Source organism: Pinus tabuliformis, chromosome J (genome assembly GCF_031772625.1).
Source record: "Pinus tabuliformis cultivar Carrire ecotype Pingquan chromosome J, CPIR1, whole genome shotgun sequence".
NCBI classification, from domain to species: Eukaryota; Viridiplantae; Streptophyta; class Pinopsida; order Pinales; family Pinaceae; genus Pinus; species Pinus tabuliformis.
In genome coordinates, this window is record NC_142295.1 from 1,308,425,427 (window position 1) to 1,308,497,515 (window position 72,089).

At 37.1% G+C, this 72,089-nt stretch overlaps 1 pseudogene; it reads right to left on the minus strand.

The window, feature by feature from the left end:
* Positions 1-24,762: 24,762 nt before the first annotated feature.
* LOC149232069 (dicarboxylate transporter 1, chloroplastic pseudogene) lies at positions 24,763-25,860 on the minus strand (annotated as a pseudogene).
* Between the last annotated feature and the right edge of the window lie 46,229 nt (positions 25,861-72,089).

Below are 72,089 nucleotides of genomic sequence, written 5' to 3' on the forward strand. Positions count from 1 at the left end.
TGACCAAACTGATGAAATTCAACTATGGAAACCAAACCTCCCCTATTACATCTTCCCTCTCACCTTTAGTGCCGAAGACTTTGTCAGAAATTGTTAAGCTTCTTATCTCCCAGATCAGAGAGCCATTGTCAACCCTCAAGTTCAAATTCTGCTTACCATAACCCCTGAATCTATTAACCAGGTGATGTAAGCTTCAACTGTCAAAGATAGCACTTCATTTTCTCATGAAGCTTTACTTGAATTATATCAAAAACTGGATTTTACCAAGAGATTTGAAACCCTAGAGTTATTCCTTTCAAAAGATGCCCCTATGCCTAAAAAGAATCCTCCCTAACAGAAAGAGCGAGGCAAATGATCACTCTGATTTCTTATTTACTTGGCTATTACTATGATGAATGGATCAATGATGCCATTATTGGATTCCTGTCAATATTTTCTAGTGATGCTTAGCGCACCAGTAGTCTTTTAACCTTGATACTCAAGAGGTTTTTAAATATACTTCTGTTATGATCTATATGTTCATATACTTCCAAGGAGATCATCTAAATATGTCATTGTATATGTTAGATGATAAAGGAGAACAACAGTCAGTAATATTTTGGACTACCATGGGAAAGAAAAGAATGAATATTCATTTAAACACTTCATAAATATGTTTGTTCATCGTGCCATGAGTCTTTTGAGTGGCACTACTGAGAGGAGGATAAGTGAAAAAATTTAGAAAATTTTGCAGCTTACATAGTAGGAACAAACTGGAGATTGGTATCCCTATGAGAACTACACTGAGATTAGAGTTTTTGGTTGTGAACTACCACCTTTCAAGCTGCCCAAATACCTCCCAATGAGGAATTTTTCACTTGAATATATGAACATGGACCAAATTCACTTTACATCTTCCAAAAAGCAATCAAAATTCACAATAAAGACTCAGGTTTGTCAATTTATTTGTAATAGTAGGGCAGCAGGAGAAGAGGCAGAGAAGATATTGAAAACCATGAATTTTGATTTGAGTTTTACTTGGTCTTATGACTCTTTAGGAATCATTTCTATGTTAAGGGTGGACGCCAAATATACACCTTACTTTCATACAACAAGGCTAGGGATTGAACAATACAAAAATAAAAAAGAATGGCTACCAAATATTCTATAGGAATTAGAGGAGCAACAAGTCTCTACCTCTTTAGTGAATACACATTCCCTGCAAGAAGAAAAGACAGGAAAGAGTGATAGAGAAGAAGTGTCTCCCTTGGAAACTTACATTATCAACTCAGCTTTCAAACTTATATATAGAAAAAAGGAAAAACTCAGTCCAAGACTAAACTTCACCAAAGATTCACAATAGTAGTAGCCTAACACTTCAAAGGAAATTCCTACAGCTATATTGGGAGAACAACAATTAATAGATCCTCCCGATTCTTCAACACCTCTTCAAATTTAGTAGTATAAGATCATACAGAAACAAATATCTTCATCAAGTGAGCTTGAGTAAAGCACAATGGACATATACAATGAAATCAAGCTAAAAAATGAAGCTTTAAAGATCAATGTCTATAATCAATTCTAGAAACATACATCTAGCACACATAGTAGAGTGTTAGTTATCTTTGATTCATAGAAAGGAAGAATGCACATGGCATCTCCAAGCTCAAGTACCTCAGCCTAAAGGAGAGGCAGATTACAAGAAAGAGATGATATTTTCCTCTACTACTAATATTGCCATGGCATTGTCTAGATTATATGCTATAGTTGCCACCATTCGATCACATCTTGACGTGGAAGGGATTTCTTCGCATGCCAAAGACTCTAGGATTAAGACACTAGAATACCTAGTAATTAGAATGGGTTATGACCCTGTAAATGTTAAATCTCCAGAGGAATTAATGAAAAAGAAGAATGAACATATTGTTGTAGTTAGGAAACATCTCAAACTCCTAGCAACGGAAGACCCTTTGGCTAAGGAAATAATTTAGATAGAGAACCAGAAAGTAGATATGATGAACATAGTTATTGAACAAAATTCACAGATAAAATAGATTGAAGTTCAGATAGAAAGACTTACTGATGAAGCTAAGAAATCACTTGTTCCTCTATAAGCACTTCCAATCACTAATATGCCTTCAACTAAACCTACCATGAGCACTCAAGGAGATGTTATCGAACTGGCCCAAGTAATTCATAAGATGTCACTTCAATCAGAAGAAATCCAAAAGTTGGAGAAGAAGGTAAAGCAGCTGGAAGACATTAAGAGTAGGTCTGACACCAATCATTCAATAGAACTCCAGAGAGCCCAAACTCAGATTGAGAATTGGAGGAAGTCAGAAAATGAAATTCCATTGGTACTCCCCTTGCTCAGGTTAAAGAAATCATTTGGAACAACATCATCAATGAAATGAAACAAATTTGGCCCTTCATCCAGATTATGTTTGAACAAAAAGAACTGGTAGAAAAACCCAACAAAGTTATTTCTGAAATAAATGATCAGTTAGGAACAATGACCATAACAACAAACAAAATCATTAAGATTCTAAATTATAAGGATACCTATGAGCTAGAAGAATTGGGAGTGGATTAGAGAACTGAAAAAATCCTTCAAGCAAAAAACGTTGTTACTAAGAAGAACTTAGTAACACAACTAGAAGAAAAATGCCATACTCTCGAATTTGGCATTAACAAATTTCTGTCAAGAATTGAGGCATTAATTAATAAAGGATTGTCTTCTATTTTTGTGTTGAATGACAAGCTGATGGATAGAACAAATTATTTTCATAGATTACAGGAAAAAATGAAAACTTGAATTACTGCATCATCTTCAATGAAAGGATCAATCACTGGAAGAGCTTTGTATGAAGCAGTTGAGAATATTTGTTTTATTCAAAATGAAATTCAACATGTTTTTCCAGTAAAGCCTACCTTTACTAAATACACTGAGGTAGATGAAATCTACAGAAAGGCTATAATGGTAAGAATTCAAAATTCAGAGGGTTGGGAGAAATTGGAAGAATATCAAAACGAGTAAAGCATTCCAACACATCACTCCAACACAACAATCAGTTGCCAGCATATACATAAAAAGAGGTGACTCAGCAACAAATTCCAACAGAACAGGACCAGATGCATTCTTCCTAGATCGAATCCTTCAATTTTGTTTTAGTTTTGGATATTTTAGCATGCCTAGTCAATAAGGCATTAATTGTAAAACTCCTTTTTTAATATAAATAACTCATTCTGATAAAGAATCAGGTGTTGCACCTTGGAATTAGTTTTTAAACAGAATTGTACTAAGCTGGAGATTTTTGAATGTCAATAAAGAATTCTGAGTTATCTACACATGGCTTGTTCTTCTTTGTGTTTATCATAATTGTTTCTTCATATAATTATACAGAGTTATCCAATTGAAAATCTTAATTGAGTATAATTTCATTTTTAATTCATTGAGAATCTTAATTTAATTAAGAGACTAAGTTACAGATTTGTTTGGTTCTATTACTTCCTCTTGAATGTTAAATTGCATTAGGTTTCTATTATAATTTGGTTGTATTATGTTGATAATTGAAACATAGTTTTAGTGATTCTTCTTGTAAGTGTTTACAAGTTTTCTGTCTCAGTATATGATCATTTACATTTCCTTTTTCTTCTAAAAATCATCACACATGAAATTTAAATTACTGTGTGGAAGTAAAAAACAACTCTTCATTATATTTAAGATCTTTCTAAGTTATAGAAAGACCTATTTTAATCGACTCTTCTCTGTCATCCACAAAATTAAAAACCCAAAAATATTCCAAATGCTTTGGCATAACCGACTTAGGGTTATCTCAAAGGAAAATAGTGTGTCTATGGATTCAGCTCTTTATAAGCTGATAGTTGAGTGATATGGAAAGGTATAACTAATTCCATCCTCACCTCCAGGCTTGAGGGTAAGACTATTTGTATTCCGAGAAAATAATATGTTTCACCATAATCTCTCCCATTCATAGTTGGAACTAATTAGCATGAAAATAATATATATATATACAAGAAAGAACTAATTTGGAGTTAATAAATATAAGGTTGTGGAGAAAATATGAGAACTGCGATGGTTAAGATAGAGTTTAGCGATTCAAAAGTGAGTAATTAGATTATGCAGTGAGGATTACTTCTCTACACAAGTTATTTGACATTTGATTTGCAAGGATAATTATTGGATAAATGAAAAAGTTTTATAAAATTCAGAGTAGGACTATGGAGGGCACGATTTTATGCTTTTATATAATGCCAAACCTTTGTAGGGGTAGGATATAGGTATATAGAGATGTTCTTTTTAGTCAAGTCATATTATAGTCTTGAATGTGTGGCTGATTAAATACGGGTCATGAATTAATGGGAAGAATAATGAGTTTATCTCAGAACTGTTAATGTCCCTATGTTGTGCCTCCTTCATTTGCTTGTTCACAATTACTTAGGGACTCCCAAGGGCTGCCCCCTGTTTGGAAGGGGATATTCACAAAAATATAACTTGCATAATAATAGGTTTTAGAGCTCAAAATGTTGGTGGAAAGGCATGATTGTATACCGAGGAGTCTAGGACAACAGAGCTACAAAGGGAAACTTGTAGAACGTTACCACTAATAAGGTCAATATGATATATAAATGAAAGTAGGAAACCTTGATTACGCTATTTTTGTGAACTAGGAATATAGTGGTGAGTGGGGGCAGATCGTGGTCAAAAACACCTAAATGAAAATAAAAATTATGCAGTTCGAAGATTGCGAAAAATATCATTTGGCATGTTGTAAATATTATTTTTAATAATTTTCACTTTCTAGTCGTGTTGTGTAGTACATATAGAGCAACTGCAGAATCTGCACTCTTTCAAATTTGTTGTTTCGAGGGTTTTCGTAAATCAGTGATGGTCGGTTAAATAGTAACTGGTTAGATGATCTAAAATACATAATTTATAGTTCACAAAGTTAGGATAGAATATTTATTTATTAATAATATTTAATTAGATATGGGGGACATTTCGAAATAAAATATTGTTGTACAAAATATGACATCTAGAGCAATGTCATATTTTAAGCTCTGATTTAGGAGTACAGTTAGTAGATTGGTTAGAATTGCATTTATTGTAAATGGACACTTGTTAATTTAATAGATTGGTTAGAATTGCATTTATTGTAAATGGACACTTGTTAATTTAATAAGTAGTCCATAACTAGAATAGGTTAGGAAATTAAGCTTATATATAGCTCATTCTACTGATTGCAAGAGTGTTGGAGTGTGTGTAAACTCTTGCAAAATTATTGCAATTTATTTTCCTGATTAATAAAATTGTGTGCCCAGGACACTAATACCATTATTATGGTATTGTAGCTCCAATAATGCAGCTAATGTGAGAAAGAGATTCCAGCTCAACAAGGTCTTAGAAATTTCCATGAAATTGACCAACAAATAATTGGTATGAAAATTTTCAAAAATCAAATAAATTTGATTATTATTATTGATTTTAGAAATTTAAGTCTGAAAATCAAGATTTGTTACCGAAAAAAAATCTTCACTATCAAAATTTCCCTGTAAGTTTTGGATTGAACCTTTTAAAAGTACTAATAAATTGGTTGTTATATTATTGTTAACCTTTTAAAAGTATTAATAAATTGGTTGTTATATTATTGTTTTTTTTAACCCTGGCTTGGCTCGGCTCGGCTCGGCTCATTGGTTGTTATATTATTGTTAATTTTTTTAATCATGGCTTGGCTTGGCTGGGCTCTCTTCTGATGAGAATGTGACTCGGCTCTCGCCTGATGAGAATGTGACATTGAGACAAGATGTGAAAAAACATGATTGGTTTAATAATAATAAAGACAAATTCATTTTTTAACTGTAAGATTCGACAACTGCATGTGGACGCAAATACATATCAAAATTTCCCTGTAAGTTTTGTTTCATCCAGTGACGCAAGTTGACGGTGCCACTGATTTATTCACGTTTAATGATATTTTTATGTTCGGCCTGAGTGAGATTCCCTTTGTGGCCAATGTTGTACACAACCTTCACTTCTTAACACAACCTTCAAGCACTGCGTCTTTCATTGCTTAACGTAGCCTCTGAGTGTATCTTGGTCCATATCTTGAATCTTGCCAATTGATTTGACTTTGGAATTTTCCAGTACTGTATTTGTGGTAGAACAAAGCCCCTATTTCCTGGTCGGGTTCTCTAGAAACATAAGATATGATTTCAAAAGCCCACGCTGCTCCAAAACGTCCTCCTCATCCTACGTTGTTCCCGCACAACCTCTTAGGAATTGCATGCCTCCTCCAAAGGCTTCACGCTGTCCCCAGATCCATCACCACTACGTCCCTTGTTGCATTGTGTTCTTCGCTGCCTTCTATAAATCACTTTCTCCTGTCTTCTTTAATCTAATTTACTAATGGCAGCAGATGGATATTGAATACACCTTTTAGAAAATGATTGAGAGGTGGTGGTTCATTATCTTCTAAGCAACAATAAAAAACAAACAAAAAAATTGTAGATGCAAGCATTCAACAAACAATAAGAGACTGCGTTAACAAGCAGAAGCCAGAGGTGCATTGAAAATAACTTTATGTTTTTTTTCCAAAGGGAAAAGACCACCATTGATCCTGATGATGCAGATGCAGAGGATGATTGCAAATTTGTCACTCGATTTAGTGAAAGAATCCATCATGCAGGTCGTGGTCGAAGTTGCCAGAATAAAATTCAAACGGAAAGATAACATGGAGGATAAGTGAATGAATGCGTTAACGTTTTTTTGTTGTGCATACAAACTATTTTTGGTGTTGTGTTCTTGCACATTTCAAAAAGGAAATAATCATTCACTTTATAAATTAGTGTGTCCTTTCACATTTCAAAATAAGAGGATAAATATTCACTTTATGAATTACCTCCATTCACTTTTTAATTCACGTTTAATATTTTCATAAAGTTCTTTTAAATGAATGAGAGTTTAAAAGAAATTAAAAATGGATTAATGTTAATGAAGAGATAAAGATTTTTCTATTTTGTATAGTTTGTAATTTCGAGAGGTGAAGAATTTTTTATTATTTGTAAAATAATATTTTTGGAGAAATAAGGTGTGAGAGGTTATTTGTAAATGTTTGGAGTAGTAAAATTTGGAGTAATAAGGTGATTTTATGTTTAATTTTTTATGTGGAGAGATACGAGTGATATTGTAACTCAAAGTAATTTTTTACTTTGAGGGGTCAGGGTAGAGTATTTTTTGAAGAAAATTTTGTAAGGGAATAGTAAACCATCAAAATTTTAAAGATTTTATTGTAAATTCTTAAGTGAAATTGACTAGAGCCAAGTGCAAAGCTCAGTCATTTTTCTCCTTCAACGATTATACTAGGGTAAAGGCCAAGCCCTCATAGATCGTTTTTTGTGTGTCGTGTTTTGTGTGATGTGTTTCTCATATTTTTCCTCTGCTTGATTCTTTTTGTTGCAAAGTTTCAAAACTACAATGTCGAAGTTAATTAATATGTTCTCTAATTTTGATAAGCTTGAAGGGGTAAAATCATACAAGACATGCAACAGTATTATTGAAAGCACTCTAATATATAATGAATTGTGGAAAGACATATGTGATGGAGACATTAAGCCTAATAAAGCCACATATGTAACTTCACTTGCAAAATTGGAAGTTAAAAATGTCAAGGCACTAGCTCTTATAAAGTCTTCAGTTAATGATGAGATGTATATTCATATTGAAAACACCTCAGATGCATGGTCTGATTTGCATTCTTTCAAAGATATATTTCATACACAACCTGAATAAAAAAAGGTTGATCTACGACTTAAGTCGCTTCAACAAAAACTAACTGAAGGAGGAGATGTCCTTGAGTATATCTCCAAGCTTAAAAATATTAAGCAAGAAATAATAAAAGATGGATTTCAAACAGTAGATGTTAGTTTCATGACCACCATTCTAAGTGCTTGATTTCCTTCATCTTACATGCATTTTTTGGAAACTCTACAAGTGACGGGAAAGTTAGATAAATTAAAGTTTGATGAGCTAAGTGAGATGTTGGCTGAACACGACAAAAATTTTGGGAAGAAGAAACAAGGGGAATATGTCTTCTTCACAGAGGCCAGCGCAATTAAATCATCAAATGACAGTTCTAGAGAAAGAGGAAGAGGAAATTTCAATCAACATCCAGCAGCACATAGTGGACAAGGTCATGGAAGAAGCCAAAGTAGAGGAAACTTTCAAGGAAGAGAAAACAATCAAGGTGTAAGAAACTTTCCAAACAGAGGAAACAATCAAAGAAGAGGTCAAAGTTAAGGTAGAGGGTAAACTCAAAGCAGAGGTCAAAGTAGAGGTAGAGGATAGTATCAAGGAAGAGGTAGAGACTTGAATCAAATTGTCTACAAAAGATGTTATAGAGTGGGTCATTTTGCAAAAGATTGTACAACTTCCATTAATAAAATTCCAAAGTTCCATCAAAACACAACTCAATTTGCCATTTATTAAGATAACGAAGGTTCGGAATATGTCTTCACATCAAGTCAAAGATTAGAATCAACAACATTAGTTTCCATTTTTCTTAAAAGTGATTATGAAGATGCATGGATTTTAGATAAAAGAGCAACTCAGCACATGACTTTTCAACAAGACTTCTTTTGGAACTTCTAACCATGCCACCTTAGTTCAATCTTTCTTGTTGATGATACAAAACATACTCCTTATGGAAAATGTGTCGTTAAAGTTTATCTTCCTGACATTGGAGAAATATTGATCTCAAATGTATGGTATGTACCCACATTTAAAAAGAATATGTTGTCTTTAGTCTCGATCCGACAAGCTGGAGATTAGGTTGTTTTGGAGGATGACCTAGTTAAAATTAATACAATAAATCAGAACATGAAAATAGAGATGACATGATATGAATATGGAAAACTGTTAAGGAGGAAAGGAACAATTATTCCAAGGAATTCTGACTTTGTAGCAGTAGCAAGCACAAACATTTCACCTATTAGATTATGGCATGTGAGATATGGACATCTAAACTTTGACAGTCTCTCTCAACTACAAAAACAACGAATGGTTCAGGGACTTCTGATGCAGGAGCATGAGGCTTAAAAAAAAGTCTTCGAACTTATTCCAAAAATACAAAAAGAAAGTTTACAAGAAAAAGAGTGGGGTCCTTTAGCTGTCCATTTACAAAGCTTTCTAGTTAGGATTTGAACTAGAATCTAGGATTTGGATTATCATGCAATAAATTCAAGTAGTTAGATGTAGTGGAGATTCTTGAGGGGAATATGATGCAAAATAGATAGGATTAGATAATTCGATCCTCTTATTTAGGATCTGGTTGTTAAATTAACCAATACTTATGTAAGTTCTGAATCATTATAAGGGGATTTTGACTGATTCAAATTGTTTTGGCCATATAATATTTAGTTGCATAAATTATATCTCTATGTATTTTTTGTATAATTGCTCAATCCCAGAGGTGTTGAATCCCTCCGTAGTATCTTTGTATATCATTGAATTTCTAGTTTGGCTTGAAATATTAGAGTTCTGTGTGATTGTTTTTAAGTTATTTTAGTTTTGTATTAGAAACTGTGGGGTTTGAAAGTGTAGGGAATCCTTGATCGGCGTTGAAGCATCGTATTCATTCCTAACCATTGATTTCATTTTCAATGCTTGCCTCACAGTCAACAACTGGGGTTGGACCTAGTTTTAATCTATGTGTTACTAGAAGTCCCGTGAGCTGCAATATCTAAGGGGCTCTGTTATCCGATCAATATCGGGCCTAAAAATGGATGTATGTTAATCTAAGTACCATACCCAAACTTTTGTAAATTAAAGACTTATAAGCCTCATCCGCTCCGTGAGGGTAGATAATAGCTGCGCAGATTCTCGTGCGATATCACAGTTACCATTGGATCACTGAAGACTACTGATAGTTAGACCAATCTCACATCGCATCAGTCATAAGTAAATGAACCTTGCCCTGATGAACTTGTGATTGTGATTTGAAATGTTTTAAGGACTTGTAAAGCACTTGCCATTATGGCTAAATTAAGCAGTTTTGTTAATTCAGAAGAATAGCTAACTTTGCAGATAGATGACTGATACTCCGTAGGAAATATAAGAAGAGGTTCAACTTGAACTAGAAGAAATTGTTTTCGGTTTTGAACGATTGTCACTAGCACCTGCACCCAGGCCACCATTTGTGGTATCATAGCAGACAATTGACATTGAAAAGGATCCCGAGGATTAGAGGAAGAAATCCACCATGGCTTTGAGAGTTGGAAGAGGATGTGGTAGAAGAGGAAGACCTATTGCAAATGTTGAAGTGATGGAAGCTATGCAACAAATGAAAGCTAGATTAGAAGCAATGGAAATAGGGAGAGATGCAGATGCTGGAGATGTTAGTGAGCCCGAAGTTGAAGTTGCAGAAGAGGAGGAACCTGTAGAAGTTGCTACTGAGATGAGATTATTTAAGTCAATGGTGAGATCGACATCTAGACCCAGAACCAAGGTTTCAATTTATGCAGGAGGATTAAATCCCGAGGAGTTGATAGACTGGATTAATGACATGGAGAAATTCTTCGATTATGAAGAAAAAAAGGATGAAAAGAATGTGAATTTTGTTGTAACAAAGTTTAAAGGACATGCATTACTTTGGTGGGATGGAGTGCAGGCCGAAAGAAGAAGAATTAGCAAACAACCAACTAAGAATTGGAACAAGATGGTGGAAAATCTGAAAAGTAAGTTTCTGCGAAGTGACTATTAGCAAACATTATTTAGACAGATGCAAAATCTTAGACAAAGGTCTATGACAGTAAAGGAATACATAGAGGAATTCTACAAAGTGAGTATAGGAGTAGAGGACAAGTCCAAGATACAGATGAGAAGGCTTCCATATATGTGAATGATATTAGAATGAACATTCAAGATGAGATAAGTGTACTGTCTCCTAAAATAGTAGAAGAGGCTTATTAGATGGTATTGAAGGCTGAAGAAAAACTCATGAGGAAGCAGTCTACCAGAAATAGAGGTACTTTTCGAGGAAGTGGAAGAAAAGGTGGTATAGGAAGATCTCCAACACCTGGAGATGGAGCTAGCAGTAGCTCAAGTCACCATCGACCCACAGGAGATGATGCAAGTGGCAGAGGGAGTTTTTCCAGACGAAGAGGAGGAAAAGATAGAGGAAGAGAAGTCAGATGTTACAAATGTAACAAGCTAGGACACGGAGCCTATGAGTGCCCAGAAAATGCATGAACACCTCAGAGAAATGCAATTGTTGCTCAGATGAAGAGGAAGCAACAATAATGACAGAAGAAGAAAATGTATGAGAGAGAGGAGAATCTTTGGTAGTTAACAAAGTATTGCTAAAGCCAAAAAAGGAATTTGTTGAACCAGCACAAAGAAAGACTTTGTTCAGGATTGTGTGCAAGGTTCAAGGAAAATGTTGTCAGATGTTAATTGATAGTGGCAACACTGATAATTTGGTATCTACAGAAGTGGTGAAGTTTAAATTGAATACAAAGAAACATCCAACACCTTACAAGGGGTCATGGCTACAAAAGTTATGTTAGTTGTTAGTAAATGAAGAATTGGAAGTGGATTTGCAGTTGGGAAAGTATAATGATAAAATTTTGTGTGATGTGATGCCTATGGACATGTGTCATATATTGTTGGGTAGACCATGGCAGTATGACAGAGGAGCTATGCATGATGGAAAGAAGAACAGCTACAAATTCAATGAATATGGTGTCAACCATACATTGCTACAAATAGAAGAAGAAGATACATCGAAGAAACCTGAACCAAATACCCTTTTGCTAATTGGAAAGGGGTACTTACAATAGATGGAGGAAAATGAAGTTAATTTTGTGTTGATTTGTAAACCTAAGGTAATAATTAATTCCACAAAATTTTTTGGTTTACCAATTGAAATTCAAGAGATGTTGGATATTTATTGTGATATCATTATAGATGATTTTCTTGATGAGTTACCACCCATTCTAAAAATCAGTCATCACATATATTTGATTCTAGGATCAAATCTACCTAATAAAATAACTTGCAGGATGACTCCCATAGAGAATGAAGATATCAGGAAATAGGTTCAGGAACTGTTAGACAATGGAATAGTTAGAGAGAGTTTGAGTCCTTGCACAGTGCCAACAATGTTGAGCCCAAAGAAGGATGGAGGCTGGAGAATGTGCACTGACTCACGAGCAATCAATAAGATAATAATCAAGTACATATTTCCTTTACCTAGAATCAGAGATTTGATGGATTGTTTGAGTGGAGCTAGATATTTTACAAAATTAGATTTAAAAAGTGGTTATCATCAAATCAGAATTAGAGAGGGAGATAAGTGGAAAACTGCTTTTAAAACCAATGAAGGATTATATGAGTGGATGGTAATGCCTTTTGGATTGTCGAATGCGCCTAGTACATTTATGAGACTTATGAATGAAGTTTTGAAGGAAATTGTTGGTAAATTTGTAATAGTATATTTGGACGATATATTAGTTTACAAAAGGTCTAAGGAGGAACACATGAGACATCTGAATTATGTCTTACAAAGGTTGCAACAAGTGAAGTTACTGCTAAATTTAAAGAAGTGTTCATTCATGAAGGAAAAATTTGTGTACTTGGGTTTTGTTGTTTCTGCTGGTGGATTAAAGATGGATCCAGAGAAGATTAAGGCAATCATAGAGTGGGCTTCGCCAAAATGTGCTTTTGAGGTAAGAAGTTTTCATGGTCTTGCTAGTTTTTATAGAAAAGTTATAAGGAACTTTAATAAGATCAATTATTCTATTATCGACACTATAAAGAAAGATAGACAACCATTTAAATGGACTGTTGAAGTAGAAAGGAACTTTGAGCTATTGAAAAGGAAGATCACTAAAACACCTATTTTGATTTTGCATGATTTTAATAAACCTTTCCAAGTGAAATGTGATGCTAGTCGAGAAGCCATTGGAGGTGTTTTAAGTCAGGAGGACAAACCTGTAGCTTATTTCAATGAGAAACTGAATGAATCAAAGAAGAAATATTCCTCTTATGATAAGGAATTTTATGCGGTTGTGCAGTGATTGAAGAAGTGGAGACATTACCTGATGTCTAAGGAGTTTATACTTTATTCAAACAACCATGCATTGCAGTACATTATGCAACAACCAAAGCTTAATTAGAAACATGCCAAATGGGTAGAGTATCTTCAAGGTTTTAATTTTGTCTTGAAGCATATAAATGGCCAATCAAATAAAGTAGTTGATGCCTTAAGTAGAAGAAACATACTACTTCAAGAAAGCCAAATTCAAGTGTTGGGTTTTGATTTTCTTAAGGAATTATATGAAAAAGACATAGATTTTAAAGAGGCATTTGAAGCTTGTAAAAAACCTGTTTTGTTAGAAAAAAGTAAGTGGCTTGATTATTCCTTGCAAGAGGGGTTGTTGTTTAAAAGAAATCAGCGGTGCATACCAAATTTTTCTATGAGGGAAAATTTAATCCAAGAGAAGCATAGTTGTGGACATACAGGACATTTTGGTGTAGACAAGACTTATGAGTAGTTGAACATGGTTTATTTCTAGTTAAAGATGAGGACTGAAGTGCAGAAGGATGTGAAAAATTGTAAAGTATGTCATTATGCAAAAGGAAGAAGCCAAAACACATGGTTGTATGTTCCATTACCTATTCCATATAGACCTTGGGATATGATAAGCATGGATTTTTTTTTGGGCTTACCAAAGACTCAAAGAGGAAATGATTCAATTTATGTTTTGGTTGACAGATTTTCAAAAATGGCACATTTTATTCAATGTTATAAAACCAGTGATGCTACTCACATTGCTAATTTGTTTTTTAAAGGGATTGTAAGATTGCATGGGTTACCTAAGAGTATTGTTTCAGACAGAGACTCCAAATTTGTTGGAAATTTTTGGAGAACATTATGGAAGAAGCTTGGAACTAAACTGAGTTTCAGTTCTATTTATGATCCTCGGATGGATGGACAGACTAAAGTTGTAACAGAAGCTTGGGTAATCTTATGAGAAGTATTATAGGTGAAAATCCAAAACAATGGGATCAGGTATTGGCAAAGGATGAATATGCATATAATGACTCTCCTAACGGGATTACATGGAAGAGTCCATTCCATATAGTTTATGGAATGCACCCATGAGGAGTGTCTGAATTAAGAAATCTGGGAAAAGCTGAGATGAGAAGTGCTAAAGGCGAAGATTTTGCTTCAGAGGTGCAAGCAATACATGAACAAGTAAAGCAACAGTTACAAGACAACAACATAAAGTACAAGAGCAGAGAAGACTTAAGAAGGACAGAAGTTAACTTTGAAGTTGCAGATTTTGTTTTAGCACACTTGAGGAAGGAAAGATTTCCAAAATGAGAGTATAACAATTTAAAATTCAAGAAAATTGGACCATGTAGAGTATTGAGGAATTTTTTTTCAAATGCATATGAAATTGAATTACCGCTTGATATTGAAATATATCCAATTTTCAATGTCATTGATTTATACAGGTATGAATGTGAAAACGCAGATGACACGAAAAACGACCAACAAAAACAAGAAATTGATTGGGTAAAATAGTTACCTGTAGCAAAGGAATTATAGCCAGAGAGAATTTTGGACAAGAAATTGTTGAAGAAGACAAGGGGATAGGAGTATTTTCAGTTTTTGGTCAAGTGGAAAGATCAACCAATTGCTGATGCTACCTGGGTGATAGATGCCATGCTACAAAAATTGGGCAGTTCTGTAGAGGAGCTCATGGATAGGACCCGATGAATAATTTTTTCCTCAGGAGTCTGATGCAATAGCACGAGGCTTAAAGGAAAAAGGCTTTGAACTTATTCCAAAAATTTTAAAAAAAAGTTTACCAGAAAAGGAGTGGGGTCCTTTAGCTATCAATTTACAAATATTTCTAGTTAGGATTTGAACTAGAATCTAGGATTTGGATTATCATCTAATAAATTCAAGTAATTAGATGTAGTGGAGATTCTCGAGGAGAATATCATGCAAAGAGATAGGATTAGTTAATTTGATCCTTTGATTTAGGATCTGGTTGTTAAATGAACCAGTGCTTATGTAAGCTTCGAATCATTATAAGTGGATTTTGAATGATTTGACTTGTTTTGGCCATATAAGATTTAGTTGCAGAAATTATATCTTTGTGTATTTTGTGTAAAATTGGTCAATCCCAAAGGTGTTGAATCCCTCTGTAGTATCTCTATATATCATTGAGTTTCCAGTTTGTCTTGAAATATTAGAGTTCTGTGTGATCATTTTTAAGTTCTTTTCATTGTGTATTAGCAATTGTGGGGTTTGAAAGTGTAGGGAATCCTTGATCGGAGTTGTAGCACCGTATTCATTCCTAACCATTGGTTTTGTTTTCAACACTTGCGTAACAGTCAACAACAGGGGTTGGCCTTGGTTTTAACCCATGTGTTACTAGAAGTCTCGAGAGCTGCAGAATCTAAGGGCCTCTGTTATCTGATGGATATTGGCCTTAAAAATGAACAGATGTTAATCTATGTACCAGACCCAAACTTTTATAAATTGAGGACTTATAAACCTCATCAGCTCCATGGGGGTGGATTATAGTCACGTAGATTCCCATGCGATATCATAGTGACCATTGGATCACTGAAGACTATTGACCGTTAGATCAATCTCGCATCACATCGATCATAAGTAAATGAATCTTGCCCTGATGAACTTGCAACTGTGATTTGTGATGTTTTAAGGACTTTTAAAGCGCTTGTCATTGTGTCTAAATTAAGCAGTTATGCTAATTTAGAATAATAGATAACTTTGGAGGTAGATGATTGATACTTTGCAGGAAATCCAAGAAGAGGTTTATCCTAAACTAGAAGAAATTGTTTCTAGTTTTGAACGGTTGTCCCTGGCAGCTGCAACCAGACCACCAAATTCCTACCTTCAAGATAGAAAATGCACGAAGTGAATCATTCATTTATTGAAAACAAAGTCGAAAGACTTTCCCGACAAGTTCATGGCAAGAAAACATGCATTTGCAGTTAGTACACAATGAGATTTGTGGACCCTTGCAAGCTTCTCTAGTAGGTTGCAAATATTTCTTAATCTTTAATGATGATTTTAGTAGAATGACATGGGTTTACTTCTTGAAGCATAAGTCAGAGGCATTTGAAAACTTTAAAATTTTTCGTCAACTTGTTGAAACAAAGTAAAAGAAAATATTGGCACTCTCAAAACTAACAATGGAGGAGAATTCAAGTCAAATAAATTCTGAATTTATTACAGAGACAATGGGATCAAATGACATCTTACAAATGTCTACACTCCATAGAAAAATGGAGTAGTAGAAAGAATGTATCGCACTTTGTTAGGAATGACGAGATCTATTTTAACTTTTAAAAAGTTAAGTCCTATTTATTGTGCAGAAGCAATGCATACATCTTTTTACTTAAGGAACAGGTCTCCCACTACTTCTTTGGATGGAATCACACCTTATGAAGCATGGTTTAGTTTCACACCTAAATTTAAACACCTTAGAGATTTTGGTTCCGTGTGTTATGCCCTAGTTCCAAAAGAAAAACAAACTAATCTTGACTCACAAAGTTTGAAATGCAAAATGTTTGGATATTTGAATGAAAAGAAAGGGTACATGCTTCTGTCAAATGGGAAATTTATTGGCAGTAGAGATGTAATCTTTGATGAAACTTAGAGTAAGAGCGTTGAATAAATAGGACATCTTCTTCAGAAATTGGAAACAAAAGGAGATAAAAGGAAAGGAAACATTCAAAATCAACCAAATTCAAAAAAATGGTAAGAACTTGATTTTCCTTCCTCTGAAGATGATTCATTGTGTCCATCTACTTCACCAACACAGTCTGGGTCTTCTGGAAGTTCATCAGAATCTCCTAGTAGCAGTAGTTCTTCTGACAGTGATTCTCGGCCCCGAGAATCTCGAATTGATCAACGTACCTATGATTACATTAATCCTCTTTATAATGATGGCGACTTTTCATAATCTCAAACAAGTGAACATCAATTTCCAAAATGTGTTGTTCAACTTATGAAAGATTTAAGCCCCGATGAGAAAAATAAAATAGGAACAAGGGGGTCAACAAGGGATGAAGGCATTTTTTTCTTGATCAGGAATGATTTTACGGAACCCTCCACGTACAAAGATGCAGTAAAATATAAATAATGACAACAAGCTATGGTTGAGTAATATAAGGTATTTCAAGGCAACAACACTTGGAAACTTGTTGATTGTCCTCAAAGTGTTAAACCCATCAGATGCAAATGGGTTTACAAAGTTAAGTACAACCAAAATGGAGAAATCGACAAGTATAAAGCTAGACTTGTGGCTAAGGGTTTTTCGCAATAGGAAGGCATTGATTATGATGAAACTTTTTCTCCTACAGCGAAATGGAACACCATCTACTTAACACTCGCATTAATTGCATAAAAAGGATGGAAATTTCATCACATGGATGTAAAGCGTGCTTTCCTCAATGGATATTTACAGGAATATGTATATATGACACAACTTCTAGGTTTTGAAATTGAATGGCAAGAGCATAAAGTCTCTAAACTAATTAAGGCTTTATATGGGTTAAAGTAAGCTCCACGTGCTTGGTATGCCAAGATGGATGAAAACCTTTGGAAATTTGGCTTTCAACAAAGTGAATCTGATGATATTTTGTATGTACGTCAATAGGGTAAAAATCTGGTGATTCTTGTTACGTATGTAGATGTTTTGATCATTACTAGAAACGATGATGATCATATTGTACAGGTGAAAAAGGAGTTACATGTACTAGGATTTAAGACGATAGATTTGGGAATACTTCACTACTCTCTTGGAGTTGAAGTATTCCAACATCCAAATCATATTTTCATTCCTCAGAGTAAGTATACAATAGAAGTTCTTTGGCGATTTGGAATGTAGGATTGCAAGCCCATTCCTACCCCCATGGAACAAAACTTGAAACTTCCAAAATTTGAAGGGGGGGATAGGTGGATAACACTACTTATAGGTAGTTCATTGGCATCCTACTTTATCTCACAACCACTTGACTAGATCTATCTTATACAGTTAGTATTGTTTCACGCTTTATGTAGGAACCACTAGACAACCACTGTAATGAAGCCAAAATGATTCTACGATATATCGAAGGAACAAAATATTTTGGTCTTCTTTACAAAAAGACTAAAAACATTGTGCTTAGCGTATTTTCAGATGTTGACTTTGATGGTAGTATTGATGATCGAGCATCAACCGCCAGTTATTTAATGAACATGGTGTCAGTTGCAGTATCTTGGAGTTACAAGAAACAAGCTACAGTGGCCACTTCTTCAACGAAAGCATAATACATATCAGCATGGGAAGCAGCATGTGAAATTGTTTGGTTACGCAGAGTTTTGTAGGATTTGGCCATTCCTCAATAAAAAGCTATATCATTATTCATCGACAACTAGACAGCCATAAAGCTTTCCAAGAATCTAGTTTTTTCATTCCAAAACAGAACATGTGGGCACCAAGTATCATCACATCAGATCTCTCATTTCCAAGCACATCATCAAGCCACTTTATTTTCCTTCAGAAGATTAGGTCTCTGATATTTTCACAAAACCACTTGGCAGGAACAAATTTACTAAGTTCAAGGATGAAATTGGTATCTGTTGTAATGTATCTTTGGATCATAGGGGGGAATTTTAGATGATCCAAAATACATAATTCATAGTTCACAAAGTTAGGATAGAATATTTATTTATTTAGAATATTTAATTATATTTTGGAGACACTTAGAAATAGAATATTGTTGTAAAAGATATGAAATATGGAATAATGTCATATCTTAGGCTCCAATTTAGGAGTAGAGTTAGTAGATTGGTTAGAATTGCATTTATTGTAAATGGACATTTTTTAATCTAATAATTAGTCCATAACTAGAATAGGTTAGGAAATTGAGCTTATATATAGATCATTCCCCTAATTGAAACAGTGTTGAAGTGTGTGTGTAAACTCTTGCAAAATTATTATGTAATTTACTTTCCTGATTAATAAAATTGTCTATCTGAGGACACTTCTACCATGATAATTATGGGTCGTTCATATTCTCTTTGTTGTAGCTTTGCAAGCCAAGAGGAGATATTCCCTAACATATGCAGGTTGGTCTAATATTACTTCCCTAGCTTCTGAAGAATGAAATAAAAAATAGAACAAATGGGAAACCTATTCCCCAAAAAAAGGATAATATTTCAAAGGGCAATGGATTTTCCCAAAGCCTAGAAACTTTTAGCAAAATCTATATCTCTTAGGCTACTATTATAAATATACACATTTCAAAAAATTTATTCACATTATTGTGCACTATGATGTTCTCCATAGAAAACCCTATAGAGGTTATGATAGCATAACACCAATGACATGCAATCATACTCAGTTTGGAATAGATCTCATTAGGTCTGAGTGTTGAACGTGGGAGCTCTAATACCAATTGTAACACACCACCAACCTTTGTTTTTTTTTTTTTTTTTTTGGGTCTTCCATAAGTATTCCAAATGTTTCCTCACCGCTACTCTAGTTCTCTTCTCTGACATGAGTTAAAAGAACATTTTTTTCTTATCCTTTAGGATTTGTCACAATCACAAGTCTTCTTACCTCCTTTAAGATCAAATAATATTCTCTAGTAGAACAATGCACTGCTCCAAGACCTATTACTCCATGACAAGGAGATAAGGTGATGAGGAGTGTCAAGAGAAGAAGTCGCAAGTCTAACGTGCTACCCATCTCTAGGATAATATGGTAAAAATAATGTATAAGATGGTTCTCTCATTCCCTTATTTATATAAGAGGACAAGAAAGTTGTAACGTGAGGCTAAGCCTCTGTAGGAAACCCAGTATTGTACAAGATTACACAACCTCAATAAAAAAGGGTTGTACATTTCCAAGATAAATAAGGATAATATTAAAGTACTAAGAAACAACATCCCCATCTTTGAGAAGCCATGACTCATGATAGCCACTTTTCCTCACTCTAGATTCATTTTAGAAGAGTATGTTGTAGACAATCTCTGAATTTCTTGTACTTATTCTAGGGGAAACCATAAATTGAGATTGTTAAATATCTTTGAGTACCTCTTCCCTAAGAAGTGAGTGGTAGTTGGTAAAGAGACTCACTGCAGTAGGAAAAGGTCCATTCTGGGAATTTTTCTTGGCCGTAGAAAACCTGGAGGTGAAGCTATTTGTCAATATATTCCCATGTTGTATTAATTGCTATGGGATCATACCTTTAGTATGGGGCACCCATGTCTCTTTAAGGGAAAACATTTGTTTTTATTTAAAATAATGATTATTGGGAGCTCTTTGGAAAATGTACCTAGAGTCATTACTTCTCTGGGAATTTGGTTGGATCGTTATGGAACATAGACATTTGATTTGCAACATGGCATAGTTCTTGTCCTTACCTAGGGATCAGTTGTATGTGTTTTGAAAGCCACCTAGGTAGATTTAAGAAAACAAGTTTTGCATGTAGAGCACACTTTTATCTATTTGAGTATCAAGAGTAAATTAAACACTATTGACACCCCTCCCCTCAACACCAGGAAGCCATTTTCCCTTAGAAATTGAGCTTTCAAAATACCTATCTATGGTTGGCCTCTAAAATAGTACATATCTACTGCTACGTGAGATATATTTGGCATCATCATCATGAAAATCACTCTTGTTACAACTCCAATCAATGTAGTAGATTCTCTGGCATCCAAATAATTCTCTGCCATTTTCACCTTATAAAACAAATGATGTCAAATCCCTAAAAATGGTTACAAAAACTTAATTTACAAGGAGGATCATGAAACCTCACCTTTGAAATTAAAACCCTTGCCCATATCATTAATATTTAGTGCAAGAAAACAAAATACGGAGAGATGGTTTGATTTTTCACAGTACTTGAACAACACCTAACTACGAAAAAAATGTGTTAAAGCACTAATCTGCTATTTCTCCACCTATGCCATCACCTCACTCATGTGAAATGGATTTAAATGGGATGAATTCCTCTTGAGAATTTTATAAAATTTTAAAACCTATTGGAAAGCCAAGCAACATTATATGATGGATTCTCGAGTTGGGGATGAATCTAGTTTCCACCCTGATTTTGTTTCCATTCTAGTTGTTGTTTTTTCACCAACCTTGTTAATGGGCATACTAACTTTGAAACTATGTGGGAGGTTACAAGGTAGGAGTACCACCTCCTAAGGGATATTTTGTTCTGAAACTCCTTTGACTATTGTGCATGACCCTAGGAGTAATGAAACACCTGCATGAATGATTGGTCCTTAGAATATGGGTGGGGTGTTGTGTATTGATGCCATAATATGTTAAAATAAAGATTAGAGTTCTTTGGACCCTACACCAGGTATCTCATGGATAAGGAGGAGAGGGATTATTCCATATATTGGAGACTTGATCATCGTCCCTTTGATTAAGAGAAGAAACCCTCATAAGTAGTTCCTTATTTGGTCTGCAGAGTAGAACCAATAAATGATCTTGTTACCTCCTTAAATTTAAGGAATATAATTCTAAGGTGTGAATAGTAATAAACCTTTAACACAAATTAATTGTTGGGAGGGCTTGTAAAAATGCATATTATATTAGGTTTTTTAATAACTATGATAGGATTCCAACTCATTTTCTGTAAAATTCCAAGATTCCTAATAGTTAGGTTATTTTGAAAAAAATAAACTTTGATAGATGAGACTAACACATCATTGTTAACACCATAAATTTAGGATTCATTTTCACTATTGCAAAATACTAATTCCTTTTCTTACAAATATTCCAAAACTAGAGTGTAATGACTAATTTTACAGTGTTGAAAAGAGAAATAATTAGTGTTATAATGAGAAAATTTGTCATGCTATTTCTTTGAGAGGTACAAGGAACTTACTGTAAATGAATTTCCAATGTTAGGACTGTCTTCATCATGCACAACAAAATTACAATCTGGAATGTAGAGCCCATATGTTATTGCAAAGTAAATTAGGAACACATATAATCCAACATGCCTGATGAAAAAATGCCCAAATCAGAGAAAGAGGTGAAGATAAATGAAAACGTAAAATTCCTCATAAAAGTTGGCAGGTGGGAGAAAGGTAGTTGTACATAAGGAATTTGATGTGATTACCAATGCAATATATATAACATGAATATGGAAAAATGCTCATAAGATATTTGTGTATGCTGTTTTTATCTCCACTAGTGACACCACCATGTAAGACAAAGTGATTCATTGATTCATACCAAGCATACTCTTTTATTTCTTTTAGTAGCATTTGTTCAGAGAAATCTACTAAATAAATTGTCAAAGTTTATCAGTCTAGGGGATAAGGCCCCAGTTCCCTTGATCAATTTTGACATTGGATTATCCCACTAAAAGATCAATTTAACCTCTCAACCTTACTAGTCATCGGAGGGGAGATAAGAATTGGAAATTCTGCTGTCAGTGGCCTAAAATGTCTCCATAGCCATAGAGGATCAGTTTACCCAGCGCGATAAAAGCCCAATAAATTAACATTGTTAAGTTGCTGGAAGGCTGGCCCACTAATTCTAAATTCAAAGAACCACTTAACAATTACAATATTACAAATATAGATGACTGTGGGAATAGATCTATAGATATTTGTTGTCTCTACTCCAAATCGTATAATTCTTATCAATTCATCCACTTATAATTTTTTTATGACTAGCTTCAATTCAATTTTACCTAAAGAATGCCACACCATCTTATTATTTTAGTATTGACTCAGTATGAAAAATCATCTCGTGCATGGGAATAACCACCGACACAAAGTAAGGGACATAAGTTGTGAGTATTTGAAAGCTAGATATATCTATACATGTAAGTATGTTATGATAAGTACCTGTAGCAAGATTCCCCAGAAGAGAAGCTTCAACGTTCTCACAATTACCTTCTTAATTGCACGTTCCATCTCTCATTCTCAGCAAATATTCTTCCATTTAGTTTCTAATGATAGTATTCTAGGGAGTGCGGCAATTGATTACAGAGGATGATAAGGATCGGTTCCTAGAGTCTTATGCAGAGGAAAAATTAGTATTGTAGCTTAACATACTTTTGTGAGAAATACCCATAATGAATGAATTTTGCAATGTTGATGTTGGTGAACATGGTTAGATCTGAATAATTTATGATTAACTAAGTTCCTGGAAGTACTACTTTAAGGCACTATTTTAAGGAAAATACATCGAGAGTTTCTAGGTTGTATAACTTATGTGTTCAAAAAATTTAAATTCAATAACAAACAAAATCTAGAGAAAAAGTAAAATAAGTGTTATTCTGATAAAATGTAAAAGAAAAACAAAACCCATTTTCAAGCCATGGGAAAGCGCTTTAGAATATGAACACCCTGTCAAAGTAATATGTTTATGGGTGAAAAACTATGTCTGAAAAGTAATGCAATATGTATTTACTATGCTTCTGAGATGCCAAGATAAAAAGAAAGTGTTGGACTACCTTGAAAGTGAGAGTAATTTCTCGTCCTGCAATGAACAGAAAGAAAGGCATCACAAAATCTTCTACAGTGCACTTATTCCAAGGTGAATGATTGATTTCTAGTGATTTTCCTCCTACGTCGTCCAACAAAATCATCACTTGAAGAAAACTCGACTTGTTAACTTCACAGGCGAGAGAGAGATTATGTAGTAGTATATTCCACCATTCTTTTCATTAAGATCTTGGGGAGGGCCCTAATATCCAAGTAATTGTTGCACCAAGAAAATAACAAAAGTGAACCAAACCAGAAAATAAATCATGAACTAACTCTTATTACAACATAAAATGATATTTGTAACTACATTATGCTGGAAAATCTTTCCTATTACAAAAATAGGCTCATTATTTATAACATTTTTGAGTTAAATTACAATGGGTAAATACCATACGAAAATTTCCATTCGGTTCTTTACCATGGGTAAATATGATGGGCGGATTTCTATTTGAATCATTCCTCCTCCTTAGGAAGAAATGGTCCCCATTACATGAAGTTACCTCCAGAGAAGCTTTTATGGATGACCAAGTGTTGTCATAGACAAGGCTTTTGCACGGTTGACCCATAACCAAGGGTTTGTTGATGACCTTTAACCATGATGCATGGAGATCCAATGATAGAGATACCTTGTAATGCTTCTAAGCCAATTGTGATATTGACAGTGTGTGGCCAAGAAAATGGATTTTGTTGGAAAGGGTTTTTCACGGCTGACCCATAACCATGATGAACGAAGTGTCGAGGATAGAGATATCGTACAACACTGGTGGGCCAATTGTGAGGTGGACAGTGTGTGGCCGAGCAAATGGACTTCATTGGAAAAGGGTTTTTTGGGGTTGACCAATAACCATAATGAATCACAGTTCAAGGATAGAGATACCCTATAATGAACATTGAGATCACTTATCAATCTATCTAGTAATGAGCTGGTAGCTTATCTTTGTAGATTCTCACAATCTAATGAGATGTTGTAAATACGTCATCCAAGTCAACATGTCTCACATTTTTTAGTCCCAAGGCTGTGAATTGATAGCCCCACCATGAAATTATCATTGCATTAAAATAGGTACTTTGTCGCAACCAAAAATGTGTTTCACGATAGTAAGAAAAGATAACCTCATCACCAAAAACACCTCTAGCTGCTAGAAAATTATAATACAAAATTCTGACACACACTATTGTTCTAGGAATAATAAGCCCTGAACCACTATTTTCTCCATAAAAAAACATGTGTTGATCTAATACCATAATGTGTATAACCTCTCATAAGATTTGAAAGGAAAGAAATAACCATTGCCCCAAATAAATGTGGGGTTCCTAGAGCACTTGCGACAGATAAAAAGGCATAAACATTGCCCCAATATGTGTTGCACCACTTGCAAAGAAGTAGTGAGAATAAAAGTACAACAATACCAATATTCTAAAACAAAGTTGCCATGATAGACCAAGTCCACCAACAACCTTCACAACAATCTAGCTAAACCATGAAAAAGGACCATATTTGTTTAGATAGCCTACCATTGCAATAAGTTCAACAAACCATGTAAGAGTATCCCAGACTACTAATTCAGCCAAGCACTCCTTCCATGTCCCAACACCTTTGGAGAGTAGGACAGACAAACCAAGGATTGCTGCAGTGGAAACATCCACCTTCAGCACTCCACCAAATATCCAAAGATCCACCATGACCAGTAGTGTGCCGATCATGATGATGTCATTCTCGGTCATCAATCCCATCTTCTACAGGTTTTCCGTTGCAAGCTTCAGCGCATCTGTGCCTCTTGAAACAGGGCGGGTATATCACATAAAGAAGAAGAATCATAACAATGATCATACACACCAGACCTAGCACCAGCACTGTCAGTTCCCAGTGCGTCCACTCGATCGTCTAGCCAATGGCCCCTGTGATAAGATTTATGCTCAGGGGATTAGTTTCCGTAGTCATCAAGAACATAACAGAGGAAATATCAGAAATTTCGAAGAAGGTGAGCATAAGCCATGATCCCAGCTTTCACTCTGTTCCATCACCAACGTTTCTTTTTCACGCCACATGGAGAGATTTCCTAAGAGGAAAAAAGATGTCACCCACATGAGCAGAGAAGAATGCAATCATAGAAGCACCGAGGCCCATAGTGCCACAGCCCCCAGAGGCAACGACTGAGTAATGATCCCCATGGTCATGGACTGGAATATCACAAGAAACTGTCATGCGTTTTTCGTCACCCCCACTGGTGCTATCACGATCCAATAGAGGACACTGGTGGTGATCGATGTCACCAGGGGCTTTAGCGTCGATCCATGCCATGGTTGCACTAGTTACGCTGGTGGAGGAGCCACTACTGAGGAAGTGTGTGACCTCCCAGTCGTTAGAGCGTTATTGGGGACGTGGTGTCATAAGCCTTCTAATGAGGCGAATAATGGTCGTTTCTGCACCTGGATCTCTTGCTGCTTCCCCCTCCATGAAAGACAACATTGTGGCTATTTTGTGATTGATAATATTGTGCCAACCAACTTTAGAAACCGAAAACTCGTTGGACATAAGATTCACAGGGGTGAAGACAACATGAATTCTGGTAGGATTGTAGACGCTGAGCTTTAGAGTGGAATTCATTGACATCATCATCATGGGCACACCAGTCTCATCAGCTCGCTTGTCAACATGGAAATCACTGAAGGAAATACTCTGCAGGGTAATCTGGGGATTATAGGGATGGATGGAGCCCCATAATGATAGACAAAAATATGGGAAAAAACAAACAAAAATGTGATACATAGAGCACGACTTGACAACAACAGGGCTAGATCGTTCTGCCACCATAATCATCATAACGGAACATTTCCTTTGCGATGGCATAGGCATCAGGCCACTTGATTATGTTATCATTTTCGTCGGGCATAACCTTGCCCCAAAAAATGGGCACTCGATAAAGTCCTCGAGTTGCACTCCAACCACAATACTGACATCGAGCAATTCAATGACAACTTGAGTGCAGTGAAATTAGTGGATTGAATGGACAAGGAGTTGTTGTTGGACAATGATTCCCTCAACGTCTAATTCTACATGAAGTAGAGAGGCCTCTATTGCATCGATGATGATGAAAGCCCCATGCTCAACACATTTGACTCCAACTTCGCATGAACGCAATATTCCTTGATCTATCTTCGAATACCCTCATCACCTCTAGCACATATTCCTTGATCTATCTTCGAATACCCTCATCACCTCTAGCACTAGAACCTTGAGCTTAAGTCGATTTCCGATTCCTCAAATATTTGGGAATCCGATTGACATGGAAACAGTCAAAAAATTCATCGCGTTCATGTCCGTCAGATTCCCAAATATTGTGGGAATATGCAATCTACTTAAGGATGCCCACACTAGAAAATCTGACAGTCTCTTGATCATCCTGATCTCCCAGGGACTATAGAATGGCTATGGTATGTACAATGTTGAAAATAATGATTGTCAATTTAGCCACCAGCTCCAACTCCAGAATCTTAGACATCTCTCTAAAAAGAGCCTCATTATACCACTCATTCGCTTCGAGATCAACTTCAAGGGCATTCAAAGATGAGGGTTTGAAGGCCAGTGACAATGGTTGTCATAGAGGCCATAGGGAAAATATTTTATTCCACTAAGGTACTACATATGATTCGAAATATGAACCTATAGAGGGAAAATATTTTTAATATAGCGAGTGAACTAGACACACTGCAGACATTTCCACTGGTGTGGACCGGGAACAACTCTTTCTTTATTAGAAGGTAAGATATAACCCACGGGTATCAATTTAGACCACATACTTCGCGAAGGGGTCGATAAGAGAGGGTGACTAACCAGTGCATAATTTGCGGAACAAAAGATTACGAGAAGATATGAGAAATTTCACTGCAGACCCTTAGAAACCTGATTGCCATGGAATCATAAAACACTATGTTACCACTGATCCAGATATTGTGGAGGGCCCCAAGATTCGAGTAATTATCGCACCAAGAAAGGAATGAAAGTGAATCAAACCAGAAAATAAATAATGAACTAACTGTTATTAGAACATAGAATGATAGTTGCAACTACATTGTCCTGGAGATTTTGTCCTCTTACAAAAAGAAGCTTGTCGTTTATAACATTTTTGAGTTACATTAGTATAGGTAAATACAATGGGTAAATTTCCCTTCAGTTCATTACCATGGATAAATACAATGGGTGTATTTCCATTCACATAATCTTTGGCCATAAAGATAAAACCACCTTTCAAGACAAACAAAAATTCATAGCAGGAAAATGATGTTTGGGATTTTGATGCTTGATGCTTTCACCATTTTCCGTACCAAAGACCACTTAACCTTTAATCTTTATTTTAGTTTAAATTTATTAGTAATAATACTTTTTATAAATAACTCATAGTTGGTGGTAGAGTTAGCGGATTTTTTCTTTCTCTATTCATTCACTACATTTCGTATTTCAACCACATGGCACCTAAATATGAAAAGATTTTAGGTTGTGAAAATGATTTCTAGATAATGTTTTAAAATGTTAAATTAATGGAATGAATATATATGTAATTGGAATTGAAAATATGCATTCTAGAATATTTTTTTATATTAAAAAGTATAGTTTCACAAAGGTGAAGAGTTTGGATCTCAAACAAATTATAATAGTTGAAATTGGGAATATTTTTTTATATAGTAGTTTAGATCCATCCTCACTCGGGATCTACTAAGTGCTAAAAAGGATTTATTTTATTAAGATGAAAACTTTATTTAGAGCGAAAAGAGATTTGATCCATCTAGGTACTTGGTAAATCCAAAGTTAAGATATATATATATATATATATATATATATATATATATATATATATATATATATATATATATATATATACCAAAACCTCGAGTATTTTACCTCAATTTTATTTTAATTATTAAATTTATTAATTTTTTTAGTTTATCTAATTTAATGAAGTCAAAATGTTTACATAATTTTTTTATCTAAGAGGAAATTACATTATCTCTTCCATACTAGGTTGGGGAGCCCCTCTCGATGCAATAACTCAAAATTATTTACTAATGTGTAAAGTTTTTAGTAACTTGTTAACAAAAACAAACTTTACATTGAGGTACCAGATTAATTTTTGAATTTTGTTGTTGATAAGCTCTTCTTGTTCTCTTGTGCATTGTTCGCATGTTAAGGTTTGGGAGGATAGAGGAACCTTCATGTAGCTATGCTTTTGAGCATGATGATATTCTAGTTCTTTAAGTAATCAAGCATTTATTTTTATTTTTGGTTTTTGGTTTTTTTTTACTATGTGTTGCCTAGGTCGGGATCAACCTCCTTATTGGTTGTAAGAAGACCCATCCACCCACAATGGGATGCTTATCACCAAGATTGTACGAGGATTTAGTCAATCCTAGACACCACTTGGGAAGTTTAATTCCCCCAATGTGGCTTCCACTCCTCAACCCCTCCCCATTAGGTTTGAACTTGTGACCTGGTGTGGACTAAACCCCACATAAAACAACTAGTCTACACTTCATACATGGTACTTGTAAGTTGGTTATATTTTTATTCTTAGACTATATTAGTCATTTACATTAATCATTTTTAATTTTTTCACTTATTATCTAGTCATATATTTTAGTCCTGGACTAATTAGTCATTTAAGCTAGTTGCTTTTAGTTGAGTTACTTAATATATAGTCATATATTTTACCCCTAGTCTAAATTATTCATTTAAGATAGACGTTTTTAGTTCATTCACTTAAAATTTCTCAAATTTAGTAGTAATTCACTTGAAATAATTGTGGTGACTAACCTTTTTAGCCACCTAGTCACTAATCTCTCTTTTTGTAACAGTGATCGTTCAATGACCACTAATGATTGAGTGTTCTTATCTTTGAGCCATATTATTACTACAACATCTCAGATGATCATTAAATTACCCTATTCTATTTGCATTATGAAAATAATATAGTTATAACTAGGGAATACCCCCTTTGGTGTACAAGAAGTCAACTTGAGGCACCTAAAGTTGGAGGATATTAGATTCCTCAACGAAATCATTTTTGGGCGATTCCCATTAGGAATGTTTTGAAAACCAACATGTGGAGACATGAAAATTTCTTTGTATATGGTGAATAAATTCAAAGGAATCCAAGCTTGTTTGGTGTTAGTGATTGTTGGACCAGTTTAGGTGAAATCATTGTGGTGGAGCGTTAGCATGGTTTAGCCTATGGAAGCCTTGACTGGTTCTATTTTGTATTAAAAATATGATCCCACATTCATGCTTGGAATATGGAATAGGGGTGATTGTCTAGAAGAGGGATTTGGTTCAGCCCAATCTATGTTGAGGTGGTACATGGAATTCCTTGACTTGGTTGACTTTACACATATTTTATATGTATTCTTTCTTGTTATGCAACCAACTCGCAAAATAAAAGAAAATATAGATCAACGATTTAAAACTTATCCTTTTCGAGGAGGAAACCTCTTTTACATTACATAAATGAACAATTCTTGGATGATATAAATGATAAGAGCTCCTTTCTATATATAGGAGTTTAGGGGGAAACAATAAAATTAGAGCCTACACAAAAATAATAATGTAAGGGCACAAAATAAAATTAGTGGGCTTCTATTGGGTAATAGAATAACAATATGTGGGCAACATGGTCAGAACAATAACAATAAGGGGGATACACTAGGAATAATAACAAAGGGACTACACTTGTATTATAGAGATCTAACATGCCCCTCTCCTCCAAAAAAAATGTTGTCCGCGATGCTTGAGTAGTTATGGATGATTCTGTATAAAATTATCATCTTCCCAAGTAGAATCTTCAATAGATAAGTTCTTCCACTTAACGAGATACTATGGAATTGATCGATTCCATAGCTGTCGAGTTCTTGTTTTCCTAACTGCTTCAGGAAAAAGATATGATTTTCCTTCTTCGTTGAGTTCTAGAAACAATGTTTGAACTATAAGATTGTCATTGATGACCTTCTTTAACCATGGAACACGGAAAAATAGATGTACTCAAGAATATGCAGGCAACTCCAATTTGCATTTCATAGTACCAAGCTTTTGCAACACCTTGTAAGGACCGTAGTACTTGGGTGATAATTTATTATCATTTTTGGCTTGCTTCAAAGAGATTTGCTTATATAGTTGTGGCCGTAAATGTGCACAATAACCTACATCAAAACTTCTTTAACCGCAATGTTGATATGCCTGTTGTTTGATTTGATTCTAAGCTAGAGTTAAATTTGTTGCAGTTGGTCTCGTAATTTTGATATATCATCTTCCAATTATTCCTCTTCATGCGTCATAGTAGAGATTTCTGAGGGCTTAATGAGTGTGGAATTATTTTGTTTTGGAATAATTTTAGAACCCAATACTGGTATCTATGCTTCAATATGCCCTTGGGATCACATCAAACTAATTTTTCAAACAAAAGTTATGAAATTAAAAAAACAAATACACACCTTTTTGTGTTTTTACGAGATCGATCTTAAAAAGGTTATAACTCCGTAATTTCGGATCTCCAAGGTAAAAAATTTAGTACGCTGGTATATCTCTAAATATTATTTCCAATGCCACAAGTGAGACCGATATTGGATTCTTCAATATAGAGTCATGCCAAATCTCCCACTATGACCTGATTATGGAGTAGTTTAGTAGAGCTAAGTTGTATGGGATGCCATGTGTCATCTCTCAACCTTAAGCCATCAAATTGCTACATGAAATACTAAAGTTTGTGCACTTTCTACAACGTTACACAATATTAAAGTATGATGCGTGAAACACAACTTATGACGATTTTCCCTAGGTCACTTGTTTGAGACTGAATTATGGAGCCTGCAAAAATCATAAATTCCTGGATCATATCTCAAACAATACAGTAAACCAAGATTTGAAATTTTTACACAAGTTTCACCAAGATTTGGGCTCTATGTGGTCAAAATTTCAACTTCTGAAGCCTTCTTGAAAAAATATTAGAGTGAAATTTTCAAAATGACATGTTTGGAGAAGTGAAACCCTAGAATCCAAAGCTTTGGTCTACATGTTGTGCAACCCTCACAAAAGGTATGTATTTGATATTTATATTTAGAATCCAATCTACTTTTATGTGTTCAAAGTTTTGGACCCACCAACATTTAGGGTATCTCCTTGGTTATGAAGTCCCAACTAGACCTCACACTGTTTGGTGTAGGAGTCACAACTGGTAAGATGGCTGAGTTGCCATAATCTTAGAGATTTTCCTTAGCTATTATTGTTCAGTACATGGGAGTGTTATGATTGTAAATTCAAGAAACTGGGGTGAGTATGCCTGGTGAGTGTGTAATTTAACTTATGTCCAAGTTCTTTTAACATAAAGGAGAGAGTACAAATGAGCCTCTAGATGAGAGGTAGTAGTACTACCTAGGGAGAGACACACGTGAACCAACAAGGGTTTTTCGAGCATCTAGTGTCATAGTCCACAATAGATGCAACGGTCATTAAAACCAAAGTAAAGGAGAAAACACGTACACCAGCCAACATAGTAGTCCACACAGATGTGACGGTTTTTATAACCAAAAAAACCAAGATGGTCTTTTGATTATCCCATAGAGTAGTCCACAATGATGTCACAACGATGATAGCTGATACGCAAAGGTGGTATGTCTAGTATCCCATGGAGTAGTACATAGGGACGAGATAGTAGTGATAAATAATACAACACATCTTCAACAATGTAAGTACAAAAATAACCAAAGTAGTTCAAATATCTTAGCATAGGTTAATAAAACATGCATTACAAATGTTTAAAGAATAGTCTTACAAACATATACAAAACATGCGTGAAAACATGTTGGCCTTAGTAGGCCTCTGAATTAAGAAAAAGTCCCAAGACACATTTGTACACCATACATCACTAGTCCTAGTAGTGGGACACTGGAGCCACTGCTCGCGCCTCAAAGAACAAACTACAGACTCTCAAGGCTATGTGGGAGGAGCCAAGGTGAAAAGTCCTTTTCTCATACAACGAGGGGATATATATAGCCAAGGGTGATGCTTGACCCTTGTGACTCTTGGAGTTCCCTCATGACGATTCAAATTCCTATCACTTTCAAACTAACATGACTCTTCAACTTCATGTGTGCATCCATTGGAATTTCACTTTACATTAAATTTGATTACAACAAATATGGCCCAAGTAGTGATGCGGCCAAGACAACTCATTACACAAATCGACATGAAACTAATGACATGTTATAGATAAATGTTGTGTCCATTGTTGTAGCTCCAAATCTCACTCTTATGGTTTGTGATGCTACACTCATGGCCTATGGAAACCCCTCCTTCCAGTCTTGGTCCTAAAATTTAAAAAACAGTGTTTGATCCCTTATACGCGACATTTCCCTGAGTTAAACGCATGTATACGCGGGCTTGTGTATACCCAACCCACGTATATGTATTAAAACACTTAAAAAAATATAAAACTCCTTATTTTCGGGCAGAGATCGTGGGTTTTACCTGCTGATTACCTGTTAGTGCCCGTGGCGCAACTGTTCCCAACCAACTCCCAACTAAAAAACTACTTTGGGAGAGGTATAAAAAGACCTCAAAGGGAAGGCCTAAGGGAGCAGAGAAGAGAGAGAAAGGTTATTATGCTGAGATTTTACCTCTAACCAGGTCTGAAGTCCCTTGTGCCTTCTGCACTTCCACCATTTGTACAGGAAACCCTTGTTTCCTTGTGTGTTGATGTTCATCCATTACTTGTGACATCATGGAGAGAGTCTTGGAAGGAATTTGTTAAAGGCTTGAGGATGGAATAGATCTGGAAGGAAGCTTTGCTTGGAGCCTGCTGAAGGTGACTAAGGTGAAATCATTCCTTTTTATGTACTTTATTTGTCTATAATAAAAGAAGCACATGTCTTGGTTCTCGAAATGAATCCTCTTTATGTTAATGATATTAATGTTTAGAATTCATATGTAGATGGTTGTTTGGATTTCATAACTAACTACCTTTATTTATAACATGAAGATGGTTTCTTTATAAGGTTTTGTCCATATACTGTTGTGTTCTTTGGAATTGGTTGTTTTGCAGGACAAAAGAGAAGAAGGGAACTCCACGAAGGGTTTGGACCCTAAGGGCCTTCTCAAATGTAGGACCTAAGGTACGTACCCCTTTACAATAGTATTTGCTTATAATAGCATAATGGCTGTGTGAATGTGTGTTTCTTTGAACAGATAACTTTCAGTCTGCTAGGGTTTCAACCCAAAAAGCCCTAGGGGAACATTTCCCTCCAACAAAATTGGCGACTCCACTGGGGACAACACTCTTGTTGTTCCTAGTTTGGGTGTTTTCAAGCCAATCAGGGCTCAGCTACCTGTTTGTTTGCTGTTGCTGTCTGGTCTGTTTTTGAACTTTAAGTTTTGCCAGTTTCTTCAGTTTATTTTTTATTTTTCTTGAAACCTTTTATATACATTGTTTTTCTTAGTTACAGAGGAATATGTACACATGTTGCTTTAAGTGAACCCGCGTATACGTAGGTTTCCTTAGTTATAGTAGCGTATACACGCAATTTGTACATAAGTACAGTCGCGTATATCTTGCAATTTTCAAGATTTGTAAATATTTTTGTCTATGAAGGTCTGTCTGGTAGTTTGAGTCAGTCTGAAACAATCATTTTCCAATATCAGTTTTTGTTTTTACAGCGAGCATCTTGTTCCAAATTCTCTCTGATTATAAGGAGTATTGGTCTTGTTTTTTGTTGATTGCAAGCGTCATCATTTTTTGCTAAAGCACGCAAGATTTCTTGCTAGGAATCTTGGCTACTCTGATTCATCAGGGTAGGGAGATTGATCTCAATCTTCGTGTTAAATCTTGCTTTTGGTTACTTTTTGTTTGCTGGACAAAACCACTTTTGTGACCATCCACTTCTTTGTTTCATGAAAGTTGTTGATTGACACTTTCTTGGAATTTGTCTTTTTGATCTTTTTGGTTTTCATTGTCAAAGCTTTCATTGCTGCTTTTGATTGTTAAGAGCACTTTTAAACACATTTATTTTTGCTGAGTTTTCATCCATTGAGTGGTGTCAATTTGCAAAAGTGTTTGTTGCCTATTCCTCAATCACAAGTTTCAGTGTTGTTGAGAGCATTTTTGAAAAGACTTTTTTTTGCTGTTACTTTTGAAGAAAATCTTTTTGAAAAACTTAGCTTTTTCTTTCTTGAACGTGGTTTTCATTTGGTTTCCTTTTAGTGAATGAAAGTGCTTTATGTTTGTCTTAGAACTTGTTTTTAGTGTTTAGACGAAATGAATGGTAGCATCTCATATTCCATCTAGACATTTTAAGTGGCAAGATAAAGATTGATAAGCAAGCAACTTTCATTTTGTTAGAGTAGTTTCGAATCTCGCATCGGCATATATTTGTTGCATTAGGATAGATTTTCATACCTTTTTAGGCGTCCATAGATTTGTTAGTTTTTGTGAGTGTGAAGCGTGAATTAACGAAAAGAAAATAAAATTTTGTTTTATTAGAAGTTCCCCTGAACCCTATAGAAATTGCTCTTCATCGAAAAACAAAAAAAGTTCATGTGCATGTAGTTAAGTTTTTATTAATTTCTTTTACGTCAAAAAACACCACTAGTTTCACTTTCGTTACCTTGTGACTTAAAGAACAACCTATTTTAAAATCAAGTGCTAACTAAAATTCACTAGAACTTTTTGTTTAAGTCAGTTACACCAACAAGTTTAGGATTTTAGGGCCTTGGATTAGGCGAGTGGAGAGTTAACTCTCCAAGGCCATATAAATGTCAAACGTAGGAGTCTGAATAACGAGAAAAAATCCAATAGCATTAGGAAGACCAGGAAAGCTCCGGATCTAGGAGTTAATCACGAGGGTCTGTGAAGACAGGGAAGAGAGATACCCCCTCTCCTACTTGTCCGAACTTACCTCACGACTATTTCGCCTAGTTTCTGTGACGAGTTGGTATCCATAGTTGCTACTCCTAGGGATGTACACATGTGGATGTGGAGGGAAATCCCATGGCGCCTGATGTCGATGTTGCATCACTCTCGACAGTACTACTGGAGGGCACCCTTGCAAAGCTTGGGGGCTTGCACCAGTGCAGGCTGTTGTTAGGAGGTTAGTGTAACTTCCTCTGATACCTTCGATGATAGGACTGGGCCCTTATCATCGGAGACTATCTTCGGAAGGCCCCTTAATTCACTTTCTCATATTTTGGTGTCCGGTTCTAATCACCCAGAGCAGCAATACTTGGAAGTTGTTTGACTGGATGTTATCTTTAGGGACTTTATAGTGTGTGCTCTGTGATCTCAGTTGGCCTAGCTTTCAATTTTTTGAGTCTTTAGTTAGATCATAACAAAAAATTCAAAGTGGCTGACCGATCTCCCAGAAAGTCTCGAAGACTTCGTGGTCTTTCACCACCACGTTTAGAGCCTTCTCCTACAAGTCATAGAGGTAATACTATCGGTGGGATGTGTCCCACGTCGGTTGACGCATCGGGGATTGATCCTCCTCTCGGGGGCATTAGTGTTCAAGCAAGGCCTGGCACTTCTGAACAAGAGAGGGACACTCCAGTCCTTTCTCGAGTTCTCTTTCAAGCAGAGAATAACATAGATGTAGAAGAACTCTCAGAGTCGTTAGCGGCTCCGAATTCTCCACTACCATCTAGTCATCCAGACATATTACAATACATTGGGACTCCAACGCATAGACCGTCAAGTCCAGGTTATGCTACGCGCTTACAATCGATGACCACTACTGGAAGCATGGCTTCTACAAGTGCTACGACTATGCAAACTCCAACATCGGTGCAAGGGGGAGGAACAATTTCCATCTCCACTACTTCCTTGTTTGGATCTTTTGCTAGCACATCTTTAGTTGGGTCTACCTCCATTCCGTTCATTAGTGGAAATGCCCAAACCAATGCTTTTGGTACTGGATTCTTCCCATTTGGCACCCACTCACAGGGTATTCCATCGGTTCCGTTTAGTGCCGCTACGTCCATGATGGGCGGATTGGCTTCATTCTAGGGTTTTCCTTTCGGAAGTGGTCATATACCACATTTCAACCTGATGATAGGATCCATGCCTTTTTCTTCTGTAGGAAAAAGCAGTAATCCTTTCCAAGGTTGGACTAACCCTGGGGTTAGTGGCGCGGGAACTGGGAATCCGTTTATTGGCCAACAAGGGAATAGGTCGTACTCGAGGGTTAGTTCATTTGAAAGTATTCCTCCCTTAGCTTCGACTTGGAATCCGTATCAGGGGTTATTAACTCCTTACAATCCTTTACGAGGAAACTTTGTTGGTTATGGAGGCTTTGTGGCCGTAGTTGGTCAAACTCCGAATTTTGCTGGATCACAAGGCTTACCTTTTGGTTCAGCCGGTTCTACTGGTTACTTCGGGCAGCCTGGTGCCTCCCAAAATCCAGAACAATCTTTTTAGAACTTTGGGAGTTCTGCCCAGTATTGGTGGAATCCCCAAGGTCCTCCTAGGCTTCCGTTTCTGGCAACGTTGAAATTGCCAGATCTCACAATCAAATACAATCCAGCCTGGTCTCTGGTCCCAACCAAACTCCCTTCGGACATTCCAAAATTCGAAGGGAAGAGTGGTGAAGACCCAGGCGACCATGTAACCACATTACATTTGTGGTGCTCATCTAACTCCCTTATCGATGACTCGATTAGGTTGACACTCTTTCAACGCACCTTGACTGGTAATGCGACCAAACGGTATATAGAGTTGCCAGGGGCAGATTTACATATTTCGCTGACTTAGCCAATATTTTCTTAAGCCATTTCCAGTTGCTTGTTCGTTATGATGCCGGAACTGAACTTCTGGCTGCTTTTCGTCAAGATAAGGCAACTCACATCTCTGACCATATTCAGGAATGGAGACGGAGAAACAGGCTCATTAAAGCCGAAATCCCTCGGAGTACCATCTCGAGTGGTTTATGAAATATTTACAACCCGATATCTCCAAGGATGTCTCCATGTCTGGCGTATATTATGAGGAGAAAGCCATTTTTAGGGCCCAACAATTAGAATTGATCTACTCTCAGTTTGGGATCCTACAAAAATACTTGCCAGATGCTCCTGGGTCTAAGGTTGACGTAGCTAATTCGAAGCCAGGTCCCCATGTGGATGGTATCATTGGGTCGATGGACACAACTACCATGAACTTGTTCAACCAATTGCAGCAGTTGTCCTTACAAACTGCTTCTAACAACCAAGTCACATCGTCTAATCCCCCGGCTTCCCAAACTTCTTCAATTAATGCCGTCCAATTCAACAACCCCAAAGGAAATCAAAATTCCAATGGGAAAAAGAAAGGACGAGGTAAGAAAAAGAACCAGGATGGGAAGCCTGATGCAATTAAGTCCGGTAACAACGCTGGTGGTGGTAGAAATGAGTCTAGAAAGAAAGTCAAGTTTCCATGCAAGTTGTGCAGTGGAGACCATTTAACTCATCTCTGCCCTAAGATCGAAGACGCTCAGTGCTTGTTAGGACAGCAAGGGACTTCTAGTTCTCAGGTTGTGTTAACTAACCCTTTTACCCAAGGGCAACAACTTCTTGCTAGCACGAGTTCAAATCCTGGTACCTCCGCAGGGGGCAACCAGGAAGGGGAAAAATCATCGAATGTTTTCATTATGGGTTATAACGTCCATGTGGCTACTCGGTCACGTGATTATGGTGAAGCTGAAACTTCCAAGGACAAGTCTGTTCCCAGAAATACTAACCTTCACATTGAGAGACCCCATGTTGAGACTATACCACGGATACCGAAAGGTTCCGCTAAACGCGCGACTATTAATCCTAATGCCCAGGCTGCTCAGAATTACTCCATTGTGGAGGATCTGGCTCAGAGTCCATGTGCCATGTCCACCTTAGAGGTTCTCCAGTTGTGTGCGGCTCAGCGAAGTGCTTTACTTTCCGTAATTGGAGCAGTCCATCTAGCTAATTCTTTAGTGCTCACTTTTGACATGTTAAATGTCAAAAATCGACTCCCTCATCATATGGCTTTCCAAATAAAGTGTACATACCAGAAAATCAACATTTTTCGTACCGTTATAGATGATGGAACTTCCACGTGCGTCATGTCGATGTCATGCTGGAAGGCTATTGGATCACCTTCGTCTATTCCTTCACCCACCGTCTTGACTGCATTTGATGGTCATTCTCATAAGCCACATGGGATTATCCCCACCTTTCCTATATTTGTTGGGGGGAAGGTCGTCAATATTGAAGTCAAAGTCATAGATGCTAACCTAGACTATAATCTCCTATTAGGAAGGAACTGTTTATACGAAATGGACACTGTTGTTTCGGCTCTGTTTCATGTCATTTGCTTTCCTCACGAGGGGAAAATCGTTAAGGTTGATCAAATAGATTATTGTCCAGTCGATCCTCAAGCAAGCTCTGAATCTACTATTCCTTTAGTGGATAACCCTCGCCCGCCTAATGAGAATTTAGGAGTGGGAATGTATTCCTCATTGATGGGTACCTTTGATATTCCCTCTCCTTTCGCTAAAATCAATGCCATTTCGTCATCTAAGGAGTCCCCTCGAGAAGAGTTCTTTCGAACTCATAATTTTTCAGATCCTTGGACCTTGCCTTCGCCTACGACCACATTAGTTGAAGGACAAGTGAATGGAATGGAATTCCCTATATCTGCAGCGGAGCTTAGATATCAGTCTATCGTAGACTCTGCAGACAACCACTCTGCTCCTTTTTCCAAATAGGAGTTAGATGGTGATGTGGACCCGGCTTGGAGCCTTGATTCTACCTCTGCCTTGGACTGCTTAGATACAGTTTTACCTTCTGAAGAAGCAATCCTTGAAGCAATCATGGGTATAGATCAACCATGGGAAGACTTACACCATCGTTTGTACTTTCTTCCTCCATTGCAGGAAGTAGAATCTAGATTCTCCGAGCTCTTTACTAGTGATGGTTGTACGGTGTCAAACCCTTTGGCTCTAGCACACATTCATGCTGAAGGTAATATGTCGATAATTTGAAAAAAGATACCTATAAACATCTCTAGGGACCCTAACGTCATCGAGAATCTCTTCATCGGAATTGAGTGTTCCCCTGAAGAAATTCAAATTTACGCCGACCTATTTAAGGAATTTCGAGATGTATTTTCTTGGTCTTATGAGGAAATGCCTGGCATTGATTCTTCTATAGTTCAACATGAGATCAAGAAGTATGAAAACGCCAAACCGGTTCGTCAAAGGCTTTGGTCGGTTAACCCTAGGAAAGCAGCAGCTATGAAAGCTGAAGTTGAGAAGCTGCTAAAGGCGGGTTTCATATACCCTGTTCCTCTTACTGATTGGGTTTCTAATCTAGTCCCTATGGATAAAAAGCAAGGAACAATCCGAGTATGCATCGATTTTAGGGACTTAAACAAGGTTTGTCCGAAAGATAATTACCCCACAACATTCATTGATCAGATTATCGATGAATGTGCGGGTAATGATATTTTTTCCTTCATGGATGGTTTTTCGGGTTATAATCAGATTTCTATCCATCCTGAAGAAAAACATAAGACAACCTTTATATGTCCCTAGGGTACCTTTGCATATAGAAATATGCCTTTTGGTCTTAAAAATGCTGGAGCCACTTTTCAATGGTACATGTCATATGATTTCCATGAAATCAAACATGTCATCGAGGCATACTTGGATGATCTCACTGCTCGTTCTCGAAAGAGAACTGATCACCCTAGTCATCTTCGATTGGTTTTCGAGCGATGTCATTTTTATAAAATCTGGTTGAATCCCAACAAGTGTGTTTTCGCGGCTACGTCCGGTCAGTTGTTAGGGTTCATCATGTCCAATGATGGGTTCTGGGTTGATCCTTTCAAGGTTGAGGCAATAGTTCACTTGCCTCCCCCGTCCTCGATTCGACAACTTCAAAGTCTTCAAGGGAAGGCTAATTTCTTAAGACAGTTTATAGCAGACTATGCCGAGATCACAAAAGGGTTCATGCGTTTGCTACGGAAAGGAGTTCCATTTGTATGGGACAACTTTGCAGAGAGATCGTTTGATGCTTTGAAGAAGGCATTAGTCTCTACCCCGCTTTTGAGTCCACCGGATTATGGTAGAGACTTCCTTTTATATCTGGTTGCAACATAATCAACCATTAGTATGGTTCTCGTTCAGGAGGATGATGCTCTGACCGAGCATGTGATTTATTATTTGAGCCGAGGCTTAATAGGTCCTGAACTTCGCTATTCTCCAGTTGAGAAGTTGGCCTTGGCAGCTGTCCATGCTGTCCAGTGGCTCCGTCATTATATCCTACTACGCAAAACTTTTGTCTTAGCGGAAGTCAATCCATTTCAATTTTTCCTCAGTAGGTGAGTGATTGGGGGCAAATATAATTGATGGATAGTCATTTTGCAAGAATTCAATGTCGAGTTCTTGTCTGCAAAGGCTAAGAAATCCATGGTTTTTGCGGATCTAATTTCTGAGCTACCTTGTGGAGAGGATATGGTTTATGAGGAAAGTTTTCCCAACGAACATTTATTCCTCATCTCTTCACTCGACCCTTGGTATGGAGATATCATTATCTATCTGCAGACTTCAAAGTTTCCCTCTATTTTCTCCAAGGATGAATGTCGAAGATAATGTCACCTGGCTAAAAAATATGTTATCATCGGTGACACATTATACCGTCGAGGGATTGATTCAATCCTTCGGTGCTGTTTAACCTTAGAGGAAGCAAATTCAGTGCTCAATGACTGCCACAGTGGAGCTTGTGGTGGTCATCTATCAGGGCTTGCTATAGCCTAGCGCATCTTACGTGCTGACTATATTTGGCCTTCACTCTTTAAAGACTGTGTGGAAGTCGTCAAACGCTGTCACCTGTGTCAAATTTTTACTCAGAAGATACATGCGCATCCAGCTCCTATTTTTCCCGTTGTCACCATTGGTCCCTTTACTAAGTGGGGTATTGATTTTACGACTTGTAATCTGCCTTAAACGGCGAATCATAGGTACATTATCGTGGCTGTAGACTACTTTACAAAGTGGGCTAAGGCCATGCCTACTTATAAGAACGATAATGACACGACAACATTGTTTCTTTTCAATCAGGTTATCTCAAGATTCCGTATCCCGAGAGAGATTGTCACTGATCATAGCAGTGATTTCCAGAATCAACTGATGTCTAAAGTGGCTCTCAAATTAGGTTTCCGGCAGGAGCATTCATCTCCTTATTATCCTCAGGCCAATGGACAGGTCGAGATAGTCAATAAAACTCTTAAGACGATACTCCAATGGACAATCGATAAAAATCAGTCCAATTGGTACATTATGTTGTATTTGACTCTTTGGGCATACCGAACCTCTATGAAAACGGCTACTGGTTTTACACCATTTCAGTTGGTTTATGGGATGGAATCTATATTTCCAGTTGAATGTGAAATTCCATCTCTTAAGTTAGCTTTTGAGCTCCTTCCAGATACTTCGAGTCTTGAAGAGCGCCTACTTCATTTGGAACATCTCGATGAGCAGCGTCGAGATGCCGCCACGGTGAATGAGGCTCATAAGAAAAGGGTTAAAACGCAGTATGATAAATATATCTGTCCTCAAGTCTTTTTTGAAGGTGACCTTGTCCTGGTCTATGAAAAATATAAAGACACCTTGGGGGCAGGCAAATTTAAGCCTATGTGGTACGGTCCTTTCATTATTAAACGAGTTTTAAAAAAAGGGTCGTATGAGTTAATCAATTTTGAGGGAAACAAGCTGGCAGAGCCTCGAAACGGGCTCTACTTAATGAAGTACTTTGCTTAGTTTTGGCCAGGCAATGGCTTCTTTGTACTTTATGTATATTTGTACGTATATCATTGAGAGCTTTTTGATCTGCTGTGTTAGGTGTTGATGGATGACTTGGTCTATTTTGGGTTCGCCGATGGTGCTAGTCAGTGCACTCGGAATCTTGCTTCCGCAGCTTGGGTAATCTATTATCCAACTGGTCAATTGATGGTATCAAGAGGCGTATACATTGGTCCTACTTCAAACAATATGGCAAAGTATACTGTCGTTATTAATTTATTATATGAGGCAATCTCTCATGGGATCGACTCGTTGGTAGTGTATCTTGATTCTCAATTCATAGTGTCTCAATTAAATAACATTTATCGGGTAAGGGATCCATCTTTATATCGCCAGTATTTAAGGGTGAGGTTGTTGCAAAGATAATTTACTTATATTAATTATTTTCACATTCCAAGATCTCATAATTGGTTAGCTGATTCTATCGCTAATCAGGCATTAGACTGGCACATCAATCATTCATCATAATAAAATCAAGCATCAAACAGTCAAACTGTATATCTCTCTCTCTCTCTCTCTCTCTCTCTCTCTCTCTCTCTCTCTATATATATATATATATATATATATATATATATATATATATATATATATATATCATAATATATGTAAAGTGTCTCGAGTGTACATATGTGTGTCCAAAATATACAGCATTAGGACTCAAATGCCCATAATCATGTCTGACATATCTAATGCCTCGGCTGAGGATGAGCGTCTAAGTATGTAACTATCGCATTGGCCACATGCCAAAAAGTGCGAACCCAGTCACGTGGCATGCCAACCACATGACGTTGCATATCCTCAGGAAGGTCCTCTATGGCGGCCATCGGTACTCGGCAGCTCAGTCTCGCCAAGTGTCACTGGACGTTGTTTAGAGTCCCTTATGTATTAGCAGCCGCCTCTTCGGCTCCTTGGCCGCGCCGTCCATGCCGCGGGAACCCATCTGGTCGTACTGGCCCAATTTCTGGAACATGATCATCATATCATTCATTTGAATCTCATCAAAAATATTTTTCAAAAATCATCATTATATTTGGAAAATCCAAAAAAAAAAATCAAAAAATTAAAATCAAAAAATTCTTACCATTCTTGCACCATGCTGCGTTCGGTGGTAACACTAGATGAGGATCTCCTCGAAAATCTAGCCCAGCATAAGGGTAGTCATCTATGGCGATGATCTGTTGATCCCACCAGGTGAAGAAGTCATCGTCAGAGGCAGTCCTTGGGACCTCCCCACCCCCCATATGTTTCATCAGATCATCCCACCGGCCCATGCATGGATCGTGTGGGGTGCTGATGGAAACTGCTGCTCTGGGGCATAGTGCGGGAACCTTCTCCAAAAAGAAAGTGCACAGGATAGTCCCGTATCCAAAGTTTTTGGTCTGTCCCCTCCTGATAGAAGTGAGCTGGCCCTTCATGTTGGCCAGAAGAGGAGTACACCAGTCGAACATAGTAGTGAGACAGTCAACTGCCACGCTCATGGTTAGCGGTGACGCCTGATGCAGAGAGGATGATTAATTCACTCGAGCTATGGTGAACAGGATTATCCTAAGTAATAAACTCGCCACATGTGTGATGGAAATCTGGCTCCCAACCTTCTTGGGATGTCTCGGGAAGTATATTTGTACATAGTCCTCTATCATGAGGCTACTGCGTGTCCTGCCCCGGGAATGTACTACCTCTCCCCTTCAGGAAAGGCATGTGATAAAAAGATATCCTCCACTTCTACCCTGAGCGGCATCTAATCGATCATAAAGGCTTCCTCCTCGACATCCCAATAATCAATGAGCATCTCAAGCAGATGCGTGTTCGCTTTCATATTCGGCAGTTTGAAAAATTTAAGCAAACCACATCCTCGTAGGGCATCTAAAGCTTCTGGACTGTTCATAACTTCATTATCCACCACTGCATGCTCTGTTTCACGCCACGTGACAGGCATTCTGAGAAAAAAATGATTTGTAACTGTTAGTTTTTGTTTAAAAAACAGTCGCGTATAGGGCCCGCGTGTATGCGGGTTTCATATTACCAACCCACGTATACGCCGTGGAGAAATTTTTGACAAAAATTCAACGGTGAAACATTAATAAAAAATCTTAAAACCAGTCACAATCAATTGCAAGCTAACTTGCTAAGTATAAGAGTTACCTGGAGGTTTTTGACGAATTTGAATGGTTGAATCTAGCTGTGGAAAGTTTGCTCCTTTTGCTCCAAATCCTTTTCTGTCAAACTCAAATGGTAAAAATGGTGAGTCCAAAATTCTTTTTATAAGTTTTGAAAATGCAAATTTTTTTCAAAATTTTATTTTGTTTGGCCTCATGTGACTTTTAACTTGGGAGCTTGGAATGTCGAGATTGGTTTGTTTCTCAGGACATTTTGGATGATTTTCAGTTTCGAGATGGTTCCATGATTGCTGACCCGTCATGGTAGGTATCGTTTTCTCATTGACATATAGGTTAGGGACACCATTTTTCCATTGCATTATGCATACGAGCCTCCATTTGCCGATGCATCTGCCATAGGGTCGACCCCATCGTGTTATGGTTCGTAAGCCATCTTCACTCGCTGATTCTTTAAATCATGACACGATGGTAGAGCCATCCTTTACACGGGCATTGTAGTTAGCACCTCACTGACATTTGTTGCCCATGCTGCTCCGATTAGAGTAGGCTCAGGGGTCCTCTATAGTCCCGCCATGACTTATGCGTTGAAGACTTATTCTTCTTAGCTTCTTCGCTTTGTTCTGGCCTTATACCCTAGAGGCTCCTTTGTGTTCAGTTGTACTAGTACATCGCATGTTGACCACTTGCACCTTTTAGCCTAGAGCCGGATTCACTTGGACTCATGTTTAAGCCAAATTTTGACCATGACGACTGCAAAATAAACCTTGCATACCTTTGAATTCTGCAGCTTGACACACCTTGACCCGTGGAAGGAACATACCTTTGAGTGTCACTGACCAGTTTTCACCTCCCTGCATTGAGCATAGGAACATTCCCTTCCCAAGAACTAAATCATTTGTTTCATCGCCACTCGTTCTTTCCACTGTACAATAGAATTCTTTTATTCTTTTCCCGGCTTAACAGAAAAAAGATAGAAAAATTAAATATTCCAGAAAAAGAGTGGGAACGGGACAATATTTCCATTTATTGTTGGCAGCTAGAGTCAGTCGTGTCGCCCTTGAATAAAGCACTCAAAACAAAGTCTCCTCCATGTGGGTGGGATTTAGTTTGACTTAGGTATGCCTTAACCTTGTTATTGAGTCAGTTCTCCCCCGATTGGTAATCTCTTCCAATCATATGGAGGGCTCGTTCATGCCTCCTGCATGGTGAACTTATACAAAGTCATCATATGCTGCCACATAGTCACATTGAGTCATGCTTTTGTTCAAGGGAAGTTAGCCTGAGCCGACCTCTCTGCGGTGTCTCTTGAATCATTTTTCAGTCGGCCATCCCTGGTTGTCAGTTTCATGTCTATCATCACATCAGCTATATTGGTCCTTTACTCATGCTGGTTTGAGAAGGTCCCCATTGACTTCTTGCTGGTGGGTCTTGTCCTTATCGACGACGACATCTTGCTCTGAGGACAAGCCTAGAGCCGCACCCTGGCCCTATTTTCATTATTGATAGGTCACCTTGTGCTCAGCATTGATCAGTATTATGGGTCTTTGACTGAGTGGTTTCCCTTGTGTTCAACATCAGCTTACATTATCACACATTGGGATTCATGTAGTACCTTGGTTTCGATTTGACCCTATTGGTGGATACCTCGCCTCTGTGTTAGCTTTCATTATTGGTTGGTTCAGAGGGTTTTGTCGTGCGCTAGCCGCATCTTGTGTACGCCGAAAATGTACTTCAGTTGGGATACTACATATTTTTCATCCGATTCCTTCCACATTATTGGCCTACGGGTTACACTCGCGCTAGATTGATGAAGGATGCCTTAATGCCTTCCTTCTAGTGGATCTTTCCCTATCGACTCCAACTCATTGCTCTGGGGAAAAGATCTAGAGTCTATTTAGCAGTACCTTGGGGTTTGCAGTCATTAGTGGTAGATCCTTCGCTATTGATAGCGGGAAACCATCATTGTCTCCTAATCGATAGATTCTTACAGGTGTTCGACTCCAGCTCATATATTCACACGTGTTAGATTGTACTGGGTACCTTGACACTCATTATCATTATCAGTGAGTAGTCTCGCGTTTGTTAACGGTATACATCAATGATCGGTAATCAAACGATTTCTCACATGGTCAGCTTCAGATCTTTTATTCCCATGGTGTAGAAATGTAACATGGCGGTTGGTGAAGACCTCAGGTTGTATCATCATTCATTGGTTCACTTGATAGCTGCTCTTGTTGCTGCTAGTTGATACCACTCCACTTTATATGTTGCAGTCAGTCATGGCGACATTCTATATGCTGGCACCTGAGTTTGCAGTGTAGTACCATCCTATTCCATCATGTTCAGTTGGTACCTTTTGGGATCAGTCTTTGATATCAGTGATCCGTTGCATCTTTTAGCATCATTGACAGTCTTATATGTGATATTTAGACATGTACTTGTCTATTATGATCAGATGATCCATTATGTATCTTTCAGTAATTTATACTTGTATACTTAGTGGATCCGCTTGTACTTGATATGCGGACATGCTTTACTTTTTCTAAGCATGGGTATGCCTGCCTCAGACAATGTTTCTTTCTGATCTCCTTTGGTGGCTTGGCAGGCTGAATTCTGGTGAAGTCCTCCTCGGTTTTTGACAGACTTCCTTTCCATGTACTCGCATAATATATTTCGGCCATCATGTACCCCTTCTGACCTCATATATTAGGGGGCATCTGTTGTAGCTCCAAATCTCACTCTTATTGTTTGTGATGCTACACTCATGGCCTAGGGCAACCCCTCCTTCCTGACCTGGTCCTAAAATTTAAAAAACTGTGTTGCGTGTATACGCAGGTCTATGTATACCCAACCCATGTATATGTATTAAAACACTTTAAAAAATATAAAACTCCCTATTTTCGGGCAGAGATCACGAGTTTTACCTCCTGATTACTTGTTAGTGCCCGTGGCCCAACTGTTCCCAACCAAATCCAAACTAAAAAACTACTTTGGAAGAGGTATAAAAAGACCTCAAAGGGAAGGCCTAAGGGAGGAGAGAAGAGAGAGAAAGGTTATTATGCTGATATTTTTCCTAACCAGGTCTGAAGTCCCTTGTGCCTTCTACACTTCCCCCATTTGTACAAGAAACCCTTGTTCCCTTGTGTGTTGATGTTCATCCATTACTTGTGACATCATGGAGAGAGTCATGGAAGGAGTTTGTTAAAGGCTTGAGGCTGGAACGGATCCGGAAGGAAGCTTTTCTTGGAGCCTGCTGAAGGTGACTCAGGTGAAATCATTCCTTTTTATGTACTTTATTTTTCTATAATAAAAGAAGCACATGTCTTGGTTCCCGAAATGAATTCTCTTTATGTAATGATATTCATGTTTAGAATTCATATGTAGATGGTTGTTTGGATTTCATAACTAACTACATTTATTTATAACATGAAGATGGTTTCTTTATAAGGTTTTGTCCATATACTGTCGTGTTCTTTGGAATTGGTTGTTTTGCGGGACAAAAGAGAAGAAGGGAAATCCAAGAAGGGTTTGGACCCTAAGGGCCTTCTCAAATGTAGGAATTAAGGTACATACCCCTTTACAATAGAATTTTCTTATAATAGCATAATGGCTGTGTGAATGTGTGTTTCTTTGAATAGATAACTTTCAGTCTGCTAGGGTTTTAACCCAAAAATCCCTAGGGAAACATTTCCCTCCAACATCCATGTAATTTTATCATGCTACTGAGTGATGGATGTGCCTTAGGTGTGTTATGTCTTCACCTCTTCATGGCTAAGTGATGTGGGGTCCTTGATGGTCAGGGTCTTGCATGATGGTTCAATGTATGTGTTCCTTTCACTTGTTGCTCGATGTGCTTGGTACGTCCATCCAACTGCAAGAAAGTCTTCTAACACGCACTCCTTCTTCATCCCATTCTTCATCTTGCCATATTCCATCAATGTACTTGTTTCTATAATTCGCTCATGATGAGACAACATCAAATCAAAAAAATCCTATTCTAGCATATTGCATTGTTTTTCGTCTTCAAATCCAGGTGACTGGGAGGGAGGACAAGACGCTAAAATTGCATAGAACCAAACTCAGGCCAGGATAAGTGATTCTGGAGCTTATTCTACACTGTCGAGAAAAACAACACAGTGGTCACTAGGACGTAGAATCAGGCAGTGACAATCACTAGTGTTAGTGGCAAGATGGGACCTTGAGGAGGATAGTTTTTGTACAGTTTCCAATGGGAGGATAGAGTGGGGCTATAGAGGGTCTGTTGAGCTAATTTATGGTCCTAAATTAACCCAATTATTTCTTATCAATCCAGGTTGTTTATGCTTTGAGGCAAGTTCACTATATGTGAAGATCAGATATAACCAAACCTTGAAAGATAAGTTATTCAAAAGCTAAAGATAATACATCTTATAACTCTAATTCAATCAGCTTAAAAAGAGAGAAACATTGAAAGGGTTCTTGACCTCAAGAAGTCCACCTTGAATTCAATTATCACTTAATGAATCAGAGATTGAAACCAAAAGCTTAAGATGGATAGATTATAAATGAAATAAGCTCTTAACTTAAGAGACACATAAGATATTCCATCATAATTCATTCATCTCAATATCTAAATCTAAATGGAAATAAAACTACTTGCATGTAAACAAAAGAAACTAGTTTTGATTCATCATTTTAGGAGAAGGGATGCCCAACTTGAACACCTGTTTTTCCAACTCAATAAAGTGATGAATAAGTTATTAACAAATGAAATCAATCACTATGCATAAACCATAAATCAAACTGAAATAAAGCTTTGAAAAACTAGTGCTACAATCAACCAAATTTCAAGGAAATAAAACTAGTTTAACAAGGAAGTGTACTTAGCTTGGAGTGGGGGCCCTCCACCCTTGCCTTGCACACTTTGAGAGGTGATATCAGAAGCTTAGATCAGTCACACATCCATAGCATTGCACAAAAAAATAATAATAACAAAGTCTTCAAATTAACTTCTCAATCCAAAGATGTCACAACATAAAAGTATATCACAAAATCAATACATAAGCCATCAAAGTTTTGGGTTTAAATAAGAAGTCTCATGAAGAAACTGATCTATATTCACTCAAAAAAACCCATCTACTCTCATCCACCTATCCAAGTCGAATTCATTATCCCCATCCCAAGAAAGATGGCCATTCCTATGAAATCTCAAAACAACCCTATTTCTATGGGATTCCTGCATGACTAGTCATGGTTGACTAGCACCAAATGGGCCTAATAAAGCTTGCTCAGTTCGAACTAAGAATTGCTGCCTTAGTCCTGGTTCCCAAGCTATCCATCCATGCATTCCATTCGTGCCCAACTGTCCTGCAACCATATCAACCATAGGGCTATTACGGGAATTTCTGAATCTGCCAATTTTGCACTAAAAACCAAATTTTCATAAAAACTTTATAAATTGAAAAATTAAAATTAAATACCTGAATGGATATCAAATATACATCAAAATGGGATAAATGAAGGGAAAATGGATGGAAAATAGATGGATAAGTAAGTTTATTTGAGCAAAAATAAGACCAAAACTAGGGCTCAACATCTCTCCCTTGCTTATCATCAAGCATGTCCCCATGCTTGCTTGTTCCTCTTTGACCTTCGCCTTTCTGTAGTAGATGCTATACCTGTAGATGCTTCCTGCTGTGCTGCCCTGGCCAAACAATCCAAACCTGTATCATGTCTCTCTCTAAACAAAGCTGCTTTGACCTTTTGTTTTTCATATTTTTCCTGCCACATATTCTTTTACTTTAGCCACTTAAATGCTTGTTTAGAAAGTAGATCATTTTTCCTTTTCAACCTCCCCAATTCTTCATTCAATTTCTCATTTGCCTTGACCAATTTAGCATTGTCTTTCTTATTTGCTTTGTTTTCTTCTTTTAATTGCTTCTCTAAGATTTTGCTAATTTCCAATTGGTCAGTTAGATCGCTGATTCTGCCTAAATTAAGTTCTCTCTCAAAATCTTGTGTTGTTTTCATAAGTGATTCTGCTGCTGCACCATCATAGGAAGAATCCTTCTCAAATGCCTCTTGTGCAAAATCATTTTCTTCTTTCTGTCTTGGGGAATATGTTTCTACTTCCTTCTCTAAGTCAATGGGACTCTTATTCCTAAATTTCCTAGGAATAGACATAACAGATGTTTCATTTTCTTGCATGGCCATGTTGTTCTGTTGCTTGGCTCTTATTCTAGGATATAAGGGTGAGTTCATCAATCCTCTGTTTTCCTACTCTGTTTTATCCTGTACCTCATGAACCTGTTCAATGAATTGATTTCTAGACATGAATTCTCGCCACACTATGCCCTGTGATCTCACCTGATACTCAACTAGGTTTTTGATTAATCCTTAATGGTATATCTGTCCTGCTTTAGGCCTGTGTTCATGTTTGATTGTTTCTATCATTCTCAAAAGGCTCCTATATAGGAAATAAGGCAAGTTTATCCTATCCTCCCCTTCTATATGCTGCAGAAGTGTGACATGATACAAGTGAGCCATGCTATACCCCCTATCACAGGTCAAGAACTTTTTGATAACCAAAACCAACTCACCCCATGGTTCATTAAACCATTCCCTGGGTATCCCTTTTGTTCTGTCAAATGTCCCCTTCTAGTTCTTCTCAAGAAAGAAAGTCCAGGCTTTCTCTTTAAAGTGCAGGCCTTTATAATACTTCTCACCTATCATGGGAAGATCTATGGCTTGGGAAAGATATTTCTGGGTTACAGGAATAATGATATCTCCCACCCGTGTCTGGTCTTGATTGAAATTGTTTATAAAATCCCTGGTTATTTGTTCAGAGTGGCCATCAAATTTTTGTAGGAAACTTATCATCCCTGCTTGGTAAAGTTTTTCTATTGTTTCCTTCCCCCAACTCTCTATCTGGAATTTTGGCTCTACTCTGACTGACATTGCTTCTGTAAACCAATGAATATTGTTGTTACTAATTTCATTTTGAAAGAAAGATTTAATTATTTGTTTGATTTCGAAATGAAATTTTTGAAGGCAAAGAACCTTACCTTCCTCTTTTCAATCAACTCAATTCACCTCCGTTTGACTCTGCCCTCTGCAACAACACTGTTTTAATCCATGTTCAATGCAAAAAATGTCTGTATACCCTGTTAATATGCTACCCTCTGTTTTTGAAAACAAAAATACACATACAAACAATGTTTATACATGCTCCTGATCCTTATTTTGTAGCTTCATGATCTGGATTATCCACAGTTTCTTGTTCATTCTGCCAGTGTTTCAAACGCCAAAGGGGGTCCATCATCAGGACAAAACAGTTTTGTTTGCCAAAATTCAAATAATTGATGATTGTTTACGTTTTAACCAGGAAAACTGTGTAATGCACATGCATTTGGCTCTCGGCCTCACCAACAAATGTTCAAAATGCTCTCGGCCTAACCCAATATATCGCTTTTTTTAAAAAAATTGACTGTGTAATGTGCCAAAATTATTCACCTGGCCTCAATCACATACCAAACGACACTCAGGTGCAACAGAGCTATGAGCACGAAGGCAACTTAGCCTTAGCATGGCAACTAGAGGGCTATTCACATACGCTCAGCCTCTAAAAATAAATAAACACAACGCATTTTAAATCATGCTCGCGGCCTCATAAACAAATTACAAATACTCCTGGAAAAATACAATCCTCAGCCCATCAAAATTTTACAAAAATCGCTCTCGGCTGTCTCATAAAAACTCTTGGCCCAAAACAAAAACAAATAATAGCATATTCAAATGGTTTCGACATACAATCCCTTCATCAAAAATGGCGTTATGCATTCAATCCTTAAAGCATATCAATCCCCTGTTTTGGTATAAATCAGTGCGCAGCAAGGGTTATGAATGCGTTTTGTTTTAACTGTTTGACAATACAAATGCAATGCGCATTCTACAGCGCTTTTCATTGCCATTCACCGCCATTCAACATGCAATAACACTGCACTGTGTGCCTCCTTAGTTCATGGGTTTCATTATTGACACGGCACAGCATACAACTCCACATACAATGCCAAAATCTACGTGTTGACCATGCAAACCATTCGCATTAAAGTGAAACCTGATCCACTAAGGATTCATACCAATATTTATGCAGCAAATCAACGAGTTGGGCTACGATTTCGGCTTACCTTTGATCACCGAGCACCTGGAGGGATATCGGCGCTCCAAATCTTGGTTTAACCGTTTCAATTTGACTGGTGGCAAGGAAAACAATCATTATCATAAATGACTGAGAGTCTAACTTTGATTCACTGTACCGAGCTTTAAAACAACCAACACCTTACCTTATTGAATCCCTGAAAATCCGTTATTTCAAACCTCAAACCCGGAACAATTTTCCTCTTTAAATTCTCCTGACTCAATTGGCTTTTCTTTTCACTAGGCTGCAGCTTCAAACACCATTTTTCTGAGCTTATGCGGCGGCGAGGATCATGATTTAACAGGACACAGGGTTATTGTTTGAACTACTCATGAGCTCAGTCAGAGTTCATGACCGTTTTAGGATGTACCGAAATGTATATTCATTGGTGTTTGAAAAGTCATGGCTTACATGGCCATCCTATTGACTAGTCGCTCGACTGTGTCATGAGGATGGCCAAGTCGTGGCTTGGTATGCATGATCCCTGCGCAGCGTATCAACCAATGGGTAAAGAAATCGCCATGCCACCGTGTTAAGTGATGGCCGGTTGTCGTATGGGATTCCTTATTTAATTCATTGCAATGGTTTATCATCATACCCACCGCCGTATGCTTCCACTACCATGTAATCACTGCTTGTTGTGTAATGATATGTTATGCAATGATGTTTGAACACCATTTCCCACCGTAATGTTCTATTGTTTGTTCATTCACAGCCGTCCACCATATTTCATTAACGTCGATGCATGAACCTTTGCTTGTGACTATGTTATATGCCATACCTTATACCATATGTATGAACCATATGCACGTTTATTTATATGGATCACATATATATACCTTTTACCATATACCATATGTGCGTTTGGTAATAGAAATGAATATAGCGCATTCACACACTTTGGTATATATATTGTTTGGTATATATATTCTTTGATTTCCATATAGCGCATAAATTTTGTTTTTTTAACTTTATATAACATAGTTTTATAATTTTAAAATGACCATTGGGGTCATGTTTAAAATTATTACCATTACTAATGCTCTGAGTTGCCTGAATTTGTATGTGCAGGTTGAAAGTTGTCCTAGTTTGGCCTTTTTAAGCTTGCAAAGAAAAATACTTAGGGGTAGTAGGGTTAGGGAAAAGAGGGAATGTGTATGGAAATGAAAGGGAATAGGGTTATAATGTATAAGGGTTATAGGAATATAGGATGTAAATGATAATGAATATCCCCAGGTACTAATTTCAACTTAACAAAAACTAAAAATTTCTAAGAAAAATTTGAATTTTTAAAGCACAAAATGACCACATATACTCCCCTGGATGATGGTTGTACAAGTAGGATGAAATTAATTGATCATATGTTGTAGATGGATTCAAAATGTAGACTTTATTGCTGCTCCTTGTCCTTCAGGTTCTAATCTTGAATTGATAATCAGGTCCCTCTGTAATGATTCATTGTTTCAGGTCCCTTTTTCTTCTTACAAAAGATGCAGATGTTGTGTTGAAATTGGCAGGTCTTTCAAGTCCCTTGGCAATGATTTGGTATATCAGGTCCTTCTATTGACAATACAGGTCTTGTTTCCAGCTAAAGAGCTGATGGTTGCAACTTCAGCTGTCCACTTAAAGAGCAAATGCAAGTCTCCCCCCTTGTTGAAGAGATGACTTGTCCTCAAGTCATTGGTTGGTGGAGTGTACCTGTAGTAAAGATATCAGAGAACAGTAGAAAAAGTAGAAAGAATTCATAGAGTCCAAGTTGCCGTGGTTTTCCCCTATGAATTCGTGCTTGCAATGTGCCAGTTGCCTGGTTTTCACTTGCAAACAATTTATTTATTTTGATGTTTTTTTTTTCTGTATTTTTCTCTCTCTTTTTTTTTGGTTTTTTTTTTCGTTTTTGTTTTTGTTTTTGTTTTTGTGTTTGTTTTTTTTTTTTTTTATTCAACTAGTAGGCTGGGAGATGGCGAATCCTGCGCCATGAGTTCCAGTTCTGTGTCTTCGATCAGTTGTTTCATAAATGCTTCTTTACTGATAGGGCTATTATAAACTTTGAGCCTATGTCCATTCACTATAAATGAGGTGGAATCTTGGTCAATTGTCTTGATCCTTACTGCTCCATTGTCAAAGATTTCATCAATTTCATATGGGCCTAGCCAGTGTGTGGTGAACTTTGCTTTGAAGTCTTTGAATTTGGAGTCGAAAAGCAATTCCCAGTCGCCCTTGTGAAATGTCTTTGTTTTGATGTATCTGTCGTGCCACTTCATTCTTTGTTGTTGCACTAATGTAGTATGTTCCATAGCTTGCTGGCGATGCTCATCTAACTAATTCAGTTCCATGATCCGCTGTTGTTGTGCTTCTGTCAAGTCGAGTCGTAGTTTAGCTTCTAGTCTGTATGTATGTATCTGAAACTCTATAGGTAGTAGAACCTCCTTCCCATATACTAAATGGTATGGACTGAAACCAGTTGTTGTTTTCCAAGTGATCCTATAGGCCCAAAGCGCATCCTTTAATTTTTCAGACTAGTCTTTTCGATTCATCTGTACTGTTTTTGTCATAATATTTTCCAGGACTTTATTTGTTGATTTGACTTGACCATTTGCTTGTGGATGATATGGTGTTGATTTCCTATGCTTGATCTTGTATTTCTCTGTTAGATCTCATACCAGCTTTGATGTAAACTGTGTTCCTTGATCTCTTACAATTTGTCTAGGTACTCCATATCTGACAAAGATTTCTTCAAAAAGAAAGGTCACCACTGTATCTTCTGTTGCTCTGTTAACTGCTTTTGCTTCTGCCTATTTGGTTAGATAGTCTGTACATACTAAGATGTACCTCTTTCCATTTGATGGTGGATTGATAGGTCCGACAAAGTCAAGTGCCCATTGCTCAAATGGTTCTATGAGAACCTGTGGCTTTAGTAGCATTTCATATGATTTTATTGGTCGTCCTGTTCTCTGGTAGCTATCACATTGCTTGACATACTTCTTAGAGTCTCTGAAGATGGATGGAAAGTAATAGCCTAGTTGCAGCACCTTATACGTCATTCGTTTATCTGCAAAACGGCCACCACAGGGTTCATCATGACATGCTCTTAGAATGTCTAATATTTCATCTTCTCGTATGCATTTCCGAATTATTAGGTCTGAACCAGTATTAAATCACCATTGACCCATGTATATCTAGAGCTCGGTCTAACAATTTTGTGTTTTTTCTTTTTAGTGAATTGAGTTGGAAACCTTCCAGATGAAAAATAGTTTGCAATATTTGCGAACCATTGTGTTTTGACTGTAATGGCAAATAGATGTTCATCAGGAAATTTATCTACAACTGGATTTGGATCAAGGGGTGAGTGTATGCGGGACAGAAAGTCAGCCACTTGATTTTCTTTTCCTGGTCGGTCTTGTATTGTGATATTAAATTCTTGCAGTAACAATAACCATATTGTTATTCGTCCATTGGTGATTGGTTTGTTCATCAAGTATTTGACTTCTGAATGATCAGTATGGATGAAAACTTGATATCCTATTATATAGTGGCGGAATTTATTTACTGCATGTATAACGGCTAACATTTCTCTTTCTGTGACTGTGAAGTTCATTTTTGCAGGTGTTAGATTTTTGCTTATGAAGTATAATGCATAAGTAAACAAGTTCTCTTTCTGTCCAAGAGAGGCACCTATCGCTGTATCAGATGCATCAGTTGAGCTATCGAATGGTAAAGACCAGTTTGGTCCATGAAGAATGGGGGCAATAGACAATTTTTCTTTCAGAATTTGAAATGCATTTTGACAATCTTTTGTCCAGTGAAATTCAATGTCTTTTGCTAATAATTTGAACAGAGGTTGGGCTATTTTACTAAAGTTTTCAATAAATCGTCTATAATAGCCTGCATAGCCTAAGAAACTTCTAACCTCTTTCTGCGTTGTAGGAGGCATTAAGTTTACGAAGACTTGGATCTTGGCTGGATCCACCTTTATTCCTGAAGCAGAAATGTGGTGTCCCAGAACTATTCCTTCTGTCAACATCATATAGCATTTCTCATTGCTTAATGACAAATTTGTTTCAATGCATCGTTTCAAAATTTTCTCAAGGTTGTTTAAACAATCATTGTATGTGTTTCCATAAACTGTGAAGTCATCCATATAGACCTCTACACATTCATGAATTAGATCAACAAATATTGCAAGTACTGCTCGTTGAAAAGTTGCAGGTGCATTGCATAGACCAAATGGCAAAACATTATATGCATAGGTTCCCCATGGGCAAGTAAATGTTCTCTTGTCTTGGTCTTCTTCTGCTATTCTGATCTGGTTGTATCCGCTAAACCCATCTAAGAAGGAGAAAAATTTCTTGGCAGCTAATGAGTCTAACACTTGGTCAATGAAAGGTAGAGGAAAATGATCTTTGAGTGTAGCTTTGTTTAATTCTCGGTACTCTACACATACCTTCCATTTTCCATTTTTCTTTGGCACAATAACCAGTGGAGAAACCCATTGACTATCTGAAATAGGATAAATGAATCCAACTTGCAACAATTTTTGCAACTCTCCTTTCACTATTTCCTTCATCATGTGATTCATTCGTCTTTGAGGCTGTCTTACAGGTTTAAGTTGGTCATCTGTATAGATGTGCTGGATACATGTGCTAGGATGAATTCCTTGCATATCAGTATAATCCCAGGCAAAAGCTTTTGAATATTTCTGTAATAATGCAATTACCTCTTGCTCTTGTGTTGATTGCAATTGATTTCCAATGTTTAATTGTTTTCCAGGATATACCTCAATTGTTTTTGTTGTAGGAGTGGAGATTGTGTTTACAGGAAAGATGTCTATAAAAGATTTCCGCAAAGTTTGAACAATACAAGTTTCCTGAAAACATTGATTCAAAAGTTTATTTGCAGCTTCATATTGGGCTTCTCTAAGCTGCTCTGAGATACTTGGTTCTAAGATAAAAAGGTACATTAGATCCCCATTCTCTTCTTCTTCTCTAAAATCAAAGAATTGATTTATACTTAAAACTGATTTTGGTTGTTGCTTTTCTTGTTGCAGGAAAAAGACGAAGTTTATGAACGTCATCAGTATATCCATATGTTCTACATAAGATATCAAATTCAAACATGAATGAATCAGGATCTTCTGTAGAAATTCCATAGAAGTTTGGCAATACAGAAGGTGGAATATTTTTCATTTTTACTTCTTCTCACAATATTGCACTTGTATCTACTATCAGAAAACCAAAAGTAGTTTCTTGGTCAAGTCCATCTTCTTGTCTTTTCCGGTCGTTTTCTAGCTTCCTATCATTTTCTTGTTTTGCCACTTCTTCTCTCTTCCTTCTCCATTCTCTCTTTTGTCTTTCATATTCAGCCCTTTGTTGTTCAGGAGTGAGAATAACGGATCCATGTCCCTCTTCTGCCATTGTTTGATTTATTTCAATTTCAAGTGGAATTTCAAATTGTTGGAAGATAGGAGGATTGATGGATGGAAAAACAAGTTGTTTTCCTTTTTCTTTTTGTTTTCCGGAAGTGGAGAATTGTTTTTGTTTTGCTTCCAAAGCTAACAAAGTTTTCCTTTCAATCAAGGTTAATCTTTGGCCAATTCTTTGCTTTTCTACCAAATCCTCAATCAATGGATTACCAGTAACTGGAGTGTCTGATGATCCTATTTCTACTTTTGGGGGGTTTTTAATAAATATACCTTGAGGATCTCTATATCTATGCATAAAGAAACATAACTTAAATGGAATGTAACTAATGTTTTTGTGGTTTTGAATTTTATCTTTCTATTGACTATGCCGATATTTGCCTCCCCGGCAACGGCGCCAAAATGTAGAGCTAATTTATGGTCCTAAATTAACACAATTATTTCTTATCAATCCGGGTTGCTTATGCTTTGAGGCAAGTTCACTATATGTGAAGATCAGATATAACCAAACCTTGAAAGATAAGTTATTCAAAAGCTAAAGATAATACATCTTATAACTCTAATTCAATCAGCTTAAAAAGAGAGAAACATTGAAAGGGTTATTGACCTCAAGAAGTCCACCTTCACCTCAATTATGACTTAATGAGTCAGAGATTGAAACCAAAAGATTAATATGGATAAATTATAAATGAAAGAAGCTCTTAACTTAAGAGACACATAAGATATTCCATCATAATTCATTCATCTCAATATCTAAATCTAAATGGAAATAAAACTGCTTGCATGTAAACAAAAGAAAGTAGTTTTGATTCATCATTTCAGCAGAAGGGATGCCCAACTTGAACACCTATTTTTACAACTCAATAAAGTGATGAATAAGCTATTAGAAAATGAAATCAATCACTATGCATAAACCATAAAGCAAACTGAAATAAAGCTTTGAAAAACTAGTGCTACAATCAACCAAATTACAAGGAAATAAAACTAGTTTAACAAGGAAGTGTACTTAGCTTGGAGTGGGGGCCCTCCACCCTTACCTTGCACACTTTGAGAGGTGATATCAAAAGCTTAGATCAGTCACACATCCAGAGCATTGCACAGCAAAATAATAATAACACAAGTCTTCAAATTAACTTCTCAATCCAAAGATGTCACAACATAAAAGTATATCACAAAATCAATACATAAGCCATCAAAGTTTTGGGTTTAAATAAGAAGTCTCATGAAAAAACTGATCTCTATTCACTCAAACAAACCCATCTACTCTCATCCACCTATCCAAGTCGAATTCATTATCCCCATCCCAAGAAAGATGACCATTCCTATGAAATCTCAAAACAACTCTATTTCTATGGGATTCCTCCATGACTAGTCATGGTTGACTAGCACCAAATGGGCCTAATAGAGCTTGTTCAGTTCGAACTAAGCTTTGCTGGCTTAGTCCTAGCTCCCAAGCTATCCATCCATGCATTCCATTCATGCCCAAGTGTCCTGCAACCATATCAACCATAGAGCTATTACCGGAATTTCTGAATCTGCCAATTTTGCACTAAAAACCAAATTTTCATAAAAAATTTAGAAATTGAAAAATTAAAATTAAATACCTGAATGGATATCAAATATACATCAAAATGGGAAAATGAAGGGAAAATGGATGGAAAATAGATGGATAAGTAAGTTTCTTTGAGCAAAAATAAGATCAAAACTAAGGCTCAACAGGGACTGTTGGGAATTTTTGTGTAGTTTCTAAGGCTCAACAGGGACTGTTGGGAATTTTTGTGTAGTTTCTAGTGGAAGGATAGAGCGAGGCTGAAGATGGACTGTTGGGCATGACTATGAAATTTGTGAAGGGAAGACATAGCAGGCATCTCAGGGAACCAGTTGGGGCTTCTGGGCAGTTTCTTCCAGGAATAAAATGCAGGGTGTAGAAGAACTGTTGCACAATTTTCTAAGGAGAGATAGGACTATTCAGGTGACCAGCTGGGAATTCTGCGTAGTTTCTCAGAGCAATGCAGAGAAAGCTAGCAAAGGAATTTTGAGATGGGACTACGTAGTTTATGGAGACAGTGCAAAGAAAACCAGCAGAGGCCTTGTTGATCATGGCTGTAGAGTTTTTGGAGGCAGTGTGGGGTAGGCAATAGGGGAATCGGTTGGGCATGTCTCTACAGTTTTGGAGAGAAATGCAGTCCTGAATTAGTGTATTGCAGGTTTCTAGCAAACCCGAGGGAAGATGAATAGCTCTATTTAAGAAATTCGCAGTTCAGTTTAAGCACAGAGGCAATTTTTGTGTAGTTGTAGGAGGAAGACAAGATGCTCACTTCTGGGATTGCATAGTAAAACTGACCTAGAGGATAGCCTCAAGCACTGTGAAATTATGAGAAGTAGAGCAGATTCACTGAGGGCTGAGACTGCTAGGTGCATCCTAGGCAGGGTCTGCTTGAAGGAGATTGTCTCATCGAGCAGATTTCAGGAAAATGGTTGCGTCGAAAGAAAGTGAATTTGTGGGGATTGAAATTGTGACCATACATAACATATTTGATGATGATATAACATGTAACAACATGCACTCATTGAAACTCTCTTCGACCTAAGAGCGATAATTATGACAATTGAGATAGACCTTCGGATGACTATGACAAAACTTGCGCAGTTGTGCTTAGAACTCTGTGTGTGAATACAACCGATGTTCATAGAGTGAATACAACTCATGCATACGAAGAAAAACTTTCAAACTTGCGAAAACATAATCAAAAGCATGACAAAGAGATCCATATGCCAAAAGGTGACCGTTGTTTAAACATGAAAAAAGGTGAACAAGACTTCACAAGAGATAACGAGGTAAGCCCGAGTGTTTGCAACCATCGAAGGAAAAACCAAGGAAGGCTCTGAAATTTGGATACATGCCAAAATTTTGGAGGGTGTTGCAGCTGCTACAACAATATGGTATAGTTGGAATTTTTCTTGTAAACCACTTGTCACCTGGTCAATTTTTATGGACGAAATGATAGAAAGTTATGAAGATACAAAGAGAAACAAATTCTTTAGCCGATTGATAAACCTCAAACAAAAGGGTTCAATGGGGGAGCACATTGAACACTTCCAAATATTAAATATTTGGGTAAACGATATATGATAGGAGCATAGGATTGATGTCTTCTTAGGGAATTTAAAATATGACATCCAACATGAGGTTCTCCTTTGGGAACCTAATTAATTGGAGAAGGCATTCAAGGTGGCAAGCAAAGTTGAAAGCAAAATTATGGAAAAAAGGAAGTCTAGCACTCACAACTATAAAGAAGGAAGTGTTGCTTCTCCTACTCTTCCACAATATACAAACTTGACACCACAACAATTGGAGGAAGAAAAGCACAAAAGGGCTTTGTTATATTTTTGATAGAAAATACACTAAAGGTAATAAGTGTGATGAAAAGAAATTATTCTACATAGATGTTGAAGAGGAGGAAGAAAAGGAACAATAAACATCAAAATAGGATGATATATAGGAGGATATATAGGAGGAACCACACCCCAGAGAAAGAGGAAATGAATCCAACCATATATTGTAATCCATTGGAAGGAATTACCACTCCTCAAACTCTCAAGATAGAATGATATATAAAGAAGAAAAATGTAATAGTGTTGATTGATTCAGGTAGTACCCATAATTTTATTCATTTTAAGATAGTCGAGGAATTGAATTTCTTCCTATATCTAGAAGAAAAGTGTCAAGTGATGTTTGAAAATGGAGGAACTATAAATTTCTCTGGAATGTTTCATAATATCAACCTAACCACAGGTAAATATGTATTGAATAGTCCAATGACTTCCATTCCAATTAGTGGTGTTGATGTTCTTCTAGGAGTCCAATGGTTACAATGTTTGGGGATGATAGCTTTCAATTTTCAAGAACATTTCTTCATTTTTTTTGGGAAGGAAAGGAAGTTTAATTAAGGGGTAGTGCAGGGAAACCAATAAATATAATGAGCTTTAATGGCATGATAAAGCTTTTGAAGAAATAGAAATGTGGCATAATTGCACAATTATTCTCACTAGAGGTTCAAGCATCAAAGCCATCTATTTCTCCAGATCTCCAAGAAATTCTAGACAATCATGCCAAGGTGTTTGAGACTCTGTTGATGCCCCGAAAATCATTGTATCAACATTGGGGGATAACCACCCGGTCCGGACCTTAATACAGCTCCTTTTCAATTTGGAATGGTGGCTCTGACTGGCGATAATGGGACCAGTTTCTGAGCAATGAATAAACGCAATGAATGAATGATTGATTGACTAATCTAATGATAGGCGAATAACTTAATTTATCAGCGAAATAAAAGAATTACTACTAATCTCGGGAACTATTGTACTTTGAAGTGTAGCGCTTGATGATCTATGTTTATTAACAGGCATGTAGATGACTCCATCTAATAAACATGGACATTTACTCATTCAAAGATTATTTTGCTTAAATAGTTAAATAAGGTGATAAACGCAATATTGCTACACTCATCATTTATATCATCAATATATATATGATCAAAAGAAAAACATTACCATAAACATCCAATAGTGGAGGGAATAAAGAAATGCTGTTAAAACACACACACACACACACACACACACATATATATATATATATATATATATATATATATATTTGATAATAGCAAAGGCGATCAAATAACAATTCATATAAAAAGAATGGGTTCAGACATAGATAATAGTACCATATGAGCTGTGAGTCACTCTCCAATATCAATCGCTATTTGAAATTCTTCCTCTAACGCAGAAATACTTTCAAACAAAGACAGTAGTGAACATTTGCATAAAAGCTTCTTTGCCAAAATCAGAATGATTGGTCCAGTTTTATAAAAGAATATTCCTCAAGCACAGTAGTGAAACTTCAGGTTTTAAGTCAAGTACGAAACATTACGACCCCTTCTAAAAACATGAAAGGGTCTATAAATACTGAATTAAACTAACTATCTATGAAACTGAAATCCTACTTAATTGGTATCAAATGATTTTGAATATCTCCTTCTCAGCAACTTGGCAGTCGGCGGCATGAATCATCAAGTAGGTTGTTTGCCCTTAAACTTGAGTTGACTTATCGCAAGCATTGGCTCCACTTCAGGCGGTTTGTTGAGGCGAGAGTTAAGCTGCGCGGCATAGGTGGCATCCTGAATATCGGGGATAATATACCCGATTGCATCTGTAAGGCATTTGAGGGCGGCTCTTTGACTGTGTGGTTTTACCAAGAAGAACCAATAGGTGTCCCATGTTAAACTGTTAATTCCAGCAATTAATCTCCCCTTTTTCTCTAGATCTGGATAACATGACTGCTCCAATGTTTTCATTGCTATCAATTTACCTGGAGTGCATTGGGAAATCATGTTTGACAAGTAGAGAGTATTATTAACCAATTTAATCAAATTACTTGTGGTTGATTTGCACATTGAAATTGCCCTCTCTGCTTTCATTAACTGGGACTGCCATTCTGTAAACAATATTTCTTTATGTGACTCTAAAATTCTTGGTAAATTTGCCGCTTGTCCCTGATCGGTATCTTGCCAGTCAAGAAATTCAGTTAATGTTTCTTCAGCTTGATCTAATTCTGTTCTAGCCTTTTCTGTTCGTTTACTTATTGATTCCGTCAATTCGCATAGTGGTTCCGCCTGGGCGATTTTTTGATATAGAAGCTTGATTTGTGCTATTAATGCCTTATTTATCTGTAATGCTTCTAATTTGAATTCGGTTATTTATGGAACACCCTTTGTCTTCTCAAGTTGTGCTGATAGTTGAGCAATCTACTCATCTTTTGACTTCAGCATTTGTTCATTTTCTGCCCTCAGTTGTGCCAAGGCTTCAGACAACTCTTTCTGCTTCTAAATTGCGTTGTGATCAATCCTCTGTTTCTCTTCCCGCAATTGTGGAGTTAATTGATTATTTATTTGCTGTTGTGTTAACAATTGTTGTTCTGCCTGCTCCGCTTTCTGATGTGCTTCTGTTAGCTGTGTTTGCAATAAAAAGATTTCTTGGTCTTTTGTTTTTAATAAAAGACTCGCCTCTTATGCCTTGTCTATTGTTGCTGCCGAATAGGCTCCAGCATACTGTGATAGTTTTGTTAGGTCATCAGAGGGGTCAAATTCCTCCTTCCAAACCACATTGCCCGTGACCTTCTGTTCTGGGAAAAGGGAAGGTTGATCAGTCCTTCTTCTCTTCCTCTGTCTTTTTACCACAGCTTTGTGCCTTGGGCTATAGAAGACATCCAAGGGAGGAATTTCTTCTATGTACAAAATGATTTGATCGGAGGGGTCCTTTGGGATTATTTCTACTTCCTTTGAACTGTATAGGCTGCTGGTTCCACTTGGAACCTGTTGTGAAGTGGTTTCCTGTGTATCTGCTGCTTTCGAAGTTTCGGTGTCCTTTGAACATTCAAGACTACTGATAATTGAATCAAATTGTTGCCATTCTTGGAGCAATTTGGGATCAATTTGAGTATCCACATTCAGCTCTATGTTGACCTGTTTCTGCTCTTCAGTCTGGGTTTCCCCTCGCACCTTCTCCTGTTCTTTGTTCTGGGTTTCCTCCTGCACTTTCTCTTGTTCTTTTGTTGTAACCGGAGGTTCCTTTGAATTTTGTTGTTCAGGCTCGCTTGGTCTTGTTGCTGGGGTTGTTGCTAACAGATCTAGAGGCAGAGTTTGCAACCTCTGTTCTCTAAGTCTGTTGAATTCAGCTAACCCTTCATCTTTTTATTGCGTTATGGCCATCGATCTAACCTAATACATTGATTCAGCTGAAGAGAACAGGTCATCAAAATTATCTTCTACATGATCAAACTTTGTTAATTTGGCCTCTTCAAGTGCATTATAGGCAACTTTGTTGGGATCAAATCGCCTATTTGGGAGAGTCGCTAGAGTTAATGATTTCATTTTTGTAGCTTCTTTTTCTGCATGTTTGAAATCATGCAAAGTGTTGACACCACATCTCAGAGGAAAGGAGGGCCAGACCTGCTTCTTATTCTTCTTGAGAGTTTGTGTAACTCCTTCGGCAATAATCTGATAGGCTATCTCCCTTGCCATCAGTTTATGAGGTATGTACAAAGGAAGAACATGAGGTTCGGCTTGGTTGCCGAAAATTCTCACATAAGTAATTTTTCTCCTCTCCGAACCATCTTCCTATTGATGTTAAATCAATCCCTGCTTGGTAAGAAATTTTGGGAGTAGGTTTATTAAAAATAGAATAATGAATGGGTAACATGAAGCCGTTACAGACTTGGTACAAATGGTGCCTATAGGAAGTCTTCCACAAGTTATGATGGTATATGTGAATAGGCGTGGGGTCTTGTGGAGTCCACCTCCAACCGAGTACAGGAAACTCATAATTAAAACACATGGTATCTAGTATATAAGCACTGTAGTAGAATGGGGGAATAATCCTTTCTGAGACGGAAGTTTTATTTCTAAAACTAAGAACTGTTGTCGCTAGCTTATCTGACAGTATGCTTTCCCAATCCATTATCTCACTATTACATGCCGCTTCCATCAAGGGAACCATTTCTATGGTGAAATTAGCGAAATCGTGCAACCCCCACAATCTACACATCATTATCCCAGCCTAACAATATGGATAACATAGAGAATAAACAGAGTACTTACCGGAAGTTTCATGCTTGTGTTTCGCCAGATTTTGCCTCCATTCCCGAATGGGTTCAGATTCAGTTTCGTTCCCATTTCAGAATTTCTCCAGAAATGCCTTGTTGTATTTCTTCTCTGGCTCAGGCAAATGATACATTTGCCTCAAATCATCAGCCTTGAATGAACCGAAGATTCTCCCATCTTTGGTAGAATTGCCCACTTTACTACATCCGTATATGGGAGAATTTTTTCCCGAGCCGCTATCCGATGAAGGAAAGAGTCGGCCAAGTCTTTCAAAGTACCATCAGATTTTCTACTGGAACCCACTGTAGCTTGTACTGTCGTCACCTTTGGTTCTTCGGCTTCAATCAAATTATAAGTCCTGAACATGTAGTATCAGATATTAATACTTTCTTTTTATTTACTGGATCAGCGACGACTTGTCCTATGGCTGGTGCAGTGGAAGCGACTGTGGTTTTCTTAGACTTCTTCCCCATTCTGCTTGAATCTATTACTTCAGAAGAATTCTGCACAGTAGTGGAAATAAGCTTAACACAGAGAATTGGTAGCGAAAACCAAATACGAGTGAGATATATTGATCAATGCATGATGAGGGATTAAATTAAAAGTGGCTGCAGATACAATCTATGCGAAGATTTTTTAAGCTTACTATTTCATTAATGGCCATTAAAACCTGCCAATCCTTTAAATGCTCATCATATCTCTTATCGGCCGCATGATTTGTTTAAGCGTGCCTTGGACATTTTGGCGGTTGAGCGAGGTGAATCATTGTTTGAAAGATAAGGCCTTAGATACGAATTACTCGTAATACCTCTACTTTAACAACTTTTTGAAGTTTGTGCTTTTGGCTTTATCACAATAGGGTGTCAGGGAAAACTTAAATCTTCATATTAACACCTTTTGAAATCCCCGATCGCCTATAGCGATATCGCATCGCATCGCATTTGGAGTATGGGCACTTTAAAAAGCATGCATGGTATACTGTCGATCGTCGATAGCGATATCGCATCGCATCGGGTGTATGGGCACTTTAAAAAGCATGCATGGTATATCGCCGATCGCCGATAGCGATATCGCATCGCATTGGGACGAACGAGAGTTTATCGCATCGAAAGGTACTTTAATTATGGGAACTTATGATTGCCGATGTGTGGTAAACTATTGCATGTTATCGCGTCTAAGCAAACCAATGGGTTTTTAAGTTATGCCTCCTTTGTCATTGCGATATGCGATCTTGCAATCGCTTTATCGCAATGATAAAAGATTGGTTATTTATATTATAAGATCAAAATTGGTTTGTCAAAAGGTTTTTTTGTAATGTTTTCATTTTGTTTTCGAACCTTTTCGAATAATACAAAGTTGATACCAATCAAAACTAAAAGGGACCCATTTCATATGATAGTTTTGTGAATAAAAATGATATGAAATGGGGGGTTGTTGTACAGCACAACTGACTCCTAAAGGCCTCCCACCTATTATTTATCATGATTATGGTATTCATTTGATTCTAGGAAGTGTTCCTCCTTACAATTATCTTTATGCACAAAAGAGTGAAATTGAGCATATGGTTGTAGAAATGCTAGAGGCTGGTATAATTCAACCTAGTCGAAGTTCTTTCTCTACTCTAGTAGTATTGGTGCATAAGAAGGATGGATCATGACATATGTGTCCCAATTATAGGTAAATAAAAAAGCTCACTATTAAAGACAAATTCCCAATTCTTTCCATTGATGAATTGTTGGATGAATTACATGGATAAATTTAATTCACCAAGCTTGATATTCCTTTCAGGATATCATCAAATTATAATGAACCCTGAAGTCATTTAGAAAACAACATTCAAAGCTCATGATGGTCATTATGAATTTTTTGTCATGCCTTTTAGCCTTACTAATGCACCTTCCTCAATTCAAGGTTTTTATGAATCCCATTTTAAAACCCTCCCTTAAAAAAATTGTGTTATTATTTTTTTATGATATAATAATCTATAAGAAGGCTTGGAAGGATCATGTTCAGAATGTTGTGACGTTGCTCAAACTATTGGAGGAGAAACAATTATATGAAAAACATCCAAATGATTCTTTGGATTACACGAGGTGAAATGCTAGGAGTACAAGAGGTGGAATATTTGGGTCATATTGTATCTCATGAGTGTGTTAATGTAGACCCTTACAAAATTAGACCCATTCAGGAATGGAAAATCAACACAACCATCAATCATCTTCAAATATCTCCTAGTTTGACAAGGTATTATCACAATTTTGTTAATAATTGTGGGAGAACAGTGGCACCTCTGACATCATTATTGAATAAAGATGCATTTTCTTGGTCTCCAAAAGAAACTAAGGCCTTTGAACATCTAAAAGAGGTAATGTTCCAAGCACCGGTCTTAACTACACCAAAATTCACAAAATAGAAGAAAAGAGAGATCAACAACTCAAAAATTATCCTGGTCAAGGGGGAAACCTCCTTTACATTACATAGATGAAATATTTTTGGATGATACAAATGGAAAAACCTCCTTTTTATATATAGGATTTTAAGGGGTAAAAATAATTAGAGCCAACATAACAATAATAATGTAAGGGCATAACAATAATAAGAGTGGGCTTCTACGGGGCACATGAAGAACAATATGGGGGCTACACTAACAATAACAATAAGGGGTGTACACTACTATTATAGGGACCTAACATTCCTTATTAAAATAATTGATAATTGTGTGGGTTATTGTGTTGATTTTATGACTTGTTTGTCTTGGATTTATTATGGTTAAATGCTCGTTATAGGCATGATACATTCTTGATGTATAATGTACTCGTGTTATGGATATTTCTTATGGATTGATAAGTAATTGAATGGAATATAAATGCATGGTATAACAAGTGTTGTTGAAACTAGTTTTAGAGGGAATTGAGCCTTCTTGATGGTTCTCTAATGAATTTAAGAAGACGATGAATAAATATGCATTCTTGGAATGTAGTTACTATTCTTACCATGTGTTTAATGAAATTTTTAGCATGCATTTGCAATTTTCTTAACAATACCTAGCGTTAGTATTCATATTAATGAATTATTATAATATTATATTGAATTTTAGAATGTTTTGGGTTGTTTTAGGTAGCTGGCCTATAGCTAGCCCTGAAAATCCAGAACTAAGTTGCTAGTTGATCCTTTGAGCTAAGAGATTTAACCTAAAACCACATGGATGAATCATTTTTCATGTGGTTGGGTCTTTCCAACCACATGCACATCTTGGCATGTGTGAAGCTGGGGTATAGGTTTAGGAAAAAATTTAGTTGCAGCCCATGGAAATATCATCAACAAATGTTTTCTAGTATCTACGCGATATGGTTCTCTTGAGAGGTTCTAGTATGCTTCCGTTTTGTAGATCCCACATCCATAACTTGAAATTGGATATTGGGTTATTTCATAATAACTCTCAAATCATGTTTACCTTGGAGAGCTTGTAAAAGTGAGTAAATATTGAGTGGGGTGTTAAAAGGTGGTACCAAAGTGAGGTTACAACACTGGACCTCATGGTAATGTAGATATTTATCCATGCATGTCAGTTGTCTACACGTTATTATGCATGTATGTTAGATAATTATTATTATGGTTAGGATATCCATGTATGGTTTGGTATGCTTGAGATGTTGTATCATGCTAATCTTGATTGGCCTATGGATATGCAATAACCTCCTCTAAGATACATTGAGGTATGATTTTGATTATGTTTTTACCTATCTAAAAATGACATATTGCAGGAAATAGAAGATCAAGAGATGAAGATCATAATAGTTGAATACAATTATTATGACTCTTCGTAAAATCATAAAGAGGCATTGGTAGGATGGAAGAGATGGGTTGAGCAACAGGGAGAGGGAAATTCTCTTGCTTTGGCAGACACATTGAGAAGTTTGAAGGAAAAAATCATAAATTACAAGGCATATAATGAGAAGGTGATTGAAGAACAAGAAAGGATTTTTAGATGTCAAGAAAAAAAGTTGAGGTTTGTTACACAGTAATTTGTCACCATCCCTGTTACTCCTCTTGTCGTACCTTAGAGGACTCATTCCAGGAGTTATAAGAAGTGACAAGGGCTAAAAACACTTGCATTATTTTCCCCTGAGTATGTACTCCATGTTCCCTGAAGACACCTTCTGCATATCATCCCTAAAAAGTGCTCTTTTTCCATTGGCACAAGTCCACAGTATCCTACCCGCGCCAATGATGGAGATCCTCAAAAGAGGGCGCGACCATTGGCGCTCTATCTTAGAGCAACAGTCGCACCAACCAAATTTAGTCGTGCTTTTTGCCTTAATGCACGTCCGACTGTTGTTTCCTTCATTACATGGAGCTTTTCTGAGGATAGAAAATCAGTTTTTTGTCGAGCTTTATCCATCTTTATGGCTTTTGCTAATTCCACAAAAGGTGTCCCGGTTCATCGCATCCTCCTCCCTTCTCCACCTATATAAGCTTGTCATTATGCATTGGACAAGCTAGAGAGTGCTAGAGAGAGTGTTGGTGTTAGTGTTATGCTAGTGATTTGGTGATTGAGGGATAGTAGTGATGATTATTGGTCATGGAGTGTTAGATGTTGAGTTCTTGGAAGAATGCTAGTGAGTGCTAGAGAGGTTATGCTGCCGAAGAAGAGATGCATGTCAAGACACATATAGTTACTCGCCCAGCCAGGAGAAGGGTCGACGTCAGAACAATGGTTGTAAATTTTCCTGTTTATTAATTGATGAGCGACTGCTATTATAGTTCCAATCTCATTATCTATCATGGTGATATGTTGATTTATTTCCTTTCTGACTGAAATATAGTTATGCCTTGGTAGTTTTTATGTTGGTATCTGTCTCTTCCTTTGCATGTGCAGGTATTCGTTATGATCTGTTGGAGCAAGGGAGCGAGGATATCAACTCTGCTTTAATCATAGCGTTGGACTCCAGGTTAGTCTTCTTGGTTCACCTTTGATGCATAACTAGGAACTTGCGTAGCAGCGTGGTTTGTTTGTGGCTAGTTCTGTGATAGGCTAGTGGGATCGCCTCTGTCCGTAGAGGGGATTTACCTTACCAACAAATTGGCGACTCCGCTGGGGAGTAACTCTTTGATTTTTGTCTTGCATGTTAATTTTCTTCTGCTTGCTTGAGTGCATGAGCTTCCTGAGTCAGTTTTGAGTTGATTCTTTACTGTTTGACCCATCTGAGCACTTTCAACCCGACCTGAGGTCGTATCATTTATCTTTTTAGTTGGCAAGCTTAATTGGCGCGGTTATTTCTCTGACAGTCGCGCCAGTTGGCGCACGTTGCTCAAAAGCAACTCGCGCCAATTCTGTGGTAGCGCAAGTTGCAGGCTGACAGTCACGCCAGCTCTGCAAATTTTGCCTGTGTGTGGGTGGAAAGCTCATTCAGTCTCTTTATATATCTCTTTCAACCTCTGGAACTATGTTGAACCTCTGCTTGACTGGTTTTAGCCTGTATCCCTCAACTGTTTGCTTACTTCCAGTGACTTTGCATGTCTAGCCTTCTGTGGGAAGTTTCGGTCTCTTGATCATCCAGTCAGCTTGTTGATTGTTCTACACATATCCAGTGATTTGTTAAAGCTTGATCTTCTATACTCTGAATACTTCACTTCTAGCCTCTTTGAAGTTCACTAGTTTTTGTGTTTTTCCTTGCTTGCATGGTTCATTTTGTGTTTTAGAATTGGTTCTATTTCATTGACTGAACTTGGATTGTGCATATCTCTTAGAATTTTTTTACATGCATCATGCCATCTTAAAGGAAAGAAAAACAAAAAATCTCTTGCATTATAGTAGTTAGCATTTTTTGTTATTTGTTGCTATTGAAAAGAAAAAAGACAAAATTTCGTTTCTTGTTATTAGCTGCATTAGGATTTTTGTTCTTTGTTGAAGTGATCATTTCGTTTGTGAAAAAGATCTCAACCCTCCTGTAGATAGAATTCATCAAATCAAATGATTTAATTTCGGCATATAGTTTGCATGTAAGAAGTTTTCGAGATATCACATATGGTAGGACCAAAAAACTGAAACATAATCAAAGATAAACTTTAAAATGAACTCAATGAACATAACAACGCATTGGAACATAATGCAAACACTCTAGAGGTCTAGGTTAGAGACGTGTTCTGGCGTCGTTAAACCTGGTAGTTTATCGTCGAGTGGTTGGGTGATTCCTCCACGGTGAAACGGTAGTTGCCAATACGGACTGTGCTCCCACGTACCGTCCAGTATATATTGGGAGACCCCTATAAGAATAAAGCCTTTATCCATAGGAAGCCGTGTCAGCTACCCTACGATTC